The 71,284-nt window shown below is 45.6% G+C and overlaps 2 protein-coding genes across 2 annotated transcripts; both read left to right on the top strand.

The window, feature by feature from the left end:
• Positions 1-11,385: 11,385 nt before the first annotated feature.
• On the top strand, positions 11,386-44,261 carry LOC309354869 (uncharacterized protein). The gene is made up of 16 exons (XM_081885133.1): positions 11,386-12,177; positions 14,134-14,216; positions 14,372-14,528; positions 16,102-16,263; positions 16,384-16,509; positions 17,713-17,933; positions 19,318-19,352; positions 20,858-20,952; positions 32,759-33,358; positions 37,812-37,894; positions 38,962-39,118; positions 39,925-40,086; positions 40,211-40,336; positions 42,055-42,275; positions 42,597-42,637; positions 43,866-44,261. The coding sequence occupies exons 1-16, from the start codon at positions 11,671-11,673 to the stop codon at positions 43,961-43,963; spliced, it is 2,874 nt and encodes a 957-aa protein (XP_081741259.1). The 5' UTR covers positions 11,386-11,670; the 3' UTR covers positions 43,964-44,261.
• A 15,544-nt stretch (positions 44,262-59,805) lies between these two features.
• On the top strand, positions 59,806-69,153 carry LOC309355596 (keratin, type I cytoskeletal 19-like). The gene is made up of 8 exons (XM_081886565.1): positions 59,806-60,578; positions 61,746-61,828; positions 62,498-62,654; positions 63,239-63,400; positions 64,157-64,282; positions 65,552-65,778; positions 67,618-67,770; positions 68,875-69,153. The coding sequence occupies exons 1-7, from the start codon at positions 59,862-59,864 to the stop codon at positions 67,745-67,747; spliced, it is 1,602 nt and encodes a 533-aa protein (XP_081742691.1). The 5' UTR covers positions 59,806-59,861; the 3' UTR covers positions 67,748-67,770; positions 68,875-69,153.
• The last annotated feature ends 2,131 nt before the right edge of the window (positions 69,154-71,284 follow it).

The following is a 71,284-nucleotide window of genomic DNA, read 5'->3' as shown; positions in this document are numbered from 1 at the left end:
ACCCGATGGCAGAACGGAACGCCGAGGTCTGCGGGTTCAGAAAGGCAGAGCGAAATATGCAAAGCTAGAGACAGACGGATTACCAAACGCAGAGCCGGTCAAAACTGGGAAACTTCGTTGGGAGCAGCAGCAGACAGAGCTTGTGAAACCAAGGAGGCTGCTGAGTACATAATGCAAAATGACTCAAACGAGGAAACTGCACACTGCAGGTTGAGAGTGTAAGAGGAGCCCAGCTGAATCAGGCCAAGGGCCCATGGAGTCCAGTGTTCTGTTCGCAGTGTGGCCTACCAGATGAAGCCCACAAATAAATCTTGAGGGCAGCAGCCAGGGAGCCAGTGTGGTGTAGTGGTTAAGAGCGGTAGTCTCGTAATCTGGTGAACCGGGTTTGATTCCCCGCTCCTCCACATGCAGCTGCTGGGTGACCTTGGGCCAGTCACACTTCTCTGAAGTCTCTCAGCCCCACTCACCTCACAGAGTGTTTGTTGTGGAGGAGGAAGGGAAAGGAGATTGTTAGCCGCTTTGAGACTCCTTTGGGTAGGGATAAAGAGAGATATCAAATCCAAACTCTTCTTCTTCTCCCAAGCCAGTGGCGGAGGAAGGGGGTGCGAGGGTGTGGACTGCCCCGAGTGTCATCACTGAGAGGGGTGACAAAAATATGAGTTTTAAAAAATAATGTTTAAACAACTGGGCACATGAAACTTTTTAGTTTAGTCAACAAACGTAATGAAATGCGGCTGGCAGTGGGCACCACACCGTGGGGGCCGGCACTTACAGCGGGGCCTGCAGCGCTCCCGAGCCACGCGTCTCTTTTGGGAGTGATGTGGTGGCTTGGGCGCCTGCAGGTTCCGCGCTGCCTGAAACGACAGCCTGGGGATTGCGTCTGCCCACTGCCTCTCCCTCAGCCGCCCTACAGCTGAGGGGAAGGCGGTGGGGAGGCTCCACGCATGCTTGCCCCACCCCCATGCGTGGCTCGCCCTGCCCCAGGCTGCAGGACGTGTGGGCCGCATCTGGCCCCCGAGCGGCTAGCTACGCTGCTGTTCCCAGCAACTGGTATTCAGAGACATGCTGGCATTCCGCACCCTTTTCTCGGATGAAAATAGGAACGTCCTATTCCACAATAAAGGGATGCGGGTGGCACTGTGGGTTAAACCACAGAGCCTAGGACTTGCTGATCAGAAGGTCGACGGCCAATAAAGCGAGATGAGTGCCGCAACCCCAGAGTCGGCCATGACTGGACCAAATGGTCAGGGGTCCCTTTACCTTTTTATTCCACAATAATATAATATAAGAATGATGATGATGATTTTATTTATACCCGCCTATCTGACTGGATTGCTCCAGCCACTCTGGGTGGCTTCCAACATATATAAAAACACAACAAAACATTGAACATTTAAAAAAAGAAACTTTCCTATACAGGGCTGCCTTCAGACGTCTTCCAAAGGTTGTAGAGTTACTAATCTCATTGGCTTGGGGGTTGCATAACTCCATACCCTCCAACATTTCTCCAATGAAAGTAGAGACGTCCTAAGTCAAAGCAGGACATTCCAGGATCAGATCAGAACCTGGGATGGCTTCTGTAAATCCGGGACTGTCCCTGGTAACTAGGGACACTTGGAGGGTCTGCCATCCTGACACTGGGAACATAGAACATAGTCATCATGGCTGCTAGCCATGGATAACCTCATCATCCATTAATTTGTCTAATCCTCTTTTATTTTTATTTTTTTATAATAATTTTACATTTCAAAATAAACATCTTACTAACTTTATAATATCCAATGACTTCCCTTCTTCTCCTTCCATGGTTCATTTTACATATCATACATTCCTGCATATTTTACTATAACCATTCAATTCAGTTCTCCACTTTTACATCCATCAAAAATTATTTACTCTGTTGAATTTATCTTAAAGCTGCCAGCGTTTTCAGCTATACAGTGGTACCTCGGGTTACATACGCTTCAGGTTACAGACTCCGCTAATGCAGAAATAGTACCTTGGGTTAAGAATTTTGCTTCAGGATGAGAACAGAAATTGTGCTCTGGCAGCATGGCAGCAGCAGGAGGCCCCATTAGCTAAAGCGGTGCTTCAGGTTAAGAACAGTTTCAGGTTAAGAACGGACCTCCGGAACGAATTAAGTACTTAACCTGAGGTACCACCGTATAGTTATTTTCCATATATTCAATAAATGTTTTCCACTCTTCTTTAAATATATGTTCTTCTTGCTCTCTTATACTATGTGTTAAATCTGCAAGTTCTGCAGATCCTGTCACCTTAAGTTGCCAGTCCTCTTTAGTTGGGACCTCACTCATTTTCCATTTTTGGGCTAACAAAACACAGGCTGCAGTTGTTGCATACAAAAACAACCTTTTTTTGACACCTAGGAATTTCTGTCTGGATTATTCCCAACAAAAAGGACTCTGTTTTTTTGGGGAAAGTTAAGCGCCTCAACCCCAGAGTTGTTCACGACTGGACTTAATGGTCAGGGGTCCTTTACCTTTTTAATTTTAAACATTTTCCCCCAATTCATTATAAATCATTTCCCAATATACTTCTACATTTTTACATGTCCACCACATGTGAAAAAGGTTCCTTCCGCTTCTTTACACTTCCATCACATATCTGATTCTGTTTTATAAATGATAGCCAACCTACTCAGTGTTAGGTACCATCTATGAATCATTTTCAAATAATTCTCTTTCAATGAGTAAGTAAAGGTAAAGGTACCCCTGCCCGTACGGGCCAGTCTTGACAGACTCTGGGGTTGTGCGCCCATCTCACTCAAGAGGCCAGGGGCCAGCGCTGTCCGGAGACACTTCCGGGTCACGTGGCCAGCGTGACATCGCTGCTCTGGCGAGCCAGAGCTGCACACGGAAACGCCGTTTACCTTCCCGCTAGAAAGCGGTCCCTATTTATCTACTTGCACCCGGGGGTGCTTTCGAACTGCTAGGTTGGCAGGCGCTGGGACCGAACAACGGGAGCGCACTCCGCCACGGGGATTCGAACCGCCGACCTTTCGATCGGCTAGCCCTAGGCGCTGAGGCTTTAACCCACAGCGCCACCCGCGTCCTCTTTCAATGAGTAACATGCAGTAAATTTCAGGTCTCTTTTCTAAAGTTTCTCCCAGATGTTAAGATCTATTTGTTGTTGTTTAGTCATTTAGTTGTGTCCGACTCTTCGTGACCCCATGGACCAGAGCACGCCAGGCACTCCTGTCTTCCACTGCCTCCCAAAGTTTGGTTAAACTCATATTGGTATCTTCGAGAACACTGTCCAACCATCTCGTCCTCTGTTGTCCCCTTCTCCTTGTGCCCTCAATCTTTCCCAACCTATATCTATTGCCCAGTGTGTCATTGAAGCTTTAACTAACTCGTCTTTTGTTTCCCATTCTAATAAAAAATTACACATTTTAAACTGAAGTTTATCCTTATTTTGTAAGAGTTCTTTTTCAAATTGTGAGCTTTGGTCCAGCAATCCATTCTTTCTATCTAATTTAAACATGTCGTATATCTGGTGATAATGCAACCAATCCATAACTTGGCCCCTTAAGTTTCCCATTGATTTTGGTTTGGGTCCCCCCCCCCCGTAAAATTCAGCAGTTCCCTGAAAGTGACCCATTGTCTGTCCATATTAACTCTTTTAATTGTAATTGCTTCAATGGGAGATAGCCATAAAGGTATCTTTCTTTCCAGCAGATTTTTATATTTCTCCCAGACTCTATATGGATTCTTCCTAAGAATGTGGTTCATAAAACTCTTATAGATTTTAGCCTTCCCATACCAAAGACATCCATGCCAGCCGAATTTTGAATCGTGACCTTCTAAATCTAAAATGTCTGCATTGTCCAATACAATCCATTCTTTTAACCAACACAAACAAGCTATATCATAATACAACTGCAGATCTGGCAGGGCAAAGCCTCTTATTTCTTTTGTATGTGACATGATTTTATTTTTAATTCTTGGCTTTCCCCCCTGCCAGATAAATTTAGAGATACCTTTTTTTCTATTCTTTGAAGCAGCTTAAATTATTTACAGTTGAGATTGATTGGAATATAAACAACATCCTGGGGTGTATATTCATTTTAATGGCTGAAATTCTACCTAACAGGGAGAGTTTCATTCTCCCCCACATCTCCAACTCTTTCTTAACCTCTTTCTACAATTTAATATTATTATTTTCAAATAAGTTAAGATTTCTTACTGTCAGCCAAATTCCCAAATAAGTAACTTTTTTGCCTATTTTTAAACCAGACATCCTTTCTAAAAAAGGTTTTTGACTGCTCATCTATGTTTTTGACCAACATTTCGGTTTTATCTGGGTTTATTTTGAAACCTGCTACTTCTCCAAACCTTTTAATTTCTTTTTTTTAAAAAAAGTAAACTGACATGATCAACATTTCCTGGCCTTATAAACAAATATACTTTATTCTTCGGCTTTCTCCCTTCTCTAGATTTTGCGATATAGTTCTCTGTTCAAAAATGTCCCGCAATCTGCATAAGTATTTTTGGGTGAAATGAATAAGAAGGTGCACATTTCAGGGTAAAATGAACACATGCATAATTGGTGGACAATTAAAAATAGTAATAGATTTTCCCCTCCTCCTCCTCCTCCTCCTCCCAAATGCAGATTGATGCTGGAACAGAACAGAACAGACTAATGAAAGGGCACATGTCAGAAGCACAGGAGAAACAGGCCAAACCATCCATCTCGATCTTTTGCAACTTGAGTAAAGCAACAGCAAAGTTCCTGTCACTCTAGTGATTCATTGATATTGGAGTAGGGTCACCATTTCTCAACCTTATGTGGCAAGACGAACCCATCTCCACAATTCCTAAAGGTATGTTTGAGCCTCATCATCCTTTGCTCCTGGAAAACTTAACGCGTACTTAGAAGGAGCCTACTGGATCAGGCCAATGGCCTGTCTGGTCCAGCAGCCTGTTTTAACAATGGCCACCCAGAAGCCTGTCCAGGAGGACGTCCCCTCCTGCGATGTCCAGAAACTGGTCTTCAGAAGCATTGCTGGCAGTGACTGCGGAGGCAGAGCCCAGCCACCAAGGCTAGTAGCCACTGGTAGCCTTCCCTTATTTCTATGAATTTCTCCAGTCCTCTTTAACACCATCTGAGGATCTCCTGTGGAAGCAAATTCCATAGTTTTAACTACATGTTGCATGAAGAAGGACTTACTTTTGTCTGTTCTGAATCTTCCAGTGTTTAGCGTCACTGCATGTCCATGAATATCTATATCTATATCTATCTATATCATCTATATCTATATCATCTATATCTATATCTATATCATCTATATCTATATCTATATCTATATCTGTATATATATCTATCATCTACATCTCTAAATCTATATATCTATATATCTGTGTGTGTGTGTGTGTGTGTGTGTATGTGTATACACACACACACACACACACACACACACACTCATTACCTACACATATTGAAATACTGTCCCTCAATGAGGCCAAACTTAGATTCACCAAATGTTTAGGGGTATGCATACCCCTGCGTACCCCCAGAAAAAAGCACTGAATTTTCTGTTTTACAATTTTGAATGCTCATTAAAACATCCTTAAAATATCAGTGATTTCCCTTCTTCTCTTTCCATGGTTCGTTTTGCATATCATAAATCCCTGTATATTTTACATAAACCAAACCATTCAATATTCCTTTATTATAGCCCCACACTCAACAATATTGAGAGGGCTGAAGACACCTCAGCCCTAAGGGGTTTGTGCCTATGCCACCAGTTAACTTGACTGCAGAGGTGGGAGGGTACATTTGCCCGTGTGGAGGGGCAGATGAAAGGGGGTGCTTAACCAATTTCTAAACCCACTAATTCCACACACCCCAAAATTCCTCGCCTCTGTCATTTTTGCCCCTGATTTTGCTGAATTCGTGTGATTCAATTGCATGCCCCCAAATTCAGGTTGCTGAACCACAGCTGCTTGGGATATCTTGTGCAACACATCCACTTCTCGCAAAAGACCAGATATTTTGCAACAAGGACGGTGACGGGAAAACGGATTGCGAAGTGTGGAGTGAGATTTGCTCGAGGCAATGCTGTCTAGCCTCCCTGCAAACAGGGAGATCTATTGAATGCTCAGGAAACAGGTTGTCTGGATCCTTGGAACCTGTTGGAGGATGAATTCAGAAGGAAAATGAAGGTGTTTGTAGGGAAGACTTGGTGAGCAGGGCTACCCTAAGATATTTTGCTGGCCTGAGGTAGAAAACCAAGGGCTCAGCTACATTAGATTTTTTTCCTTTTAAAGTGTTTTAAATGCATTACAACACTGTGACACCAGAGGGCGCTGTAGAATTCGATCCTTCAGCAACGTGATTTCCCATCACGAGATTTACAACGTTTTTTTGATGTGTCTAGATCCAGCCCAAACTGTACCCTTGCCTTCTCTCCCCTCAATCAAGATAGTAAATAATTTGTGCAAAGAAGATCCTAGGTCCAATCTCTGACATCTTCAGGTAGGGCAAGGAGAGGCCCAGCCTGAAACCCTGGAGAGCTGCTGCCAGTAAATATACGTGATACTAGCCTTGGTGAACCAATGGTCAGACTCAGAATAAGGTTGATCCCTACCTTCCTAAGGCTGGGCAATTTGTTTCGGCACCTGAGGCAGAAAACCCCCAAACTCCTCTCCTTGGCAGTAAAAAAACAAACCCCACCATGATAAGAAACAAACCAGAATTTGCTGCCCTTTTGTGACACCAAATCAGCTGCCCGAGGTAACCGCCTCACTCTGCCTAATGGTAGCGTCAGCCTTGGATGGGAAAAGAGTTAAGCGCTGCCATCATGCTTGCTGATTCTCCCCTGCAAATGCAAGAAGGTCTTCAAGGACAACAAAGAGGGAGCCTGTCTAGCTTTTCTAGGGAGGGAGTTCCGAAGTCTGGGAGCAGCCACCAAGAAGGCCCCGTCCCACGTTCTCACGGTGGCAGGACCGAGAAAAGGGCCTCCCCCTTGGTTAGCCAAGTGTGTTAGGAGGGGGTTAGCAAATAGGTTGGCATACTTGGTCAGAGGAGCCAGCAGAAAAATATGGTATATATCCAGCCTTTTCAGCCTGGGGCCCACAAGGCAGCTAAAGTAACATGTAGTAGAAAAGAATACATAAAACAAAGATTAGGAACAAAACACAAAACAAAACACAGAATAAATATGCAATTTATAAAGTGCTAATTATTATTTTTAAAAAATCCATCTACTGATGGTTCTTGCCAGGAGAAATCCTGGCACAGTTACCTAGTAAAAATAAAAATAATAAAACCATAATGAAAGAGAGAGAGACACCACCAACCAAAAGTATAAGTCATGGTTGGCAATGCTGCCCTGAAGCTATTCACCCAACAGAAGCCACGTAATTCCTTAAGAAAAGGCGCCAAGGTGAATAGGATGCCAGGAGTCAAGCCAGGGCAAGTTTTATTGATCCCCGAGTACACAGAATTGTTTCCACCTTTCTGAAGGGCTGTGAAAAGAAAAGGAGAGGAAAAAAAGAAATAATTAGAGCTTGGTTAAGAGCCAAAGCTGGCAACGCGTGGGAAACGCAGGAGCGAAGAAACAGAATGCGCCAGTCACAGTGTGACAACATGCATTTGGCACGCAGTCCCCTTGCACATGATGTGGCAATGACTGCCAGTGCTCTCTGGCTCTGATGCCAATGCTGTCCGGACTGGAGGGTGGAAGGCAGGCAGGTATCCAGGGAAATAGCCCTCCCTCAGAGACAGGGGTCGTCATTTCAGATTTGTATGTATAGGGGATGCAGTAGGGATGCGGGTGGCGCTGTGGGTTAAACCACAGAGCCTAGGACTTGCCAATCAGAAGGTCGGTGGTTCGAAACCCTGCGACAGGGTGAGCTCCCGTTGCTCGGTCCCTGCTCCTGCCAACCTAGCAGTTCAAAAACATGTCAAAGTGCAAGTAGATAAATAGGTACCGCTCCGGCGGGAAGGTAAACGGTGTCTCCGTGCGCTGCTCTGGTTTGCCAGAAGCGGCTTAGTCATGCTGGCCACATGACCCGGAAACTGTACGCCGGCTCCCTCGGCCAATGAAGCGAGATGAGCACCACAACCCCAGAGTCGGCCACAACTGGACCTAATGGTCAGGGGTCCCTTTACCTTTAGGGGATGCAGTAAAGTCCATAGGTCTGCATTCCAAGCGGCATTTGCCTTCAGAATTCACTGCCAGAAGGTGTGGTGATGGACGTAGGCCCAGGAGGGGTCTTGATGTGGCCCACCAGGCTGTTTCCTCTCTAGCCACGCTCAACTGCCCTATGCCTGATGTCATCCATGCTGTCAGGTGCAGGGAAGGAGAAGATGCCTCTCTCTGCAAAAAGCAGAGGGCCTGTAAATCCCAGAGCTTTTGCCCGCATGGTTTTATTTCAAAGGTGCAGGATGCCTATCTGTCAAAAGGAACCATGGGGAATTTGGGGGAAGTCAGGATCTGGCTTGCTGACTGGAAAAGGTTTGCCAGCCCCCAGTGACACATTTTCACAAAGGATAGGCTGTTAACCATGAGAGTTAAATGGGACCCCTCTGTTTGGGGACACTCCCTGAAGTGTGAGGAGGAAGAGGGTGGTGATAAGATGAGCTTCTTTTGGCTCAGCCAGGTTCCTGCTTCCTTTTGCTCCTGGCTTCCTCTCTGAGCACGAAACCCCCAAAACTCCTTCTGGGTGAGCAGACGCAAGAAAGGGCTCCTTCGCTTTTCCTTCTTGAGCAGAACAGGGAGTTTCAGCAAGTGTGTAGCTTGCCAGCAGCTGTGACTTGCGTGACAAACCATCCCTGCTTGAAAACCCCTCTTTCATGACTCTACTAAAGTTGCAAGGGACCTCTCCTCTTTTCCACCTGACCATCCTAATTATTAATATGTTGTTGTTGTTTAGTCATTTAGTCGTGTCCAACTCTTCGTGACCCCATGGACCAGAGCACGCCAGGCACTCCTGTCTTCCACTGCCTCCCACAGTTTGGTCAAACTCATGCTGGTAGCTTCGAGAACAGTGTCCAACCATCGCGTCCTCTCTCGTCCCCTTCTCCTTGTGCCCTCCATCTTTCCCAACATCAGGGTCTTTTCTAGGGAGTCTTCTCTTCTGATGAGGTGGCCAAAGTATTGGAGCCTCAGCTTCAGGATCTGTCCTTCCAGTGAGCACTCAGGGCTGATTTCCTTAAGAATGGTTAGGTTGATCTTCTTGCAGTCCATGGGACTCTCAAGAGTCTCCTCCAGCACCAGAATTCAAAGCATCAATTCTTCAACGATCAGCCTTTTTTATGGTCCAGCTCTCACTTCCATACATCACTAAATTATTAATATAAGGGTGTGTTCGTTTGTTTTGGTTCCTGCCTGCATAGAGCAGATTCACTGCTGCCATCTTTCTCAAGCCCATATATTTAGAAGTAAATGTGGCAGGAATATAAAGCAGTGTTTCTCAACCTTTTTCCGACCATGGTCCCACCTTGTTTCCTTCCTGTGCCCCCTCCTCCTACCAATAGAAAGGTAGCTATTTTGTATTTTGTTTATAAATAGAACATTTTTTTAATATTTGTAATAATTATACAAATTATATAATTTCACCTGTGGCTGCCTTGGAATATCCTGGGGGGCCCCAGGGGGCCATATGCCCCACCCCCAGTTGAGAAACACTGATCTATAGAACTTCCACATAGGTTGGGGTAGGGGAAACTGTTAGTCCTTCAGATGTTGTTACAATTCCCACCACACTCCTTGGCTATTTGCTGTGTAGATTGCGCCTGATACAGACCCCTCAACTGTCCCAGAAATACCGTGAAATCTGGGTTATTTTCCTTATGAGAGAACAGTGGCTATTTTGGGCACTGTGATCTTGTGTGATTCTGCGCCACGACTCCCCCGGAAAAATGACTTTTTTTGCAGTGCGGAATTATGCGAGATCATGGCACCCAAAATGGCCGCCATGTTTTTGCAAGAAAAAATGGGAAGATGGCACCCTGGAAGATGGTAGTCTGCTTTTTGCCTTTGATGTTTTGGAGGGAGCACAAGTGTGGAGGTCTGCAAGTTCCCCACCTCTGGTATAAATCAGTGTGGGATGAAATTGTAGTGACAAACACCCACTTTTGCCACAAAATGCCACAGGGCTTTCAAAATGGAGATTTGCAACCAAATACCTTTGTCACCTGATCTAAGGTTAAACACTCATGGTTTAGCTAGCAGAAAACAACAACAGTTAATTATCAACTCATCAAGGAGTTCAGGGACCACTTTGTATACTCCAGTGGAATTTCCTTATGTTAAAGCCTTCAGTACATTTAGGCATTCCCCATTTCAGTGGGGCATAGGAGTTCACCCTACAGTTCTGACCAGCTCATAACAAATTACAGTGCCTAGAAATCTTTGGAGAAGGAGATGTGCTTCGAATGTGCTTTAAAGGTGTAGTGTGTACACAGCCTCAGGAAGAGCACAAAAGTTGCAGACTGGAGAAAAACAACAACTTTATACTGGTATTTTTTTTTAAAAAAAACAAGCTCTCCCCAAAACCATTTTATGCCCTTGAAATGCACTCTTTGTCCTGGAAATGTTCATGGGTACAAATTCATTGCAGCACAATTAGGAAGTGGGGGGCCTAGTTTACTGGGTGCGACTTTCTCCAGTTAGGTGTGTGTGTGTGTCTCCTTGCACAAGGGCACAGCAGGCTTAGCTCTTGCTGTCACTGTGGCACCCTGCAGTTGTCAGAAGGAGGTGAACAAGTCTGTGAACTGCTTGACTTTCTAACTGTGACTCAGCTGCACCAGAAATGAGAGCCCGGTGTGATCATGATTGGAATAACTTGGAACATGTGGCATTTTGAAGCTCCCATGAACTTGAACAATAGTCCCAGGCCTTCCCTTCTTTCATTTCTTTCTTTAAGACGTAAGAACTGCTAAACAACCAGAAACTCTACGGATGTAGTTTCCTTTCCCTGCATCTTTGTTCAATCAAAGGACATCACATACTGTGAGAGTTCCCTTCTGGTGCTGGGATCAAAGCTCCCACGGGTATCGACTGACAAATCTCCCACTGCACATCCATGCAATGTGAACCTGCAATCTTCTGTGTAGGACTTTCCCTTCATTTCTTGCGCTCCCTGAAGCAGCCCCTGGCCAGAACTTTCAGGTTTGCGTCTCCTGCCAGAAACAGATGTGCAAGGCCTTTGGAGCTTGGACTCCTGTATGAATATCCCTTTGTTTTGTAATGATTTCCCCCCTCTCCCTGAGATTTCCAGCTCTCAAGGGCTCATTGTTTCTACCTGGGCACGCTGTTCGTTCAGGAAAAAAAAAGAGAGAGGTGGCAATCTTACACCGTACCCTTGAGCAATAGTCCTCCTGTTTTCTGAATCACACTACCTGGGAACAGAAGGGGAAACACAAAACCGCCCTTTGTAGGGCAAGGTGTATCTGCTGGAATGTGACACACGCATGAATAGACCTGGGGAGACAAACGATGAGCGTGGATGTTGGCTTTTGATGTCTGTGATGACGAAAGCTCTGGGGAATGCAAAGCAGAGAGAAGAAGGGCTTTTCCAAAGCAACGCCCCCCTCCAACCTTGGAGATAAAAGGAGCATGGGGCATGAGAGAGCCGTTAGTTCCCTCGGCCGTTTAGAAAGCAGCAAGAACATCTCTCTGGGCTCCATTTCCTGCCAGCCATGACCACCACCTACAGGCAATACACCTCTTCCTCCTCGATGAAGGGGCCTTCCTTTGCAGGGGGATCCTCCCGGCTTTCCTCTGTCCATATGGGTGGAGGATACAGAGCCCCAAGCATCCATGGCGGAGCTGGTGGCGTCTCCATCTCTTCCTCTCGCTATGTCTCTGGGGTAGGCAGTGCCCTTGGTGGTGGCTATGGGGGCAGCTTCTGCAGCAGCAGCGGCCTTGGTGGTGGGTTTGGTGGTGGGTTTGGTGGAGGCTATGGTGGAAGTTTCGGTGGAAGCTTTGTTGCTGGTGGTGGCGAAGGCCTTCTGGCCGGGGGCGAGAAGGAGACCATGCAGAACCTGAACGACCGCCTGGCTAACTACCTGGACAAGGTGCGGGCGCTGGAGGAAGCCAACACCGAGCTGGAGTTTAAGATCAAGGAGTGGTACAAGAAGCAAGCACCTGGTCCAGACCGTGACTACAGCCCATATTTCAAGACCATTGAGGATCTGCGGAGCAAGGTATGGTGACGTGACCCTAAGGGGGCTTCTTAGCCTGGATAGCTCAGTTGGTTAGAGTGTGGTGCTGATAACGCCAAGGTTGAGGGTTTGAGTCCCTTATGGGACAGCTGCAGATTCCTGCATTGCAGGGGGTTGGACTAGATGATCCCCAGGGTGCCCCCCAGCTCTAACTGTAGCAAACTGGCTCTTAATAAACCCATGAGGAAAGTCTGAAAGGTTTGGGGAGAACCCCCCTTTTTTAAAAAAAAACTGCTTAGCACCCAGAGACCTCAAATCCAGTTCTTTTAGTCTGTGTAACATGTAAGTAGGCATTAGGCAAAGGATTTTTAAAATCCAAGAACACTTAGCTGATGATGTCAGAATAATATTAACCACAATCAGAGAATAATATTAAAGGGAAGTTCCAGCATGAACCTGCTGAGCTAACACTGATCAGCACATTTGATGTCCCCCCCCCCTTGAATTTAGACTTAATCAGGACTGTGTGTTTCTTTCCCACTATAGCTGTTAAATTTGTAAAGCAAAGATTTTTAAGATAGTGCTTGCTAGTGCTGTGAACAGGTCACAGATCTTATCTTGCCGACGATTTGTCCTTGCGTAGAAATGCCATTGAATTACCCCTGTCTCTTACATTTCATAGCCATTGGGTATTCCCCTCCTTTCTTGCATAGCTTTCTTTAGTTAAATGCTACCACAGGACTCTTGGCTGTGTAGCTGCAACTAGCCCAGTTATCGTCCAGAAATACCATTATCACCACCACTGCACTACTATTGTGGTACTACTAGTGGTATACTACTTTCTTTTGTGCCTTAATTTAATTTTCATTTTCATTTATTGAGAAGACTGTGCATACAGCCTGCAAGCTTCAGCCTGGCAGGAGCCAGCTGCAGATTATTGCAGAGACTCCCTCTTCCAATTAACTTCCATCTCCAGGGCTCAGAGGTGGGAGGGAGTGCAGCGGAAGAATGGCCAGGGCCCACCTCTGTGACATCACCAGGGGATGCCCCTAAGTCTAAGGTTTGGGCCCTGAGATCTCAGGGTCTGGGATGCTCCTAGTGTACACCCTGTCTGAAGATGTACACTTTCCCCCTACGCAGGACCAAGGACCCATGTGAAGTAGCCCAAGGTCCAACACAACCTCCTAATTGGGAGGGATAATGATTAACTGTTGGGCTATGGAGGCTGTGGAGGAATGCCATCAGCCAAACCAAAGCCTCTTCTGTAGTAAAATTAACTAGGATTTCCCTAGTGCGGGAAGTTAATTTGTTTTGCCCACTTGGATCCCTTAAAACTGGGGTCAGCCCATGACATATTTTGTTCCTCAAGTCTAATCCAGAGGGTGACTAACCTGTTCTTCTCCAGATGTTGTGGGACTCTAATTCCTATCAGCCCCAGCCAGCAATGCCAGTGGCCAGGGCAAATATGGGGGACTCCCGACAGATTCTGGACAGCTGTAGGTTAGACCTCTAAATGGTGTCCCCACTAATTAATACGGGGCACTATCTACTGGGATGTTCCCCGGCACAAGCCCTAATAAAAATGCATCTGGAACTCGGAAGGATGAAGATGTCACATTTTAAATAATAATGATAATGATAATTTGGTGCATGCCACGCTTCTCCTGGAGAGCTCAGCTGGTTAGGTCACAGTGCCGATAACACCAAGGTTGCAGGTTCGATCCCTGAATGGGACAGCTGAATATTCCTGCATTGCAGGGGGTTGGACCAGATGGTCCTCAGAGTCCCTTCCAACTCTGCAATTCTGTGATTCCTCTACAATTTCCAGCCCTTGAAATGGCTTTCTGTTAAGTAAATTAGAAAGAACGTCCCAGAGCTTTCACGTAGCACAAGGCTAGGTCCTGAATGAAATGCCCGTCGAGGGTTCCCTAAAAATAAAATAAAGCTTGCCCAGAATTTTTACCATTTCAAACCACCCATTCCCTACTTCCCTTGCAGATTCTTGCTGCCAGTGTTCAGAATGCCAGCATCCTCCTGCAGATTGACAATGCGAAGTTGACCGCTGATGACTTCAGAACCAAGTAAGTTTAATTGTTAAAAACACACACACAAAACTCAGTGGTTGGGTTGGTTTCACAGCCAGCACCATGGCTGGGAGCTGTGTGACAAACATTTCCTCTTACAACCTCTTACCCCTTTCCCCTTCCTTCTTTCTTTCAATCCTTTGTGGATGCAGGTTTGAGACAGAGCAGGCCTTGCGCATGAGTGTTGAGTCTGACATCAATGGTCTGCGCAGAGTCTTGGATGATCTCACACTGTCCAGATCTGATCTGGAAATGCAGCTGGAAAATCTAAAGGAGGAATTGGCTTATCTGCACAAGAACCATGAGGAGGTAAGAATGCCCAATGGGCAACGTCACAGAGGGGTGCACATTTTTAAAGGAGAGGGGGAGGACACCAGCATTCAACTGGTTTATGTCTGATGAACCCAACGCACGTTCTTTTTGTCCAATGTGGTTGCACATGCTACAAGCATCTTCTGAATGGCTCAGCGCAACAGGCTGTGCCAAAATGAAATGTCTTTGAAATATCATTGGAAAAATGGGCAGGAAACAGACCTTTTGGGCTGTGATCTAGATACTTACCAAACAATTGATGTAACCATAAACCTGGGCCCTATTTACCCATGAACATACCTTTGATCACAGACGTCAAGTCTAGGAATAGACTCCATTGGAAAGCATTGCGTTTAAAGAGGTTCTGACTGTTCTGTCTGTAAAGGCCCACTCACATGTGTAAGTCACTGTTAGATACTGTAGCCATCAAGTGTTGAAGATGCATGAATGAACCAGCCCTTAAAAGTCCATTGGAAAAACCAAACAGGCTGAGTTCTGCATGTCAAGTGTAGCTGTGAGAAGCTAGCCTAGATCTGCTCCAGTGTGCCTTTTAGGGCAGAATCGGCCCTTGAAAAAGATGTACAAGATTTCATAAACACATACTACTACTACTAAAAAAATACTGTATTAATAATCAGTGCTATTTTTCTAGAAAAAGAGGTGCCAGAGTTCACCATGAACTTCTCCCTTGTTCTCTTAGAATGGCAATGGCGCCCACCTGAGAGGTGCCAGAACTGAGCTCTGGCAAGCTCTGGCTGAAAAGAAGTAATAATAATAGTCATCCAAATCAAAACCACACTACATGCCTCCCCCCCTTAAAATGGAGGAGTAGTAATGTCTGCAATTGATTGCAACAATAATGAGATAAAAACTAGTCTTTACAAAGCCAGACTGCGGCAATGGTTGGCCTCCAATCTAAACTCAGTGTATCCAGAGCAACGTGCAGAAGAACAAAATCCTTGGGGCCACAGCTCAAAATAATTCATTGTGTGAGAATTAGGCTGTCAGGATCAAATGACCGTAGGCACCCGCTGTTTCCCTTACCAGTCATTCTCTGGTACGTCTTCAATTAGTTTACTGGCAAGTGTGGTAACTACCGTATTTTTCCGTGTATAAGGCTACATTTCCCCCTGTTTTTTCACGTTTAAAATTCGTGGTCGTTTTATACACAGATGGTGCATATGGGGGATTTCTTTATTTGGAGTCCCCAAAAATAGGGGCCGTGTTATACACGGAAAAATATGGTACTGATCTGGGATAGCTAACTCTTGACAATATCAGCCTCATGCTTTCAGAAGCATGTAGGAAAATCCTTACATGAAACAGAAGCACATTATGAAAGACACTTTCATTAGGGTTTGCAATCCAAGTGCAATATAGGTTTAAAAACAACCTATATTTTTCAGATTGGTGGAATTTCCCCCAAAGAAGCCACATTTGATTTATCTATAAGAATATTTCTAAACTGCCAACACTTAAAAAAACAATAATAATAGTGGTGTACAATAAAACCAACAACATGATAGAATCTTAATTACGAATAACCTCGCTCCGTGTGCCTCTATCCCAGGAAATGACTGTCCTCCGAAGCCAGATCCGTGGTGAGATCTCCGTGGAAATGGATGCTGCTCCTGGGGTGGATCTGACCAAGATCCTGGCGGAGATGCGTGAGCAGTACGAGACAATGGCGGAGCAGAACCGGAAGGATGCTGAGCAGTGGTTCTTCAGCAAGGTGGGTCTTCCTTTGGGGTGAATGCACTTTCTTGGGGGGCGGAGGGAAGAAACAAGAAAAGAATGCTGGGTGTTTTGATCGCTAGGGTCACTATTGTGCTGTCTCCCCATTTCCTTGTAGACCGAAGAGCTGAACCGCGAAGTTGCCATGAACACAGAGCAGCTGCACAGCGGCAAGTCGGAAATCACGGAACTGAGACGAACCCTCCAAGGCCTGGAAATAGAGCTGCAGTCCCAGCTTAGCACGGTACGGCGTCCAGGCAATCTTCTCCCTGCCCCTTAATCAGGGAAACAGTTGCACAATGTCACACCCCACCACCAGACCTGACTTGCTGGGAATTCCATCAATGACTTTCTACCTTCTCCGAGGAAGCAAATATTAGAATTTGCTTCCAGAAGGTGTTGTAATGGCCATCAGCTTGGAGGGCGTAAATGAGGGTTAGACAAATTCATGGAGCTATCAATGGCTACAAGTCATGATGGCTGTAGGCTACCTCCACAGTGTCAGGGACTGACCTTTCCAGGGAGGAGGAAGAGGAAGACAGTATAGATTTGCAACAGGGGTTTGAGGGAAGTTGCAGTTCAGAGGCAGTTGAGGGGGAAATCATGGCAGAGCCAGAACAATGCCTGGCTGACATGTCATCTTTAGAAAGCATTCCAGACCCTCCATCTCCTAGAACCGGGCGAGCTTTAAAAGTAGGAGAGCAAAGAGCTCAAAGACAGAGGGCGTGTAGCAGCACCCGTAGAAGTCATGAACGAGGAAGTGGGAGAGACGGGGATGGGGGTGGAGAATCATTTGGGACAACGCCATTATCCAAGAGCCTGGGTTCTATAGCCTCTCTCTGTAGAGATTGAAATAAAAAGGCACAGTAAGAAACTTTTCCTTGTCTTTATGCTTTCCTGGGCAACCAGCCGGGAGTCGCTGACAACATCCTGACACACATTCAGAATGCTAGCTGCTGGGAGTCTCAAGTAGCAAGAGTGCTGTTGCATTCAGATTTTGCTTGTAGGCTTCCCCCAGGCATCTAGTTGGTCACTGGAAGAACAGGATTCTGGACTAGATGGACCACTGGCCTGACTCAGAAAGACTCTTCTTATGTTCTTAATATGCATTGACCAAGAGCCCCTGTGTTTCCCTTTGATTCGGGAATCTGATTGCACAGGATTCCCAGTTACGGGGAGGAATCCAGTGAAGGTCTATTAGAGTGAATGGTGTGCTGCCCCACCAACCTCAGTCTGTCCTCAACGAGCTGCCACCTGCCTGCCTTCTTGCTTCTGACCAGTCCGAGGGTGGCTGTGTCTGTCTTTGGCTCATTGGTGCCACCTACTGTTGGGCTCCCTTCCTTCTGCCCTACCAGCCACCGCTGGAGGACTCTAACATTAAAGGTTGCTGTGCAGCTTCCCTCAGAAGCTGACTCTGATTTCCTCTCTCTCAATTCTCTTCCCCCAGAAAGCAGCACTGGAAGGCAGCTTGGCAGAGACGGAGTCTCGCTATGGCTCCCAGCTCGCCCAGATCCAAGTTATGATCACCAGCGTGGAGGAGCAGCTGGCTGAGCTGAGGTGCGACATGGAGCGCCAGAACCATGAATACAAGATCCTCCTTGATACCAAGACCCGCCTGGAACAGGAGATCGCCACCTATCGCCGCCTGCTGGAGGGAGAGGAAGCCCAGTATGTATAAAGAGGGGGGCTGTTTTCTAATGTTGGATAAGGAGTCAATAGGCTGAAATAGGAGGATGTCAGGAGCTGGCAGTAAATCACACTGTGCAAGTTGGAGCTAACTCTTTGTTAGCAAGAACATGATCTGCACAGACTTGGTGGAGTGTCAGGCCTAATGAACACAGCAGCTCATCCCTGGTAGGTCTTGCCCCATGGATCAGTTGCCGAGACTGAAAGTCCCCACCTTGTCACAGCCCACTCCTCTCCAGGGTTTCCCCCAAGCAATCGGAGACTGTGCCTAAGTGCAGTCAACCTTTCCTCTGCCCTCTTCACACCTCTTCTGGTTCTGGGAGACCAGTGGGGACGGAAACTTGTCGCAGCAGGAGAAGACACCCATGCCTCTGCACCAGCCAGACTCATTTCTGCCTCCTGGCCTTCCTCATCCCATTCTCCTGCTTTAGTTTCTGCCTCTGATTCTGGACTTCTCTCTGTCACAGACTCTCCCAGCTCACTAAGCCCTGTTACCTCTTCAGTGTCCAACCCCTCCTCTTCCCGGTCTTTTTCCTCTGACCACTCAACAATGTCCCACCACCACTCCCCAGGCTCTGAGCCTTCTTCCCCTGGTGGTTCCCCAGCTGGTTCCTCCCAGCATTCCTTTGCATCCAAACCAGTCCATCACAGAGGGTGTCTTTCAATTGCCAAGTAATTATTTAGGATTGCTGGCTGTTCTAGGCCTGTCCTCCCATCCCATTATTTCTGATGTATGTTAAGCACATCATGTGCCATTGGCACACTAGGTCCAGCTGTTGTGGGTGCTTTTGGTGCAATAGTGTCAACACACCACGCTACCCTTGAGCAACGTCTTGTGTTGACTTGCAAACCTGGTACATTTCTAAAGGCACAGGAGTCCTATATCCAGTCCTCTGCCCCCATTGGCCCATTGCAGAATGTTATAAGGGCCTTTCACACATTACATCCAATGAGTGTACAACCTGCATACTTGTGAATACAAAGAGTTGTGCTTGCATGCTCATACAGTTATTCACATGTGTCACCCAACTAGGATACACTCTGTGTACACAGCAGCTGATCTGTATGAATCAATACAGGTACACTTTCCCACACAAACACTCGTAGCTGTGTTTGCTGTAATGTGTGAAGAAGCCGATAGTATTGGGCCAGAGGAGAAAATGTAACAAATGAAAATGTTCCAGGGCTTCCTCTGGGCTTCCTTTATTTTAAAGCAATCTGATCACGAAATTAACTGGTCACAAGGTTGTGTTGTTGTGCCTTTCCTTTGAGCGCACTTGATTACCATTTCTGCACCTGCTGCACTGCAGCTGAAAACGAACTCTTCATGTTTCTCTAATCCAGTCTTGTCTTTCTCCCCTTGCAGCATTTCTTCCCAGTATTCGTCGGCGATTTCTAGCGGTAAGGATCTGTCGGACCATTGCTCTTCCTTTTGCTTTTCAGAAGTTCTCTTTGTTTTATAAAAGCTGAGAATATTGAAGCATGCAGACAGACAGGATAAGGTGATGATACATTCATCAGTATGCTGTCAACAAATACTGTAGGCCTAGCCATTCAAGATGGTAGCTGCGTCTATATTTTTACCATCCAGTAGGTATCGATCTAGTTAAGTTTGCCAAAGTCCAGTCTGTGATTTCGGCAGTTGCCATTCTTTGGGATTATAAGTGAAGTATTTCATAAAAGGGTGCCATGTTACAAAAAAGCCGTCTACGTCATCTGTATTAGTCGGTGCATGTAGTTACTTGATAACACAGGAAACTAATTGGATTAAGGCACTGGCCTTCAATGAATGAGTCATAGTCAACAACCGGGTTGTAACTCAACCTGGATCAAGCTTTGGGTTGTCCTATAGGAACATAGGAAGCTGCCTTAGGTTGAGTCAGACCATTAGTCCATCCAGTTCAGTATTGTCTACACTGACTGGCAGCAGCTCTCCAAAGACTCAGACTGGGCTCTATCCCAGCCCTACTTGAAGATGCTGGGGCTTGGCCTTCTGACCTTCTGAATGCAAAGCAGAAGTTCTGCCGCTGAACTATGGTCCTTTCCTTTTTAAGAGGAATGGTAGGAGAAGCAGAATAGAAAAGAAAACATCTAGTCCTTCTTCACACAGCCCATAGTTAAGGCATGGAAAGATGTAGTGTTGGCCACCAACCTGAACAACTTTAAAAGGGGAATATACAAAGTCATGGAGGAGAAGGCTATCAATGGTTGTTTGGCATCAGAGCTTTATCGCCTTCAGTGTCAAAGGTGGTATGTCTCTGAATATCAGTTGCTGGCTGTTGTGGGCTTCCCAGAGGTATCCGGTTCAGCCCTGTAGATATAGGATGCTGCGTTAGACAGACCTCTAGTGTGACTCAGTAAAGTTCTTCTTAAGCAGGTCATGCCAGTTAAGGCTTAAGGGGGTCGCTGTCACTATTTTTTTTTCTTTGTTTCATTTTTTTTAAAAAAGAAGGGGCAAGCTGGAGAGGAGAAAGATGGAAGGAGGAAGAGCAGATAGTGTGTGTGTGTGTGTGTGTGTGTGTGTGTGTGTGTGTGTGTGTAGGAGAGAGGGAGAAGGAAAACAAGAAAGACACATACAGTATGAAATAAAAGTAGGCCCAAAGTTACAAATAGAAAGTGGCTGGTCGGAGTTAAAGATTGGCTCCAGGTCTGTAAAGGTTGAAGAAACATTCTACAGATGTTGATCAAAGCAGAAGAAGCCCTTTAAATACCAGTCCTGCAAAGCTTGCTCTGCCTTTCCATGGTTTGGTAAACATTCTGAGGTTCCATGGGAGATGTTAAAATCCAGTTCCTTCTAACAGTGAGCTTTGGCTGATGTGTAGGACACAGAGAGGCGGGTCAGCAAATGGTGGAGGCTGAATCACTTTCCTGCAACTAATGTTTCTTCTCCTTCTGTCTCCTTGTAGGACCCTCAACCACCCGCCAAGTCCGCACAATCGTCGAGGAGGTCCAAGACGGAAAAGTGATCTCATCTCGTGAACAGGTCCATGTGTCCGGCCGTTAAGTCTGCACCTTGAACACATCAGCCTTTCCTTCTCATTTGAGATACTGCTCTGATTTTCCATTTCCTGATTTTCTTCTTTCCAGCCACAATTTGAGTTCTTGTATGGCTGCATACCCAAGGCTCTAATAAAGTGTGTTCATTCCAGCAAATCAGGAGTTTTCTGTGGTCAGTTCAAGAGAATGGCTTCATTGCTCTTAACCCTGCAACCTTCAGCGTTCCTAGATGGAAAGAAGACATGCCTTTTCAAAATAATTTCATAGAAAGAAGGATAGATAGATATAGATAGATGGATATAGATATGTGTGATTAGACTTGATTGTTTGAGTCTCAATATTGCAGTATCAAAGTGCATCTCATTCAGAAGGACCAAACCTTCCAAAACATTGTTTCCCATGATGCTCTCAGTGCCCGGATATGCAGTGTGGGAGAGGTCCTTGTGAAAACATCTTAAGCTGCCTCTCAATAGCCTAGGAGCACAGTAGGACAATACTGAGCTAGATAAACTAATGGTCTGACTCGGTATAAGTCATTGGTTTGCCTTGCTCTATATTGTCTAGACTAACCTCTCCCAACTTGGTGTCCTTCCAATGTTTTGGACTACAATTCCCATCATCCCCATCCATTGGCCTTGCTAGCTGGAGATGATGGCAGTTGCAGTCCCCAAAAAATCTGGAGGGTACCAGGTTAGGGAACTATCACCAAATTTCAAGGGTTTTTGGAAGGGGCTGTTCCCAGCCCTATCTGAACCAGAGACCTTCTGTGTGCAAAGGAGTTGTTTCACCACTAAACTACAGGCCTTCTCTCTAACGGAAATCAATGGACTTAAAATGGCTGGGGAATCTTTGCCTTTCCAGGAATACAACTCCCATCATCCCTGATCATTGGCCATGCTGGCTGTGGTTGTTGGGAAATGTGGTTCAGCAGCATCTGGAGGGCCAACGTTTCACAACCCATGGCTGGAAAATGCACTTAGACCAGGCCTCCAGACCACACATGCCCCTTTGCCCACACAATTGAGAGGGCCTGGGGCCGTGTGGCATCATCACACTGTACATGCATGCTCCGCGATGTGCTTGCAATGTGCTGACATCACTCGCGCACACTGTGAGGCATGCTGACGAGTCTTGCGGACGCCCCATGGCCTGCATATGTGGCCGCTGTAGGATTTTGAGGGGCCCCTGGCCCCTTCATTGAACATTTTGGGGGAAATCTGCCCCCCTAGTCGTCACCAGTGCTCCAGACTCCTCCACCAATGAGGCTCCAATAATGTGCTAGCATGATCTGCCAAGAGGCCTCATAATCAGAAACAGAATTGAAGAGTCACATACATTTACACAATATTCCCCTAACTGTTAATTTCCACATTATACAAGTATCTGAAATGTGGCATGATGCAAAAGCTACTTCTGGAAATATAGTGGAATATTTAGCACAAGTTTAGCACTCATTTTCACATTATTTGCAAACTGTTCCCCTCCTCTCTCCCTGGAAGCAAATAACATGCGAATGAGCACCAAACTTGCACTATAGTTCAGAGGAGGCTCAAATATAATGCAGAACTTAAGAGTTAGGGAAAAGTCCCCAAAACAGAATAAACTGCCTTCTGGATGCAACCTGGAAGCAACAGCAGCAGAAAATACCGATCACATTTGCTGGATTGATTCCCTTCTTCTACACAGGAAAAATAAGCAAGCATTCACGATTTTGATCTCATTTCTGTTTTCGTCCGAATTCTCCAGCATCCCATAGTAAGCCCGTAGGCCTTTCTGCAACTATAAGAAGGTAGCTAACATTCTAACACGATCACTGCTGCTGGATGTTGTGGTACACACATCACTGTCCCCCTTTAGTCTACAGTGGTACCTCGGGTTACAGACGCTTTGGGTTACAGACGCTTCAGGTTACAGACTCTGCTAACCCAGAAATAGTACCTCAGGTTAAGAACTTTGCTTCAGGATGAGAACAGAAATTGTGTGGCAGCAGGAGGCCCCATTAGCTAAAGTGGTGTCTCAGGTTAAGAACAGTTTCAGGTTAAGAATGGACCTCCAGAACGAATTAACCTGCGGTACCACTGTACACTCAAACTGGTATTTGTAGGTTGTTTAGATACAGTCTGTTCTCCTGATAGATGGCCCCTTTGCCTGCTCTCTGCAGATGCCATGTTAAAAGCCTTGCTTGTACAGACTTGGGCTTAAATGAAACTCTGCTCTAGTTACTTGGTCAAAAACATGCCCTCGTGCTGTCTGCGGAAAAAGCCTGAAGTTTTCCTCTGCTGCAGTTGCTGGCCTTTCAAAAATAATAATAATAAAAACTATGGAGCTCACTTTCATAGGAGGCAGTGCTGGGCACCAACTCGGAAGGCTTTAAAGGAGGATTGTATAAATTAATGGAGGATAAAGCTATCAATGATTGCTTCAAGCCATAAGGGCTATGCTCAGCCCCCATAGTTGGTTTTGAAGACCAGCTGCTGGAAGCCACAGGAGGGGAGAATGCTTTAGTGCTCAAATCCTGCTGGCAGGTTTCCCACAATCCTCTGGTTGGCCACTGTGAGAACAGGACGCTGGTCTAGATGGGTTAAAAAGTCCAGTCAAAGGTGACTATGGGCAGAGCAGGATTTAGATGAAGAGAGGCCCTAGGCTACTCTACTTGTGAGGCCCCTCCTCATCCCCCACCCTCACAACTAGAAGAAAATGGAAGAGTCTTATCGCGTGGTGAGTTCCTGACCCTCCCAGGAGGAAATAAAGATACATGACACTTTTATTAAGGTTAATGGGCTAAAAAAGGCCACAACTTTATTGGTTACAGGTGATGAGCTGTATTGGCTTAGGCATTGGTCCTAACCGACTATATCCAACTCCAGCCCATCTGCTTGAAGTCCGGGAAGGGTTAACCACCAGTAGGGGAGTCCTGCTGATGCACATCAACTAGGAACTCCCCCGGGGTCACCGCTAGGGGGCGTGCCTTAGGCCCTAACCTCCCTAGGCTTCGGACAGGGCCACGCCCCCCAGAATCCTTTAACGGACTACCCTTCAATATGTGGGGCAGGTGATGGCGCTACCTCCCCTCTTCCATCTACAGAACAATACCAATGCCCAAGAATACCCAGAAAGTTGTAACGATGAGGTAGGCGAAAACCAAGTGACTGGTGCCAATTTGCCAAGTGGAACAATTCCTACCAGTGCCCACAATGGCGACCAACCGAGGTCCAGAGCAAGATCAAGGAACGAAAAACGTATAGGGCGGCAGGGTGGGAAAAAACAGGAACATCTGGTGGGCGGCAAAAAGGGAGATCCCTGGTTGCATCCTGCCTTTATAGGGCAGGCCACGCCCCTGAGCCAGCCGATTGGCCAGCCAGGGGGTCACGTGGCTGGGAATCCCCCCAATCGCATGGGGCTGGCCTCCACCCGCCGTGCGCGTGGAGGGGCTGTGAAGCCCGCAACCCCACCTCCTCCTTAAGGTGGAAGTGGCTTAAACAAAATTGAGTGAAGTCAAGGATGACGGGTATTTAAAATTCTGCAACTCACAATTTCTCCTCTAAAGGACATAAGATAACTTTTACAATAACTGAACTTTGTAAACCTTTTGTGGAATAGGCGGAGGCCTGGCCAGGACCGCCATCCTTCTGATCAGCAAGTCCAAGAGGCTCAGTGGTTTAGACCACAGCGCCACCCGCGTTCCATGGTCTAGATGGGCCACTGATCCAGCACGGATCTTCTTATAATCTTAAATGAAGCTTGCACACAAATCCTTTCCCATGTGAATTTACTCCTGATTCCCCAATTATTAATTTTTTTGGAGGGATGTAGATTTCTTTTGTTGCTTCTGTTAAAGCATTGGAACTTGGAAACTTGTGTTGATCTCCGGCAAATCACCTCACAATCTTCCACTAGATCCCAAGCTCCTTTCTGCATACACTTGCTGAAAGCAGAATCCCAGGAGGCGAGCCTTGGCAGTTAAAAGTGATTTCTGTTGGGGATTAAACTAAGAACATGATCTCATTCCAACCTGGCTCACTCACCGTGCAGCAATTAACTTTTTGGAAGTGAGTTTTATAGGGTTTCAAACCACCAATTCTGATTTACAAAAAACAACCCCCAAAAACTCAGCTTAAGGTTAATTATGGTGCTGAGCAGATGATCCTCACAATTATTTGTCCAAAAGGAGCCAACAAAATATTGTAAAGGCTTGCTGAGTTCCATCATTTCTCTGCGTCATTTTGAAGGAAGCCTGTAGGCTCTCTGAGGTGCCCTTGCCCAGCTGTTGGGGGAGGTTTTTACAAGCGGAAGCCTTTCCATGTCTCGCAGGGCTGTCGTCTTTCGTCTCCCTTTGAGGCAGCCTGTTCGCAAAACATGTTCGCTGCAGTTGCTGGGATGGAATTGTTAGGACCTGCCTTTGAAGACAGTAAAACAGTTGGCAGGACATTTAAGGGAATGCTGTTTCTGACACACCTTGCACTGCCCATAGTGTGTGTGTGTGTGTGTGTGTGTGTGTGTGTGTACGTGCATGTGATCAAATCGTGGGGGATGAAATAGGACTTCTAGTGCAGTACCTGGAAGACTGAAAAGAATGCCATGACTTAGGGCCCCTCCAGATGTCCTTTTCATTGTGCAGCCACAATGTTTTAGAATCATAGAGTTGTAGAGTTGGAAGGGACTTCTGCGGTCATCTAGTCCAACCCCCTACAATGCAGAAATCTTTCACCCAACACATGACCCTGGGGTTAACAGTCTTCCCTGCCTGGTGCCTCGCACCATTCTTCTGCATCCGGCCAGTCCATGACTCTTCGAACCTCCATAAACTGCTTTAAAATCACTTTAAGCCCTCAATTGATCTTTTGAAGCCCTACCTTGCCTGTTCTGTACCGGCACCAAATACAGTGGTACCTCGAGTTAAGAACTTAATTCGTTCCAGAGGTCCGTTCTTAACCAGAAACTGTTCTTAATCTGAGGTACCATTTTAGCTAATGGGGCCTCCTGCTGCCATCGCACAATTTCTGTTCTCATCCTGAGGTAAAGTTCTTAACCCGAGGTAATATTTCTGGGTTAGCGGAGTCTGTAACCTGAAGCATCTGTAACCTGAAGCGTATGTAACCCGAGGTACCATTGTAGGTCAAATGAAAAAGCCTTGTGGGCCAAGTCTGGCCCACAGGCTGAAGGCTCCCCACCACTGTTTTAAAATGTCTCCTGGTTTCCTCTCCTATGTCTCATCCCCTTCCTGGACTCTCAAGGGATTTGCCGAGACAGGAAATGGATCCATGAGAAATTCACAGTTAAGCTGACAGTGCGTGCTGAGCCAAATGCATCACCTATTTGAACTTAAATTAATCATTTGCTGTAGGCAATCTAGTGCCGCACCAACAGTCTGATGTAAATACAATGAGTACCTGAGTCTCAGGGCTACTTTTCACTCAGGGCATCGTTCTTTCTGCTTCTGGGCTGTACCACTTAAGATGGCATACGAGGTGGAGCTCATAGGATGGAACAACCCACCAATTTAAGGAAATAGCCCCTGCACATCAAAATCTAGCAATTGGGGGAGAAGGTTAGGTTCAACCCATTTCCCCAATACAGTCCTACCTTGGAAGTCAAACAAAATCTGTTCCAGAAGTCCGTTCGACTTCCAAAATGTTTGGAAACCGAAGCACGGTCTCTGATTGGCTGCAGGGCGGCTTTCAACAGAGCATTAAAAAACAGAACAAAACTTGAAACATTAAAAATGTCCTTAAACAGGGCGACTTTTGTTACAACTTTTTAGCACCTGCTCATTTTGGGAACTTGAAAGTTGGAAAATTCAACAATAAGGCAGCTTCCCACACCCCTCGCCTCGAGACAGCACAAAATAAGGTCTTAATCAGTGGTTGTCATGGGTTGGCAGAGGAGTGGGAGGCAATAGCTGGGGAACCCCAAGGGAACCCCCAGGGGAAGAAGGCTCAGAGTCAGCGGTTTGGTGGTAGGATGACTATAAATGGCCAGAGGGAAAAGATGGAGCAAACGGGCAGGAGGAGGTGTCAGAAGCTGAAGAGGTAACAGGGTTTAGTGAGCAGGAAGAGACTGTGGCAGAGAGCAGTCCAGGCTCAGAGACGGAAGTGGAGGCTGGAGTGGAGGGCGCCAAGAGGCAGCAATGAGTCAGGCTGCTGAAGAAGCCAGGGAAACTCTTCCTCCTGCTGTGACCTGTTCCCCTTCCTCCTGGTCTCGAAGAACACACAGAAAAATGAAGAGGGCAGACCAAAGAGAGACAGGATGAGGAAGCCTTAGGCTGCCAGACAGTGACCTGGGGGAGGAGTTTTAGAGAGTGGTTGGAAGATGAGGACCTTCAGTCCTTGCAACCGCCTCATTGGTGCAATGCCTGCTGCAAGGGTTGCTGCGATCACTAGGCCTGCACTCTTTTGGTTTCTTTGAATAAGGACTTCACGGATTATTCTGCCCTTTGCTGAATTTTGCAATACAGTTTGCAGCTTGGAAAAGGCACCAAACACCAAGATGATTAAAAAAAAAAAAAAAAGCCAAAAGTGGTGGTGGTGGTAATACAGAATACCCTAAAGACCACTGTAGATATTTAAAAATGTTAGCAGGATTTTTATAACACTTGTAATATGATTTAAGGTAAAAAAAGAAGATAAAATGGATTAGAAAAATGTAATTAGATACAGTGGGGGGGGGAGTCTGGGGATTTAAGTAATCCCAGATGTCTAGAAATTGAAAATGTTTTAAATGGATAATAATATTGTTTTATGATTTTTTAAAAATTAAAATTAAAATATTTTTATAAAAAATAATTTTTATTAACCGGCCAATCAAATCAAATTAAATCATATCACATAAATTCCGAATTACAAAGCCGAATTTTACATTTTGTTGGAGGGACCTATATTTCAAGATCTGAAGGGGGATTCTGATCATCTTCTTGCTACTGCATTAATGTCCAAATCAATCCAAATCAGTCCAAACAGAGTTCATAATTCTATTTAGTCTTATCTTGCTGTTTCCACATCACATCTTGTTCATCTATTTTCTCTTTTTCTTTATGATCTCTTCTGATAATCTCTTTAAACCGATAAACACCAATAATAATCCTGTGTGAATTTTCCGTTCTTCCAATCCTCAAATCGACATGGTTTCCATATATCATCACCTTCATAGATAACATCGCTCTTTCCATCATTGATCTCGCAAAACTGTTGCTCTTAAGTCCCTCTGAGGAGTTTCACCCACAATATATAAACAGCTCTATTTCTCTCTTTCTCCTCCCAGACTCAAGACCTCCGACAGAACTTCCCAATATGGGGACGGCATTTTTAACTGCTCTTATACATTTTTAACTGCTCTTATACATTCCACGCTCTTATACATTCCATGCTCTTCTTAAAACATGCTTTGGTTCAAAAGTTTATCTCCACACAGCCTTAGATCCACAGCTTAAGTCCACAACTTAAAATGTTTTAAATGGATAATAATATTGTTTTGTGATTTTTTAAAAATGAAAATGAAAATATTATTTAAAAAGGAAAAGGCACCAAACTGCATATTCAAGGATAAATATATATTTATAAAAGCATACATGAAATATCTGCTAAATGTATTTTTAGTACAAAATATGTATTTAGAGTTTGAACATGAATGTTCATGTGCAATCTTAATCCCCCCCCCAAAGACATAGATTACTGTGTAAACAGGACAGAACAGATTTATGAATGATTTGCATGTGAAACTGACCCGGACCTGAAATAGACTGATCCGCCCATCCCTGTTTTCCCCCTTTACCTTCTTGCAGAGCTCTGAGCTGGCAAATAGATGCTTAAGGTGGAGCACGGTTAGAGTAATAGCAATCCAACGGTATGATGTGTACTTTCATTGTGTGTACATGCAATTGGCCATTCCAGTGGAATGACATAACTGGATGCGGCTAATTCAGCAGTGGATTTGCACAACAAGCAGCAGCTTGCTACATCATTCATATTCACTGGGTAGCCCCAGACTTGAGATTTGTGTGTGTGAGATCATAGCCACTGCAGTTCACTTATTGTCAGGGGCTGGACTGAGGAGGAATGGTGGGGGCCACCCGCTTCTCCTGAACCTTCCTGAGAACAGGAGGACCATATAGATTTAGAACAGTGGATTGCAGAAGGACATAGTTCAGAGGCTGCAGAGGGGAGAAGCTGGGAAATATTGGGAGAGGAACAACAGGAAGAAGAAGAAGCACCAGGGGAGAGACAGCTGACAGACTCAGTGTCCTTGGAAAGCATTCCTGACCCCCCCTCTCCCAGGACCAGGCGGGGATTGAGGGTATTAGAACAGAGAGCTCAGAGGCAGAAGGTCCAGATTAGCTGATGCAGGGGTGACATAGAATAGGGACAATGTAGAGCAACGCCATTACAGTGGTACCTCGGGTTACAGATGCTTCAGGTTACAGACTCTGCTAACCCAGAAATAGTACCTCGGGTTAAGAACTTTGCTTCAGGATGAGAACACAAATTGTGCAGCGGCGGCAGCGGGAGGCCCCATTAGCTAAAGTGGTACCTCAGGTTAAGAACAATTTCAGATTAAGAACAGACCTCCAGAACGAATTAAGTTCTTAACCCGAGGTACCACTGTATAGAGAGAGAGACTGCATTTCTTTGTCTCTCGCTGTGATTAATGAATAAACTAACTGGTAAGAACTCTTCTTTGTTTTGCTCTGCTTCTTTGCTGCCATCGTGGGAGGGATACAATTCCCTGAAGCCTGACACTTGTGCAGCATTTTAAAGACATTCTTACCCTCATGAAGCTGGACATATTAATGCACCCAGAACTTCAAATTAATCATCAAGAAACTTAGTGATGCCACAGTGAAAGGACCCAGGATTCTGCAATAGCTGCAACAATGCAAGGCATCCAAGCTCTTTCAGAGCTGTCTCCAAAGGTAAGGCATTAGAGCCAATGGACGCTGCCCTTTCAGCATGGAGATGGGTCATAGGTCAGTGTTAGAGCAAATGCATTGCATGTTGAATGTCCTAGGTTCAGTTCTGAAGGGCATCTCCAGGTAGGGCTGGGAGAGAACCGTATGAAAATCCTAGAAAGCTGATGTCATTCAGTGTCGACAGTATTGAGCTAGGCAGGCCAAGGGTCTGATATGATGTTGCCTCTTTCTACATCTCTAGGTGTATAACTAGAGTGTCAAGAAGGAATAAAACAAAAGGTGTTTGCAAGCAAGTGTGTCATGCAGTTCCATTTGCCAGAAAGCTAGATTTGTCTGTTTCCCCTTGTCTAGGGCAATGATTTTCTATATACAGTGGTACCTCGGGTTACAGACCGCTTCAGGTTACAGACTCCGCTAACCCAGAAATAGTACCTCGGGTTAAGAACTTTACCTCAGGATGAGAACAGAAATCGCACGGCGGCAGCGGGAGGCCCCATTAGCTAAAGTGGTACCTCAGGTTAAGAACAGTTTCAGGTTAAGAACAGACCACCGGAACGAATTAAGTTCTTAACCCGAAGTACCACTGTGTGTGTGTGTGTGAGTTTATCTTAATGCGGCCAACGTTTTCAAGTGTACACAGTCCCCCCCCATATATTCAATAAACATTTCCCAATCTTCTTTAAATGTATGTTCTTCTTGTTCTCTTATTCTATATGTTAGATCCGCAAGCTGCGCGTATTCTATCAGTTTAAGTTGGGAACTCACTTGTTTTCCATTTTGGGGCTAACAAAACATGGGCCACTAAGGCTAGAGGCATCCTCTGCCCAGGCCCCTGTGGGGTGGCAGGATGAGGAACCTCTCTTTGGGGCAGGGGGTGGGGCAGCTCAGAGACCAGGGATGGCAGCAGTGGCTGCCCAGAGGAATCCCAAGGAGAAGGGAGTGGAGAGGAAGATGAGGGAACACCCTCTACAAGGGAGGGTGTTCAAAAAGGGGTGATGGGCTGCTGGCTCTGAAGGCAAGTGGTGACATAACTGGGCCCCTGAATCCCACAGGGGTGCCTCAGAAAGAAGATAGTTGGTCAAGGGAGCTGTGGACTCAAAAAGGTTTAAAACCTCTGGTCTAGGGGATACTTGGTTGCAAATGTAGGCCTATTGCTGTGCAGTGTGTGAAATGGCTCTTAGGAATATATTGGTATCACAAGAAAGAAAGAAAGAAAGAAAGAAAGAAAGAAAGAAAGAAAGAAAGAAAGAAAGAAAGAAAGAAAGAAAGAAAGAGACGGAGAAACATTTGACCAGTGGAATTTAATTTCTCTCTATTCTCTCCATGCTCCTAGCATTTAGTTTGTAAGCTCACTGGGGCTGAGACCTATTTATTGATCTGGGCCAAGCTAATGCTGGATGCTGTGGCATCTGGAGAACCAGTGGGGAATTGATTAATGCAGAGTTCCACAACTCAGACGGGGCTAAACAGGGATGGGCAACCGGTGCTCTCCAGATGTTGTTGGACTCTACCCCCCCCAAAGCCAGCATGGCCAATGGTCAGGGATGATGGAATTTGTGGTCCAACAATATTTAGAAGGCCGCAGGGTGTCACATCTCCAGAGCAAAATGGCAGGGGGAGAAATTTTGACGCAGTCAAATTTAAAACTGAATTTATCAAATTTGCACTTTCTGAACTAATTTAAGAACCTAAACAGCCTATGTTCATGAATATGGCATACTGGGTGCATAAAAATGTGTAGATTAGTCAAAAATGCATATGAAATTTGCACTAATATATAGAATTGCTGCAAAAATTTAAGACTGGACAAATGAGAAACCAAGAGAATCACTACTGGCAGATTCTGCTATCCCTACAGGGGCGCAATTTGCAAGAAAGAGAGGGCAGATAGGAGGGTACTTAACCCTTACCCTCCCAGCCATTCTTTTCTATACTCCCTTCAAATGACAAACACATCTGGGAGCCCTAACTTTGCAGGATTGTTGTGTGTGTGTGTCTTATATGAGAAAGGGGAAGAACCAAGTACCGTGAGCTCCTTGGGGAAAAAAAGGTGGGTTAGAAATGATGTTGATGATCCACTAGAGCAGTGTTTCCCAAATTTGGGTTTCCAGCTGTTTTTGGACTACAATTCCCATCATCCCTGACCACTGGTCTTGTTAGCTAGGGATGATGGGAGTTGTAGTCCAAAAACAACTGGAGACCCAAGTCTGGAAAACCCTGCAGTAGAGGTTCCTGGGGTGTCCCCTGTTGATGCCTGCATGTAACTAAACCTCTGCAACAAGGACGCTGTGATGGAAGATAAGCTTTGTTTGCTGTCTGGCCCTGAGATTTTCAGTTCCTGGCCAAGCGAAGTCTTGCCAGCAGACCTATCCTTCCACTTGGTCATTGGTTATATGCTCTTAAGAGTCTTTGGCTGAACCCTGCTTTAGAGACAGAGTCCACACACTCCACATTCCAGAAGGTGCTGAAGGATATGGGTGCTTAGGAAAGACTCAGTAGAGGGAGCCAAGAAAAACATGAGAAAGGCAGAATGCCCTGACTTTTCAGAAAGACATCAGGGCGGAGTCTCCAAATACTTTATTCTTTCTTACTTGCATTCCATAGCCTTCCTGGTACAGAAACCCTTTAAAAAAAAAGATATAGCCTTGGGTGGAAGAGCCACCTTGGCTGAGTAACAGCTGACAATTTCTTTTCGGAAACAAAAGAAGGAACGGTTCAATAAAAAGAAAAGTCCGCCCTCTGGAATGTGACATAGGCATGAATAAACACAGGGAGGAAAAGGATAGTTTGAGAAGTTGGCTTGGATGCCCGGGGTGATGAAACCTCCAGGGAATGGAAAAGAGAGGAGAGCAACCCCCACCCGCCCACGCCACTCCTTGTGGCAACGCCTCCGTCTCAGATATAAGAGGAGAATACAGACAAGGAGCAGCTAGCTCTCTCCAGCCTCTTAGAACGTAGTCAGAACATTTCTCTTGCTTGTCTCCATTTCCTGCCAGCCATGGCCACCACCTACAGGCAATACACCTCTTCCGCCTCAATGAAGGGGTCTTCTTTTGGAGGGGGTTCCTCCCGTCTTTCCTCTGTCCATCTGGGTGGCGGATACAGAGCCCCGAGCATCCATGGCGGAGCTGGTGGCGTCTCCATCTCTTCCTCTCGCTATGTCTCTGGGGTAGGCAGTGCCCTTGGGGGTGGCTATGGGATAGGCAGTGCCCTTGGTGGTGGCTATGGAGGCAGCTTCTGCAGCAGCAGCTTTGGTGGTGGGTTTGGTGGAGGCTATGGTGGAAGCTTTGTCGCTGGCGGCGGCGATGTCCTTCTGGGTGGAGGCGAGAAGGAAACCATGCAGAACCTGAACGACCGCCTGGCTAACTACCTGGACAAGGTGCGGGCGCTGGAGGAAGCCAACACCGAGCTGGAGGTCAAGATCAAGGAGTGGCACATGAAGCAGGGACCAGGTCCAGAGCGTGACTACAGCCCATACTTTAGGACCATCGAGGATCTGCGGAGTAAGGTAAATGGCAAAGCAGAGAGCCTTTGGAACCATTGAATTGTAGAGTTGGGTCGTCTAGAGGAATGCAGTGGCATAAAAACAGTTAAGAAAAGAAGAGTAAGGTAGTTGAAAAAAGAGTGGATGCTCAAGGGATCCTTGAGCCCAGCAATAAGGGCTTCCCAGGCTGCCAGATTGCAAACCTAAGCATGGCTATTAAGGCATTTGAACCCTTTTCACTGGTTTCTGGCTTAAGCCCGTATGCATGTGTAGCTGTTGCAGAGCCCAGAATGAACAATGCAGCTGCGACCATTCACCTTGCACATAAGAACAGCTACCTGTGATTCCTGTATGAAACTGGGGTGTGATGGAGAGTTTGGTGCTTGCTGTGGGAAGGGTGGGTTCAGATCTCTAGAGTGTTCACATTTTAGGGTTTCCCACACATTCTGTGTTAAGTGTGTTATCAACCGGATGCTTCTTAGGAAGCTGCAACAAATCCTTATCCTGTCGTCTGCCCCATATAATGCTCATGTTTCCATATATATCCTCCTCTCATTTACACACTGCATTTTTTAAAATTAGTGCATGCTTAAATAATCTTAGGGGTACAAATGGATTCTTACTCAGAGGTGTGGATCTCCTGAACTTAAGCTATGTCGTTCAACTGAGATACGTTACCTATGTTAGATGGTATAAGCCTTCTAAAGGGCACAGAGGAATGTAGGAAGATGCCTTATACCAAGTCAGACCATTGGTCCATATAGCTCAGTATTGTCTTCACTGACTGGCAGTGACACTCTACACGATTTTGGTAGGGAGTCTTTCACAGCCCTACCTGGAGATGTTGGTGATTGAACCTGGGACCTTCTGCATGCAAAGCAGATGCTCTACCCACTGAGCTACGGCCCTTCCCCATTTTCCTGCTCATCATGGGGAGGGGCAAGAAGGGCATCCTGATTTCTGGTTCACCAGTGAGACATTTGTAGAGTCAAGTCAAATGAACCAACAGCTGAGAGGTTTCCTCCAGAACACATCATATCTAATCCTTTTGATTAAGATTCTGATTAAAACAACAACCCCATATAACCTTCAGGGAGATGAAAGTTCACAGAACGACCAAGCTGGAAGAGGTCTTGTAGGCCATCTAGTCCAACCCCCTTCTTGATGCAGGAAATCCAGTTAGAGCATCCCCAACAGATGGCTGTCCTCCAACCTCTGCTTCAAGCCTACCCACCCCTAAGTCCAGGGCACCAATGAGGTGACCTTCCAGATGTGGTTGGACTCCAACTCCCATCATCCTGACCAAGGGCCATGCTGGCTGGGTGGGAGAGTTGATGGGAGCTGGAGTCCAGTAATGTCCAGAGGACACAATGTTGGCTATCCCTGCCCTAGGTAAACAGCACCATAGTCTAACTGCTTGTAACTTCAAGAGGTTTCTCCTAATGGTCAACTGAGATCTATGCTCTTGTGGCTTAAAACCATTAGATCTAGTTCTTCCTTTTAAAGAAGCAGATAACAACTTCTTCTTCTTCGCCCTCATCTATGTAACAACCCATTAGGTACTTGAAGTGCTGCTCAGCTCCTTTAGAAAAACCGGCTGTGAGACAGGTGCACACCTGACATATAAAGTACACCCAACATCCATTTAAAGCACCTGGCTTTCCCCAAAGAATTCTGGGAACTGTAGTTTCTCCATGATTCCTAGTTCCCTTAACAATTCCCAGGATTCCTTGGGGCAAGTTGGGTGTGCTTTACATCTCTGGTGTGGACCCACAGTTTCTAAAACCCTTGGTCTCTAATTATTTTAAGAGTGAAGGGTGTGGACTGATGGAGGGACGGAACTGGATTAATTTCCAGTTGAGCTAATCCCTAGGAGGATGACAACCACAAGATGAAGAGAAAGCTATCAGCTAGAGCGCATGGCTGCAGGGCACCAGTGGCTCCACTTCAGGCGCACCCAAAAGGAATACAAGGGCCGTGAGTGATGTCTGTGCTGACAGGACCCTGGGCTTGTGGATGCGCAGCGGATATGACTTGCGTTCCAAGTATGCGCTCCCTCTGCCAAGCCGCTCAGATAATGGAGGGGCTGGAAGCACCCCGGGGCAATGAGAGGAGAGCTTTCTGACGCAGCTCACCCTTTTGTCTAGCATCGCAGTGACAGGGTGATGAGAAGGCGCAGGAGCAACGGTTTTTCACTGGACCGAAACGAGAGATTAGGAGAGCTCTTTGAAGAGCAAACTGGCTAAATAAAACAAATGCAAACCTGCTCAGTTCCACGTTCCACAACAACCCTGTCAAGTAAGCTGCATTTCACCAGGGGGCCAGGTGCAAAAGGAGGCAGGCTGATCCTGCACCTTTAATGTGGTGATGATGATGATGATGATGATGATGATAATAATAATAATAATAAATAAATAAATAAATAAATAAATAAATAAATAAATAAAATAAAATTATTTGTACCCCGCCCATCTGGCTGGGTTTCCCCAGCCACTCTGGGCGGCTTCCACAAAGACCAAAAATACACTAATATGTCATACATTAAAAACTTCCCTGAACAGGGCTGCTTTCAGATGTCTTCTAAATGTCAGGTGGTTGTTTATCTCTTTGACATCTGATGGGAGGGCGTTCCACAGGGCGGGTGCCACTACCGAGAAGGCCCTCTGCCTGGTTCCCTGTAGCTTTGCTTCTCGCAATGAGGGAACCACCAGAAGGCCCTCGGCGCTGGACCTCAGCGTCCGGGCAGAACGATGGGGGTGGAGACGCTCCTTCAGGTATATTGATGAGAGTGGGGAGCCAGGGTGGCACGCTGGCTTGGGCCAGGACCTGGGAGACCAGGGTTCGAATCCCCACTTGGCAATGAAGCTTGGACCAGTCACTGCCTTTCAGCCAAACCTACCTCACAGGGATGTTGTGGGGGTTAAGTGAAGAGGGGAACCATGTGAGCTACCTTGAGTTCCTTGGAGAAAAAAAAGATGCAATAAATGCAATAAAATGGATGATGTGTGGAACTTGAGCAGTTCTGTGCTGCCATGCCAGCTACACCAGCTGAGACCTCCTCTTCTGTATGAGTATCCTGCCCCCTTTCTATCTGCCCACCCTGCATTTTACACATGAGGAACTGACAGCACAACACTACACGTTTCTAATCAGAAGTACATCCCATTGAGTTCAGTGGCACTTACCTTTGTGTAAATGAGTATCCGAATGCAGCCTGAGTTTGAAAGATGCCTTACCTAAACAATTGCAATAGAGGAGGAACTTTTTGGAAAAAAAGATGTAATGCAGCAGAAAAGATATAATTCTGTAGAAAAGGTTTGAGGAAAAACACTGTGGAGAAGTCAACTTAGGGTGGGAAGTCAACTCAGCAATCAATGTAATTATTTGATTTGAAGGACATTGTGAAAATGTTTTTGTGTGTCTATCTGTCTGTCTGTCTATCTATATCTATTTTTCTATCTATCTATCTATCTATCTATCTATCTATCTATCTATCTATCTATCTATCTAATCTATCTATCTATCTATCTATCTATCATCTATCATCATCTATCTATGCCTTGCGTGAGACTTCTGAGTTTGCTCATGGATCACCAGAAATCTCTATCCATTGCTTGATCTATTGATGTCCTTCCTTGAAAATGGCACCTAATGAGAAGCAGCCAATGGATAACAACAGAGAACAAGTCCCTTCCTTGCTTGGCAGCAGACTTTGCCAATATGGCAATTTCCAGACATCATGACTCTGCTATCTAGGACTGATAGGAGTTGTAGTTCAAAACCGTGGGCAAGCAGCAGGTTGGCAAAGGCTGCTTTCAGTTTCCTCATGTTTATCATAATTCATTTGGGTGATGATGATGATGATGATGATAATAATAATTTACACCTTACCCATCTGGCTGAGTTTCCCCAGCCACTCTGGGTGGCTCCCAAAATAATAATAATAATAATAATAATAATAATAATAATAATAATAATAATAATAATGCAATAAAATGATAAAATGTCAAACATTAAAAACTTCCTTAAACAGTGTTGCCTTCAGATGTCTTCTAAAAGTCAGATAGTCGTTTATTTCCTTGACATCTGATGGGAGAGTGTTCCACAGGGATTAGTAGGGATTGCTATTAATATGGCCAACCCAATAGTGGCAGTGATGGGTAGAGTAAGCCTGTTGGCTAGATCATAGAATCATGGAATTGTAGAGTTGGACGGGACCCTGAGGTTCATCCAGTCCAACCCCCTGCAATACAGGAATATGCAGCTGTCCCATATGCAGATAGAACCTGCAAACTTGACATTATCAGCACCCCACTCCAGCCAACTGAGCTATCCAGGCTGACCTGATGCATGTTACCTTGGTGCTATGAACTTCCACCCTAGGCATCACTTAATGCCTGCTGTATACTTAAGAGAGTACACAATTCAGACAAATCTCTTTAAGACTTCTCTTTAAGACTACTTGTTCTTTCTCCAGATATTAGCTGCCACTGTTGACAATGCTGGCATCGTCCTGCAGATTGACAATGCCCGCCTGGCAGCCGATGACTTCAGAACCAAGTAAGTTGTGCTTCCGCAGACTATGTATGAACCATGAGCGGGTGGAACAAACATTTCATTTGGAGAACGGTCTCCAATCTACGGCTCCCTGGACTGATGAAGTTGCTTCAGCCATATTAAGCACTGGCGCTAGGATTCAAATAGGCTGACAGCTTCCAAGGCAGGTCTAAAAGCCATTAAACAAGTCGGAGCAAGGAAAGAAAAATTAGGTTTAGAAACACAAAGTTTGGTACAGAACACAAGCAAGGTGTAATTAGCAAGCTGGATTAGGAAGCCAACAAACGAGGTTGGCTAATCTGACATCTCATATATCAGGAAACTTAATCTGTCATGAACAACTAGTCTGAAAAAGCAAATACTGTATTTTTCCATGTATAAGATGCCCCCTATTTTGGGGGACTAAATTTAAAGAAAATGAGGGGAGATGGTTGCTGAGCTTTTTTAAGGGATGTTGCTGGGGGTTGGCAAAGTGGGCAGCCGCTCCCCCCATGCTACTGCGGGCGGGAAATGCTCCCTAAAGAGCACGCCTCCCACAGGGGCATGGGCAGCACACAGCTTCCCCCCCCATGCCACTATCTGTGCCTAGGACCCCAGTTTTTTGACATATTTTTGAGCCAAACTATGTGGAACGAAGGGACGTGGGTGGCGCTGTGGGTTAAACCACAGAGCCTATGACTTGCCGATCAGAAGGTCGGCAGTTCGAATCCCTGCAACAGGGTGAGCTCCCGTTGCTCGGTCCCTGCTCCTGCCAACCTAGCAGTTCGAAAGCACGTCAAAGTGCAAGTAGATAAATAGGTACCGCTCTGGCGGGAAGGTAAACGGCGTTTCTGTGTGCTGCTCTGGTTCGCCAGAAGCGGCTTAGTCATGCTGGCCACATGACCCGGAAGCTGTACGCCGGCTCCCTCGGCCAATAAAGCGAGATGAGCGCCGCAACCCCAGAGTCGGTCATGACTGGACCTAATGGTCAGGGGTCCCTTTACCTTTACCTTTTTATGTGGAACGAAACAAAACAAAAAAATATGAAAAGGGGATCTCTTAATTTAATCTGTCCTTTTTTCTGCTTCCAGGTTTGAGACAGAGCAAGCTATGCGCATGAATGTGGAGGCTGACATCAATGGGCTGCGCAGAGTCTTGGATGAGCTGACCCTGTCCAGGGCAGACCTGGAGATGCAGATTGAGAACCTGAAGGAGGAGCTGGCTTATCTCAAGAAGAACCATGAAGAGGTGAGAGGCAAAGCTGCCATGAACCTGTATCGCATGGCCAGTGGCAAGTAAAGCATCCTACGCTTGCGGGCTTCAGTCCTATAGCCAACCAGTGGTTGCCTGTACTGCCATGCTCAAGATCTGGCCTTTGAGACAAACCCGCATTTAGGGTGGCTTGTGACGGTATGCAGAAAGTCTAATTCATAGCCGTTGTGCAACTGGTCAAAGCCTGCTTGCTAGCCACCAAGACAGAGCCTGTCTTAAAGGAGCATGGCTCTGTTCAGTGGTGGAGTATATGCTTTGCATTCAAAAGGTCCCCTGCTAAACCCAGGAGAGCTGCTTCCAGGTGTATTGGAAGAGATGGACAACTTGGACAAGTAGGCTAATGTGCCATAAGGCACTTTTCTATGTGGTTTTGGACTCCCACGTCAGAGCCGGAATGGATAAGCAAATAAACATTCTTTGTTTTTTATAAGATTTTTATTAAGAATGTTCAGAATACGTTACAATAAAAAACAAATTGGTGTAAACAATTTTTTAAAAAAGAAAGTAAAAATAGAATGCAGAGTCGTCTCTCACAGGTAGATCTTAACTCTTGTCCCATACAGAAACAGGTGAACCCACTCAGCTGTCACCTGTGACCTTCCTTTTCTTCTCCCAACCTCCCACCCTGGGAGAACTTCCCTTCCCTGCATCTCACACAGGGTCCTTCACCAACCATTCATCACCTTCATCTGGGTGCAGTTCCCTCCTTAGCCCAGAGTAGAGGACAAAAAACTAAACAAAAACAAAGCAAATAAACTTTCCACATTTCCCTCTCTTTCCAGGAAATGGCCGTCCTCCGAAGCCAGATGGGTGGTGAGATCTCGGTGGAAATGGACGCTGCTCCTGGAGTGGACCTGACCAAGATCCTGACGGAGATGCGTGAGCAGTACGAGCACCTGGCAGAGAAGAACCGCAAGGATGCTGAGCAGTGGTTCTTCAGCAAGGTGGGACTTCCTCTCAGGATGAAGGAGCTTTCTGGAGGGAAAATAAGAGTGCCACAGGTTCTCAAATGGATACTTGGTACTCTGAGTTTCATGTAAGCAACATGTGTTCTCCTTTTGCTTGCAGACCGAAGAGCTGAACCGCGAAGTTGCCATCCACACGGAGCAGCTGCAGAGCGGCAAGTCGGAGATCACAGAACTTAGGCGGAGCGTCCAAAGCTTGGAGATAGAGCTGCAGACTCAACTCAGCACGGTAAGGGGGCACGTGGAACTGGGGAGGATGATGAGTCTCTGAAAGTCCCCTTGGCTCTATCTTGGTGACACAGTCCAAGAAGTAGGACCTTTTCATTTGAGTGATTTGCGGTGTGTTTCTGGCCATTGCGTAACAATGCCCACTTCCCCTCTTTTGGATAATATCATTAGTGTGTCCTTACACAGAGTGCAACTTTGCTTTTGGCTGCTCCTCAATAGCTCAAGAAAAAAAAAAAGGTAGTTAAAAGAACAGAGACACACAGGGCTCAAAAGTGAACTGTGCTTCAATCCCATTGAACTCAATGGGATAGGTTGGTGGTGACAAACGGTGCAATCTTATATGTCTATTGAGCTCGTTGAATTAAGTAGGACTTACTTCCGGCAAAGTGTGCAGCCTATATACACTACACTGTATCATATTGCAGTCTTTGCGTTCTTTGGGTGAGAAAGTCAGAGGCGTGGCACTGAGAAGCGATGGAGCGAGTCGTCCTGCTGCTCTTGTCTCATAGCCTAGAGGCTCTGCAAAAATTTAATATGGGATGATTAAAAAGTGGTTCCATGGCTAGTTTGTCAGATTAGGACCAGGGAGACCCAGAATCTACTCCCCATGCGGTCATGAAGTTCACCAGGTGACCTAGGACCAGTCACTATATCTCATACTACTGTACCCGGTAGAGCTTTTATGAGGATGAAATGTGTGTCTGTGTGAGTGAGTGAGAGAAACTCTTTTAAGCTTCTTTGGTGAAATATGAATGCAACAACAAAGCTGTGTAGTAATTTCCAGAGCGGTAACTCTAGTGCAGCAAAAACAACCTAGAGTCTTGTGGTCTTGTGGCACCTTAAAGACTAATTTTTATCACCGCATAAGCATTTGTGGACTGCTTTCAGGCTTCCCACATGCATCTGGTTGGCCACTGTGAGAACAGGATGCTGGGCCAGAGAGACCTTTAGTCTCATCCAGCAGGCTCCATAACCCAAAGCTATTTGCTGATTGGACATCTGCATTTACCTAAGGACTTTAGATGCTATACCTGATTTGACAAATCTGACAATGTTGGTTTCTGTCACTTTCTCATTTTTCCAATCTTAAATCCAGTTCTCCACATCTCAGTAGTAATGTGCAGGGGTTTTAGAATTTTGTCTGAATTCTTCCTGATAAACACATTTTTATATAGACACCTTTTTTTTGCAAGCAACATCCCTCAACATAATGAATTTTATGGAAATTTCCTCTAATATATGCATATTATTTGGTTAGGAAGCTGCACCACAAAATCTAGAAAAATGCAAATTTTGAAGGGTAGTTGTGTTTTGGTTTGCAAACCAAAATCAATTTCCCTCCATCCCTCCTTGAAATATTTCATGAAACCTGTTAAGTTGTGGGTGAACATATCAGACGACACAGTGATTCGTCAAACAGCTCTTGTTTATTCACAGGCCAGAACAGAACTGAACTGAAGGGTTCAGTCAGCCTGCCTATATAGAGCTCCATTACAACATAACTGTAACAATTTTCTAAAACTATCCAATCACTGAACGTAACTTTCAATCCCTTATTTGCATAACTATCTACAGTATCCCCCTGCTGGCCCAGGGTGAGAACTTCAGTACATAACAAAACCAGTGTGCAGCCCACTACTGTCATTGTTATATACCTGATAATCTTCCGAAGTTCTCAAAGCAATGAATGTGACCCTCCTCTCAATTCTCTTCCCCCAGAAAGCAGCACTGGAAGCCACCCTGGCAGATACAGAGTCTCGCTATGGCTCCCAGCTCGCCCAGATCCAGGTTATGATCAGCAGCATGGAGGAGCAGCTGGCTGAGCTGAGGTGCGACATGGAGCGCCAGAACCACGATTACAAGATCCTTCTCGATGTCAAGACCCGCCTGGAACAGGAGATCGCCACCTACCGCCGCCTGTTGGAGGGAGAGGATGCCCAGTACGTAAAAGAGGGGCTGGGATGGCAAGAAGGGAGTTCTAAAACAGCTCACATGAAGCAAAACAGGGAGGTTCCTTCAATATCTTAAAAGGCAATTTTATCCAGATTTTGGTGGTGCTGGCATTAATAGACCCATTCATTATTTGATTATCTAATCAACGATCAGCACTGTAATTGGTACGCAGCCCTGTTTCCATATTTAAGAGCCATTTTTAGGATTTATTTTTCCCCTCTATTATCACATTGGCATTTCATAATGTATTCTAGAAAAGCAGTCTGCATTTCTATCTTGACCATGTTTCTTTCCTCCTTTTCTTACAGCATCAGTTCCCAGTACAACGCAGCTGTGTCTGGAAGAGATGGTAAGAATGCATGTCAACTAAAAAAAGTTCAATTCTCAGATTATGGGGGAAATATAGGAGAGCCTTTCAAGAGGCCCTGACTTGTCCCATTTTTAGCCAAACCCAGTAGCCTTCTAAAAACAGTAGCTGAAGGACCACCACAAATGGTAAGGAGATGGTAAGGAGATAATCTGAACACTGAGACCCTTCATCTTGTGTGATGTTAGCTGCTGCCACTGCTAAGCGGGTCAGGATGAAGATATCTCTGCACATCAAAGAATGCTGTTCACCGACATCACCATCTTGGATTGCAGTGTTACTATCACCCTTGGCCAGAATCAGGCTGTTCAGAAAAACATTATGATGCTTTCCTAAACGCACTTACTGGGAGTAAAGCTGTGCACACATTATACATTTAAAGCACATTTGAAAATCATTTTTCCCCCTCAAAAAGGTCTGGGCACTTTAGTTTACCCCATTGAATTGCAATCCCTAGCAACCACAGTGCCCGGAGTTCTCTGAGGAGAAAATGTGCTTCAAATGTGCTTCAAAGGTATAATGTGTGTGCAGCCATAGTCACGCTGAACTCACTGAACTCTGAGCAAACATGCCTAGGATTGCGCTGTTAATGACACCCCAGCCCACACAATTCCTGTTTTCCCCAACAATTCCAAGTAGATAAGAGGAAAGTAGATGAGGTACTCATCTCTGCTATTCTGACAGGGCACAGATGGGGAGTAGGTGCTCGTCCAGATGTTGTTGGACTCCAACTCCCATCAGCCCCAGTCAGGATGGCCAATGGCCAAGGCTGACAGGAGTTCAGCAACATTTGGGGGGTGACCCACAGGTTTCCCATCCCTGTAAGACATCCTACTTTTGTCTCTCAACTACATATATTTTGCAAACTGCTTTGAGGTAGTTGAGTTTTTTTTACAATCAAGTGGTGTGTGAGACAAGTTATGAAATAATATCAGGAGCAACTTCCTGGGGTCTTCTGTATGTGGAAGCAGAAACATTAACCATTCTGCTCACAGGCCCAGAAAGCAACAGAAACCTTCCAGCATTCCTTGTTCCTTCCCTCAAGGCCTGATTGGCTCCCAGTTCAGCCTCCCAGTTGGCTGCGGACCCTATATAAGCTTCTCGGGTCCTCTCACCTCCTGATCATTCTGTTTTTGAGATGGAGTTATCTGGTGAAGTTATGAAACATCTGAAGAGGAAATAAACCCTCTCTCCAATTCTTCTCTTGCAGTGACGAAGACCTCACGTCAAGTCCGCATGATTGTCGAGGAGGTTGAAGATGGAAAGGTCGTCTCTACTCGTGAGCAGGTCAAACAGTCCAGCTATTGAAAAGAACCTGCCATCAATAGTGCCCCAAGACTATAGTTCTGTGGATACAACTGAGAGAGTTTAACATCACAGAATCTTCATGCGTTCTGCAGTATGCCTTCCCTTTTTATTAAAAAAATAGTTATCAGCAAGTTTTCCAAATTAACAAAAAAAACCCCACACATTTACTGTTATGTATGTGTGTGAAGCTACATGAAACCCTTGCATAAGGAAGAAAAAGCACACTGTTCGGTGACCTTTACAGTCAACTGCCTTGCTTGCTAATAGCCAATAAAGCATTATTTCCTATAAAACATGAGATCGTTTCATGGTTGTATATTTAGGGTTCTCAAAAATGTAATCATTGTGCGATTCCATGAGAAAGGATAAAATTGGGAAAGAACCACTGTTTTTTTATTGTGGAAAAAAACCAGACTTCAAGAATTATTTTGGGGTGCAAAGATCTGTCTGTATTTGAAGCAATTTACACACAGGTCCTGCTATCCAAATACAATTTCTCAGGAAATTGTTTGTTAGGTGAATGTTTGTATAACGACTTGATGATTTCCATGGGTTCCTATTGGATTTTTTTTAATGCATTCCCAACCAAGGAATTTTGATCCGCAAATGATGAAAAAACCTGGGGAAACCCAGGAAACCCCTCTGAAACCTTGCAGAAGGCAAAAAAGTAAGCAGGAAAATGCTCTCATATTTGTGCAATCTCTCCCTCTCCCTCCCTGCTCCCTCCCATCATGGTTTTTGATGAAATGAAAGCTGCAGGCCAGGTAAACACACAAAAAAGTAAGGCTTGTTTAACACTGTTAATCTGTTTACAGTACTACGTGCAGGTCTAGATGTTTGGGTATCTGAATCTGCAGTGTGTATAGAGAGGTTTGAGTACTAATTGCTTGTGTTTGGATAAGTGAATTTTCATTCATATATATATATATATATATATATATATATATATATATATATATATATATGCTTTCGTAGATTTTCACGGGTACAGGAATGCAGGTTTTGGTGTCCTCGGGTGTCTTCCCGTGTAAAAGTTGGGGTGTCTAGGCGACGTTTCGACGAGGTCTCACTCGTCATCTTCAGGCTGGTGCTTTCGGCTTCTTGTTACTGGAACAGAGCAGGATCTCAGTGTTTGAGTTCCTATAAATACTGTTGAGGGGGTGTGGTGTATAGCCTCCAATGTTCTGGGCAGAGAGGAAGTTCCCAGGCTAGTGTGCCTTTTCTTCTTTTGTTCCTTAATTACTTGAGGGATATCTTGAGTGATTTCTTGAGTGATATCCTGAGTACCACTTAGGTGGGTCATTAGGTGTGGATTAGTTGCTAAAGTCTTTGTGTCTTGACCTCTTGAACTTTGTGAAGAGTTTTTCTGAGAAGATGGCTGTACTGCACTTAGTTGTGCTCTGGCTTGGCTTCGTGTATAGGGGCGAGCTGTGGTTTTGTGGCCTGTGTCAGCCAGATCTGTGTAGGGATTGCAGGGGGGTGCAGCATCCGGAGGTGCCACCATGGTTTGGCTACTGGATGGTGTCTGTAATTTATCTGTGGAGAGGGTCTGGGTTTGGGTCTGGTGTGGTTGATTGGTGATGGCGTTCTGTGTGCCTCTGGATCTGGTGTCAGTTTTTGTGGGGAGGGCTAATTTCCAGATGTCTGGCAAGCGGGATGTGTCGTCACGCTTGTTCATGTTGTGAGGGTGTTTCTCTATCTCGATGGCTTCCATGATTATTCTCTTGTGGTGATGTTCCATGTTAAAGAGCAATTTGGAATCTGCAAAATTAATTTCGTGTCCTGTTTCTTTCATGTGTTGGAAAAGAGAGGAAGTTTTTTCTTCTTTTTTGACGGCATTCTTTTGTTCTGCGATACGTGCATTTATTCGTCTGTTTGTTTGTCCAATGTACGTGGCTGGGCAGACTTTGCAGGGTATTTCATAGACCCCTTGGTTTTCCAACTGGATTTTATCCTTGGGGTTTCTGAGGATATTGGCTATTTTTTGGTTGGTGCAAAAGGCTGTTTTGATATTGTGTTTATGGAGGATTTTGCTAATTTTATCTGTAGTGCCCTTGATATAAGGAAGGAGGGCCATGCCATTGTTTTCTTCTGTGTCTTGGTTTTTGGGGGGTGTTTCTTTTTGGATTAGCTTCGTAACCCTGTTTTGCTGGTATCCATTGGCAATTAACACATTTGAGAGATTCTGTAACTCAGTTGTCAAGTGGTCTTTGTCAGCCAGGCGTTTGGTTCTGGAGATGAGAGTCTTGGCTACGGAGTTTATTTGTGCAGGGTGGTGGTGTGATTGTGCATGTAAGTAGCGGTTGGTGTGTGTTTTTTTTCCGGTAGATAGTGTGTCCTAGGGAGCCATCAGGTTTTTTGTAGATTAGGACGTCAAGGAAGGGAAGTTGGTTGTTGGCTTCTATTTCCATAGTGAATTGTATTTTGGGGTGTAGGCTGTTGAGATGTGTGAGGAAGCTATCCAGTTTTTCCTTCCCGTGTGGCCAAATTACAAAGGTGTCGTCAACATATCCCTCAAGTAATTAAGGAACAAAAGAAGAAAAGGCACACTAGCCTGGGAACTTCCTCTCTGCCCAGAACATTGGAGGCTATACACCACACCCCCTCAACAGTATTTATAGGAACTCAAACACTGAGATCCTGCTCTGTTCCAGTAACAAGAAGCCGAAAGCACCAGCCTGAAGATGACGAGTGAGACCTCGTCGAAACGTCGCCTAGACACCCCAACTTTTACACGGGAAGACACCCGAGGACACCAAAACCTGCATTCCTGTACCCGTGAAAATCTACGAAAGCATATATATATATATATATATATATATATATATATATATATATATATATATTCATTTGGATAGCAGGACCTGTGTGTATTGCTGAAAGGAGCAGGTAGAAAATGCAGCAAAGAGTCTCTCAGCTTAGGTTGGTTCCGCTAAAGAAATCAGGTATTTTTACACATGTTTATAGGGCTGCAGATAAGGAATTTAGCCAGGCTATTTCCCAGAAAACAAAGGCGTTACTTCAGCTTTTTAGCTCCCAGCTCACCTTGCAGTTACATTCCAAGAATTTTCTTATAATAACATTTGAGACTTGGGCTTTTTGGCTTGGAATCTTTTCCTTCTACATCTTTTTCTATCTACCCTTTCATCCCCAGAAAGAGATTCCAGTCCTCAAAGGGAGCTTAATGGATATCCTCCAGCCACATTCTCAGTTATCGGCTTACCCTTTCATTCTGTCTCCTCCCACCTCCTTCTGGAACTACTGGGTTTTGGTAAAGAACCTCTCAAAAACTCAAACTTATGGTGAACAGGAAGGCAACACAGAACCACCTCTGGATTTTGTGGGGTCCCATCTGAACAAAGTACCCCCAGTGGAACTACCCACTCCTTGATTCTCTCCCAGCTACCCATTCCTTTGCTCTCCCTCTTACCTCAATATGTAGAACTGCCTGGAATGGATGACACAACCCTTGTCACTGCTTGCATGCTCAAAGAGGATAGGCGAACAGGCAGAAATAGCAAGCAGAAGGGCCAGAAGGGTGGAGGTTGGGGACAAAAACAAGATTAGTTGGCTCTGCCTCACTGGCTAGCTGCTTGCTCTGGCTCCCCCTACTGTCAACCTCCCTGAATTCCACCCTACCAGTCCTAATGAGCACCACCCTTCATGTTATGTACTACTTCACTTCAGCCATGGAACCTCTCCAACTGTAACCAGGGTTGGGCAGCTTTAGGTGACGAAGAATGGCTACAGAGGACCAGTAATCTTCCCCTACACCCCTCCCCATTTCCATGTTTAATTACTTATTTAGAATATTTATATACTGCCCTTTGCACAAGCAACAGGTCTGCTTACAACAACATCAAATAGATAAAGATGATGATGATGGTTATTATTTTCATTTCTATTCCACTTTACATTATTAAGGGGGAAAAAATCTCAAAGTGGTTTACAACACATTAAAACATCAAATAAAATAATGTAAGATACATACAATCCCTAAAATAGCACAATCCCGTAAAATAGCACAATAGACCCCGTTGACAAACCACTAATCATGGATTGGCTGTGCTGCCTGGTGGTTGGCCTTGAGCACTTTTTTTGTGTAGCAGGATTTGAACCAGGGTCTCCTCTACAATACAGTGACTGCACGTTAGCACTGACCCCCTGTTGGCGGAGGTGAGAACAGCAGGGAAATATTAGCATTGCCTGCTTAGATTCCTGATAGGCTGGGAGGATTCACGTGACAGTTTCCTGCCACTTTGGGTTGGCATAACTGGATGCTTCCATTGGCTGTTGAGTGCATGTTTTTTCTTTTTTTGGTGTGATAACTTGTCTTGCCACACCTCACTTCACCACCATGGGAGTCTTGCCAGAATCCGAATCCCAAGCTTCATGATCAACATTCCTCAAATTCAACCACACTAGTATTGCCAACATCACGCTAAGGACTTTTGAATGACAGCTTGCTGAGCCAAATCGACTGATGGAGCATTTTGATGAAAGCGAGCTACTTGCTTGTGTGTGCAACAATGTGGTGGTCAGGAGAAAGTGCAAGGGCATAAAAATGAGAACATCAAAACCCTGTGGTTAACCAGCATTTGTACTAAGCAATGCTTTGAAGGGCTGGAGTACTGCAGAGGAGCTTGATTAGAAATGCTGATTAAGGTGATGATGATTGCCTTGCTGCAGGTGAAACAGTGCCCTCGATATGAACAATGCAGACAGGTAAGCCTGGACATCAAAGGAAGGAACAAGGAACGAGGTGGTGGAGACAGAACTTTCCCCACAATACATAGCTCACATTACTGAAGATAACTGGGAAAAGTGCAGTAGAGGACAGCGAAATGGCAGAGCTGGAGGCCTCCATGGTGCAGGAAGCAAGAGATGGGTAGCAGAAGCAGGATCTTTTAGAGTGGTCTGCAAAAATGGCCTCTCAAAACATGCTGGTGGGCAGAGAAAGTGAACTGACCATTTCCACTGAATTTCTCCAGGGGCAGGAAAAAATCCACCACAAAAATGGGGAAGTCAGGGATTTTTTGTGACAGGACTCCTTAGTATGGAGTACTGGAACTTTTGGGCTGGCACCCACAATACTTCTATAAATATATGAGAACCGGCACTTCATTTTTTAACAAAAAAGTGAAATTATTCAACTTGAGTTGCCCTTCAAATTCACATTGTTTCAATGCATTGCTTATTCCCCTGCCTATTGCTTCTTGGTACAATTTTCCTCCTCCTCCTCCTCCTCCCTCACTTCCCTTGACCTTAGTTGCCATCCACTCTGTAACATCATCAACCAAATCACATGGGTTGTCACAGTCAGTACAGCAGCAGTGAAGGAAGATGAGGTTGAGTATAATGAAGGAAAAGAACCATAAAGGGAAATAGCAATGGGGGAACAAAGGCAGCCCAAAGACAACATCAGTGGTGCCAAAAAATGGAAGGCAGTTTTTGACAGTCGGGAAAAGAAACACTAAACAAGGTAAATCTTTTCAGTCTTATGTCCTTGATAAAACTGAAGAACAGCAGAGAACAAGCCCAAGGCCAGTAAAATGGAATCTATTAATTGCAACCATTGTGGAAAAGCCCATAGCCTTCGCATCTCATACGTAGCACCCTCCAGCCTGCGGAAAAACCCATGAAAAGATCTCTCTTAAGGTCATGTTCTGTTATACACTTCACGCCAATCATGGCATTAACAAGACCTCATAAAAAGGGAACAATTATTGAGTGAAATGTCACCAAGTAAAACTGCCCTGACTCAGCTGACTTCATTCTGATGCTGTGGGGCAGTTAACAGTGATAGAGCAGCCCCCTTCAGGCCTTCAAAAAGAATTCATGGAGCTCAAACTGAGCAGGAGGTGAACACACCAGGCACCCACATTCAACCCCCCCAACTGTCCCATGTTGATCAGTCACAGTCCACAGGAGGGTGATCGTCCAAACAAGGAGAGGTCAGACATTGCTGATTGTCCAGGCAGAGGAGCAAGGCAAAGGTTAGCCCCTTGGAGGGAGATGAAGGTCTGGGTTCAGCACCACAGATAGCTCTCTAAGAGCTGAGGCCAACAAAGACCTGGCTCAGTTTTATAGCAGCGCAAGGGAGTCGTTCATTGGAGGCCCTACCCAGTGAGTCAATAGCCTCCTGACTATTTAAAGGGCCCCTCCTCTTAGCTCCTTTTGGGGTAATGGACTTTCCAGCTGTGGGATTGCTTGATCCTCTGAGGAGTCTGTAGACTAACCATCAACATCTGCTAGCAGTGTTTCTTTCAGTCTCAGGGAAGGGGAGGCAGGCTCTAGGGATAACAGTCCCAAACAGGAAAGACCCGGGGGGTGGGTCCTCCTCCCCCTCCTCCCCCTCCTTCTCAGAACTGCGGTTACCAGAGGAGAGGTGGTCCACAGCCATGAGGGCACACAACTGAAGGCCTTCTTGATCAAAGCTGGGGGCAGAATGGGTACAACTAGTGCCTGTGAGAACATGGGGTAGAGGCTGGCAAGTTCATCCTTCCCTATTTTCTTGAGTACCAGAACCAGTAAGGGTGAGCTTTAGGCAATCATTCTTTTGCACACAGTATCTTGAGATCTTATGGGGCCTCCCATTCAGTCCTATTAGGCTTGCCAACAAGGCCTCTCTGCTCTCTGAACCATGAGGATCAGGTTAAAAGCTACTGGTGTCTTCGGAGCCAGAAACTCTGTTTACCAGAGACTGAAATCCTCCTCCTAACACATTTTCTGAGTGGGTGAGCTTGAGATTAGAAAGCCAGCTAGACAAGAACTGCAAAACAATTAGAGGGTGTTTCCTCTGTCACCAGTGCATCAGCTATTCATGGGACAAGGGACAATAGTGACACAAAAATTGTGTACAATTAGGGGGGTATTGAGGTGGTTCCTCAAGGATAGGAGGGGCTGGAAGCTGCAAGCCTCTGCTTCTCCGGGGCAGTGATGTGATCTGGAAAATCTAAGGATGTTGCCATGCTACATCTGGGATGTTCTAAAAGATCAGATTAAGTGCAGAGCTGAAACAGGAATGAAGTGGTGCTTCCTGAACATTTTCACCCATGGCAAAACAAGCCCTGCGACTCAGCATTTTGTTTTGTTTTGCATTGCACCACAACTTGAGGGTGGAAACTGCTTCGAAGGAGCCAGGTGGCCAGGATGAAAGGGTAAAGTGCTGCAGTTGCTACGGCAACTAGGCTTAATCAAGAACATAAGCTGAAACAGATCCATGGCGGACAACCAGTGGCTTGTCCACACCAGAACAAAATGTGGATCTGCACTGGCCTGTCCCCCATTGATGTAGGAGAGAAACTTCCCATCTCACAGTTGTCCTGGATCTTTCCCCCTTTAAATGTGTCCCTGTCAGAGACCCGACTGAGGATTACAGCTCTGATGAGGAATGGTGGAAACCTCCCCCTCTTCCTGCTGCTAACCAGGATCCTGAAGCTGCCCAGGAACAGTGGATCAGTACAGTGGTACCTCTGGTTACAGATTTAATTCGTTTCAGGGTAACTAGAGGCGCTGCTTCTGCACATGTGTGCAGCATGATAGAGTGCTTCTGTGCATGCATGCATGCGGCATGCAGAACACTTCTGTACATGCGCACGGCGTGCAGAGTACCTCTGCGCATGCGCGGGCAGCGAAACCCGGAAATAAACACTTCTGGGTTGCCGCAGTCGTAACCTGAAGATTCTGTAACCTGGAGGTTATGCAACACGAGGTACCGCTATATAGATTTAGAGACTTGGTTTGCAGAGGGACATAGTTCGGAAAACCACAGCTGGGCAGAGCTGAGTGGGGAACACCTAGGAGAAGCAGAACAGGAAGAGAGAGAGATAACTGACTCCCCTTTGCTGGAAAGTGTCCAGCCTCTCTCTCCAAGGGCAAGGGGAGCTGATAAGGTTGCTATGCAGAAGGCTCAGTGGTTGTGAGATCAGGTTGCAAGAAAGGGAAGTGACAGGGAGGACTCGGGGGGGGGGAGTAGGAGGAAAACTTAATTGGGAGCATCTTCACTCCGAGAATGGCTGCTTTGTTCTTTTTCTCTGATCATTAAACACTCTTAACTAGTAAGGGACTCTAATTGCTTTGTTCTGCTGATGCACGGCCAAAGGGGGGGGGGGAGAGGAAGCCATTTCCCTGACGCCTCACAGTCCCCCCCTCTAGGTTTGAATGTATTTTTATGTCCCTAAATACCTCAGTTGTGGACCAATAGACAGTGGTATTTTGAAGTACTTGTCTGACAGAGTCCCTCTCTACAAATGTCACTTCACTTACTTTAAATCAGGGGTCAGCAAACTTTTTCAGCAGGGGGCTTTTTCAGCAAACTTTTTCAGCAGCACTGTCCCTCAGACCTTGTTGGGGACTGGACTATATTTTTTGGGGGGAAATGAACGAATTCCTATGCCCCACAAATAACCCAGAGATGCATTTTAAATAAAAGGACATATTCTACTCATGTAAAAACACGCTGATTCCCGGACCGTCTGTGGGCCGGATTTAGAAGGTGATTGGGCTGGATCCGGCCCCCGGGCCTTAGTTTGCCTACCCATGCTTTAAATGCTATTCTCTACCTTTGTATGGTAATGGGCATTATTACACATTGTGCTCTTGTGCTTGAGTCCTTCTTGTAGGCTTCCCACAGGTATCTAGTTGGCCACTGTGAGAACAGGATGCTGTTGGGTCATTGGCCTGATCCAGAAGAACAATTCTTAACTCCTTATGAACGTCACTCCAAAATGTGTTAAGCCAGCTCTGCTGTCCTGCTCCATTGGCACTGCTGCCCATAGGAAGCTACCTCATACTGAGTCAGACCACTGGCTCAACCAGCTCAGTATTTTCTCCTCAGTTACTCACAGTGGTTCTCCACAGTTTCCAACAGGAATCTGGACTGGCCTACCTGCTACGGAGCCTTTACACCTGCAGTTGACTGCCTGACTACCAGCTGAACTGTTACACCTTGCCCTCTACCTAGGAAAAAGTGTCATTAGCAATACTATAATTCCAGTAGTGCACCCAGAGCTCACCCAGAGCAAATTATGTGCTTAATGGTTGGGTTCAACCCAGGAATCTCCGGATGAATGGCTGCCACTTGGCACACATAGACTGCAATTTTCTTTTCTCATGGCATGAGCACAACCACTAACATACATGTTTGTTTTAGAACTTAGCTGCAAGTCAGTTTGTATTTGTTTTTGCAAAGGAAAGCTACACGCGAACAACAGCGAATAAACGTAACCCCACTCTTTCCCCCTTTCTATTCATTAACCTGCCCTTAAGCTGCAAAAAGCATCAACGTTGCAAGTTAATACCTTCTGTTTGAGATGGCTTGAGAAGTTGTTTTGATTACTTAGGAAGGCTCACCAGGGCAAAGCTCTGCTACTTCTTGTCTGCCGTGGTTCTGAAGGCATTAAGTCCACAACAAGACAAGCTATAACTATCAGAACTGAAGAACAACTGAAGCGAGTGAACTGGCTCTTTTGAACAGGGATGGGGAACCTGTGGCCTTCCAGATGTTGCTGGCTGGGGCTCATGGGATCTGGAGTCCAACAACATCTGGAAAGCCACAGTTTCCCCACCCCATGTTCAAGGGTTTGAAGGCAAACAGGTGATAGACAACTAAGGGTTCATCCACACTTCCATTTGCCTCACAGCTGTACCCTGGGAAAACCATGGTTTAGCATAGAATCAGAGCAATCAGCAATCAGGTTTTGTGTGGATTGTTGTTTGTTCCGATTTAGCACTGAAGAGCAGGTTTTCTGGAGTGAAGCATCTGAGCAAAGTCAAAACTGCTTGGACTTGTGCCCAGAAAGCACTGGACAAGTTGAAAACCTCTCAGACCTGCACTTTCTAGGCATGGGGCAGCTGGAAATATGGACAATCCCTCAGTCATACTCAGAGGATATCCATTAAAATCAATGTAGTTAAGTTCATTGCTTTTGGTGGATTTACTGTTGAGTATTACTAACAGTGCTTGTGACAGCATTTTTGTTTCTCTCGTTTATCTAGAAAATCAGTTATCAGAAAATCTATGTTAGTGCTGAACTAAAAATTTCTGATTCAGCAGGAAACCATGGGCAATGAGCTTTAGGAAGATAATTCTTCCAAAAAATTGCACACCTCTTTTCCTGGACTCTGTTATTTAGCAAAGCAGTAATTAACGTTAATCTCTCATCAAGTCAGAAAACAAGAGACTGAGAAGGGCTTGTGTGTCATAAATTCCACATCTCCTTTTAAGCATGTAGAAAGATAAGAAATACTGCTTTTTATTCTTTGTGGAAGGAACAGAAGAGGAGTATTTGTGTTATTCCTTGCTTAAGTTACAATGATTGCCATTGTGTTGAAGCGGCGATGCTCAAAAACATAGCACACAAGGGTAATAAAAGTGAGATTGAAAAATCTTCAGATGTGGTTGATGGAAGTCCAAAACACTGAATAAGATGAGAAAATATGTTGTATGTTTTTTTTTTTTTTGAAATTTCATGTAAATAATAAAAATATTTTTTTAAAAAAAGGATAATAAAAGTGCTCTAAAATGAAGTGGAAGCGGGGAGGAGGAGAGAAATTGTGATGAAACAAAGAAAGACTTCTTAGGGCATTGCCACAATTTCTGAGTGGGATTCAATCATATACAGTGGTACCTCAGGTTACATACGCTTCAGGTTACAGACTCTGATAACCCAGAAATAGTGCTTCAGGTTAAGAACTTTGCTTCAGGATGAGAACAGAAATCGTGCTCCGGTGGCGCGGTGGCAGCAGGAGGCCCCATTAGCTAAAGCGGTGCTTCAGGTTAAGAACAGTTTCAGGTTAAGTACGGGCCTCCGGAACAAATTAATCCGAGGTACCACTGTACTGGCAAATTCAGGCTGCACCATGAAAGTTAATTGTGAGCTCTTGCACAAGGAACCCTCTTCTCCCAAAGATCAATCTTCTTGCAGCAAGGAAAGTGACAGGAAATGCACTGGAAAGTGGGGGGTGAGACTTGTTTGACGCAATGGCATCTAACTTCCCCACAAACAAATCAGAACAAATGTTCAATAAACAGTCAACGTCATCCAAACTCCCTGCAAACGGATCGGGTTCAATGCTCAGCAAATTGTCTGGAAGTGTCTTGTGCTTTTTTGTAAACCATTCTCTGCCACTCTGATGTACACATCTCTTTTCCCTACTACTCCCCTTGAGAAAATTTTTAGTCTTACACTTGTCTTAAATAAGAGTCATGAACACGGAAAGGCTCTGGGTTTAAGTTGAGCACCACGGAGGCAGCGGCTTAGCTATCCGCACGAGTGCCTGGTGTGGCGTGCGCGTCCTGCAGCCAGACACAAGCCCTGTGCTGCTAAAAAAAGCAGCCTGGAGCTTGCAGGCAGTCCACCTGACGCCTCCCCCTCAGGAGAGACATGTGGCTTGGCATGCTACAGTCCCCGCAGTGTGGCACCCAATGCCGTGCCTCCGTGCAGTGGTGTAGGAAGGGAAGGGGGGTGCAGGGGGTGCCAGAGTTATTTTTTCAAAAAAAGTGCCGTGAGCCCATTTTTTAATACAGTGGTACCTCGGGTTACAGACACTTCAGGTTACAGACTATGCTAACCCTGAAATAGTACCTCGGGTTAAGAACTTTACCTCAGGATGAGAACAGAAATTGCATGGCGGCAGCGGGAGGCCCCATTAGCTAAAGTGGTACCTCAGGTTAAGAACAGTTTCAGGTTAAGAACGGACCCCCAGAACGAATTAAGTTCTTAACCCGAGGTACCACTGTATATATTTTAAAAACACATATTTTTGCCATTTTGTCACTCCCCTCAGTGATGACACCTGGGGCCACCGCACCCCTCTTCCTACACCACTGCACGGAGGCTCCCAGAGAGCAGAAGGTCAGGGTGCTGAAAGCTGGAGAACCAAAGAGAACATTAGATCAGGCCGGTGGCCTATCTAGTCCAGCATCCTGTTCTCACAGTAGCCAACCAGATGCCTGTGGGAAACCTGAAACCAGGATTTAAGCACAAGAGCACTCTCTCTCTCCTAGGTTTCCAGAAATTGGTTTTCAGAAGTGTTGCTGCCTCCAATTGTAGAGGCAGGGCATGGCCTTTATGGCTAGTAGCCACCGAAAGCCCTCTCCTCCATGAAAACGTTGAGCTACTTACTCCAGGACAATGTTTTTTCATATACTCTTTAGCACATCCCCATTCTTTTAATAAGTATATAGGTATGTAACGAATGAAGCTTTGCAGGGTTAAAGAAAGAGAAAAATGGTGCAAAAAGTTTAAAGATAGATGTAATCTACATTAGACACAACAATTTAGAAAGAGTAAAAATTTGAGGTCTTAGAACAAAGAAGGAAGTCAGTATGTGTATATGTACGTAATGATTAGAAAGATGATATGGTTTTATTTGTAGATGTGGGGGTTTTTTTGTTCTTTTTTCTCTTTTGTCCCCCCGCCCCCCCCCGTTTGTACTGCTTTATTTTGGATTCAATGTTTGTAATTTTTGTTGTAATTTTGCATTGAAAATAAAAAAATTCTTTGAAAAGAAAACGTCGAGCTTCTTCCAAATGAGAGCAAGTGGAGGCTTATCTGTGGTGGTTTAGAGGTGCGGCGGGGTTCACTCGGACATATGGCGCCAAGCAGCTATGGGAGAGCTGGGAGGAACATAGCCAGGAGGAAGCCGTTCTTCCCCTGGCAATTGTCCATTTCCCCGTTGTGCCAAGGCAAACCCCACATTCTGAGAATCTCATCAACCATAATGTCCCCTCCACAGCCGGGAACGTCTTGCAAACCAGGAATTGCCATGAAGTTAAGAGTTTCAGCTGGTTGAGGTTGTGACCTGAGGGTTTCTTGCTGAGGCACCCAGTTCCTTTGAAGCTGGCATTTAAGTTTTAATTTCCTTCTGCACTGGCTGGGGGGAAAGCGTAGAGAGATAGACTGACTAGGTAGGAGTACATTAAAAGGGATTTGGGATGGAAGTTTATCATTACTTGGAAATAAACCCAGGCTTCTGGGCCATTTCTACGAGCAAGGCTTGAGGTAATTAACTCAGTTTACAGTAGCTTTAGCCTCAGATGAGTCAACCAGCTAAACCATCTGCCCGGGCAGTACCTGTGTGCTTGCTTTGGGGGTTTCCAACAGACACTGTTGTCCTAGTGAAGAAAGGTTAACAAACTGGTTGGTTGCAGCTAAAACAATGGTGTGAACTCAGTTCTAATAAACAGAGGGCTTGTCCACACTTCTCTTTGCCCCATCGCTTCCCCTTGGGAAAAACCCATTCGTTACCACTGAATCAGAGCAAAGGTCCATTGAGTTTTCATTTGCTTATTTCTACTGAAAATGTTACCAGAATGCCAACACCCCCCCCCAAAAAAATCTTTAAAATGGCCAGTTCAGCTTAGAAGGCTCTGGTACCATTGGACTATGGGAGACCAGATGTATAATTTCATCTAGTTCTCAAAATAAGGGCCACGCCAGTGAACCCTAATTTCCTCCCACTCTAAAATATTTCTAAGTGAACAGAATACAGTGGTACCTCGGGTTACAGACACTTCAGGTTACAGATGCTTCAGGTTACAGACTCCGCTAACCCAGAAATAGTACCTCGGGTTAAGAACTTTGCTTCAGGATGAGAACATAAATTGTGCGGCGGCGGCAGCGGCAGCAGCTGGAGGCTCCATTAGCTAAAGTGGTACCTCAGGTTAAGAACAGTTTCAGGTTAAGAACGAACCTCTGGAACGAATTAAGTACTTAACCTAAGGTACCACTGTAGCTGTTTATTCCTTGACTTTTGCCTTTTGGGTGAATGGGCAGCTCATCTCAGCAGTGTTAGGAGGGTGGTGAGACTGGTGAAGCCCTCAACTTTCACTATTTAAACTCTTGGTGGTGTTGGGCCTGAAGTGCAGAAAGTGGGCGGTAAACTTAAGTCCGTATGGCAGAAACTCCAATTTCATTAAGAGCAAACATTTGTCAGTACCACAAAGGACTCAGAAGATGTATAATCAGCAGCCCCTTTGGGCTATTATGCCAGTAGAGAGAATGAGATTTAATAACCAGAGTAATTAGCTAGCCCCAAATCCCGCAAGCAAATAAATAAGAGACACTTCTGAAGTCAAACATCGTTGGACAGGCAACACCCTTCTTGAGAAGTACCACAAGAAAAATGTTGACTGGGGAATTATTTTGTCGAGTGAGAAAATGGAGAACCGAAAAACGCAGCGAAGCAGCAAGGCTAAAGCTAAGGTTGGGACTGAAATGGGAAATAATGCAGTCCCACTCAAGTTGGGGTGGAGGGCTTCTTTGAGAGGACACCGGGTAATGCCATAGTAACTTATTATTCCACCCCCCCACAACCCAGCAAAATGAATTTGCTTCACAAAATTATTTGCTGCACATACTGATGCTTAATATATACTGAAAAGTCACCAGATTGTTCAAAATTCCACTGACATTTGTATTTGCCAAAAGGCAATGATCCCACCTCTGCACCCATTTGAAATAGCAGGCAACAATATTAAATTTCAGGCTGTAAAATGTAGAGCCTCTGTATTGTTATATGGCCAAACTTACTTCAGAGCTATTACACTAAATTTAAGACAGGGTTGTTGAGTGGTTAGAGCAGCGTTAGCCAAACTAGTGATCTTTAGATGTTTTGGACTAAATCTCCCAGCAGTCCTAAGCTAATGGATAATGGTCAGGGATGATGGATGTTACAGTCCAAAAAACCTGGAGGGCATCAGTTTAGGGAAGGCTGCTCTAACCAATCCACCACACTGGCTTAAATTTTGAGTAAAAAATTCATATTCAACCTTTGATTATTTGCGAATATTCATTCAGCATTTGAGCGATAATTTTCAGCTATATATTGAATTGGGAAACACAACTGTTTTCATGCTTAAAATGGGTCATGTTTCAATTCTACTAGAGTTGTGTGTGTGTCCTTAGATTTTGATTTTTCGGAGGAAAACAGAAATGTGTTACTCCCCTTTCTCCCCATTCAGTGACATTGTTCCTTCTTAGCTACAGGAGCTTTAGTACCACCTACCCCCTCCCAGTCTCAGCTTCTTTTTCCTTCCTAAATGGGTCGTAAGAGTGACCCCCTCAGCAAAGCAGGAGTCCTTTGATGAATACAATGATGCAACGATGTGATAAATGCAAATCATATCTGACTACAGAATAAAGTTACTGGGGCAAATCAGGGAGGCTGAGAATGAGGACAATGGGACATAGGTGAGCCCAGCCAATCAGGGATCACGGAATGAAGAGAGCGACACCACCAATACCACACAGTCAATCAAATTTGTCAACTTGATGACATCACTGAGGGTAGACGAAATCCGTTTCAAACAAGATCAAGTCAGGCAGCTATTTCTCAAGAAGTGTCAACGTTGTCGGCGAAAAGGAGGCGCTTTTCAACACTCAATCAATCAAAGTTCGAAAACTGAGTTGTTTTGTCTCATCCTTAAATTGACGAGATTGCATTCCAGCTGTGGAACAAAATTAGGCTGGCTCAGGAAAGCCGTGTTTCATCCTGTAGGCAAAAGAGGCTATTATGCACTGCTGTGCCACAATCTGTTTGCCAAGTGTGTCTCACAAACAACACAACATTTTGCTTCTCGTTGGGTTCCCCCCCCCTCCCAGAGAGCTGCTGACACGCGCAGCATCTTCTTCAGATCTCATTATATCTTTGCCTTTGGGAGATCTGTGGCACAGATAATTACAGTATCCAATGCTACGAGTTTAGAAGAAAGGGGGGGGGGGGAACCACCTCACACACAAAGCAAGAAAGGAGCTCAACCAGTACTAGCGACACCCTCTGCAGAAAGTATAAATAGAGACCTGGTGGGGCCCGGAGCCTAGCAGTCTTACTTTACATCCAGCAGTGCCTCTTGCTTCCTGCTTAGCACTAGAGATCCTCCATCACCATCACAATGAGCTGTAGCGCAAGGCACACCGTCTTAACAGCTGGAAGAAGCGGCAGCGGCAGCTGCAACCTTGGTGGAGGGAGGGTAGGGGTCTCCTCGGTCTCCTCTGGACGGTACACTTCCTGCGGGCTAGGCAACGGGAGAGCCAACTTCTCTGGCCGGAGCCATGTCGGAGGAGGCTCCACTTGTGCCTACGGAACAGGAAGAAGCCAGTTCTCAAGCGGAAGTTGCAGCGGGGCCTTTGTTGGTGGCGGACATCTTGGGGGAAGTGCCGGCTCTCATGCTGGGAGCGTTGCTGCAAGGAGCGGTGCAGTTGGTGGCGCTGGTGGTGGGCATGCTGGCATGGTTGGTGGCATGGGTGGCGTGGTTGGAGGTGTTCCTGCTGGCATGGTTGGTGGCATGGGTGGTGTGGTTGGAGGCCCCCATCCTGGTATGGTTGGTGCCATGGGTGGCGTGGTTGGTGGCATGGGTGGTCCTGCAGTAGTTGGCGGAATGGTCAGCGAACCTTTCTGCGGAGGCATGTTCTCTAACCTTGATGGGAAAATGACCATGCAGAACCTCAACGACCGTCTAGCTAGTTACCTGGACAAAGTCCGGTGCTTGGAGGAGGAGAATGCTGAGCTTGAGTGTCGGATCCGGGAATTTTATGCCAAGCAAGGCCCACTCTGCGAACCCAAGGACTACAGCCATTACCACCAGCAAATTGAAGATTATAAGAACCAGGTAGGGTGCCAGTTGACAGCCAACTTTTAGTCATTCTTGCACGCTTTCCTTTGAACTGACTACAGACAGCAGGCCTTGGCTTAAGCTCAGATCTGAAATGGCAGTGGTGTCAAGTCAATTCATGAAAGACGAAGGACTGAAATTCTCTTAAGCTTGTTCTTGGAATTCCCAAACTCATTCAGTAGATACTCTGTTTCCTTAAAACTCAGTATTGCTATTTTTCAATGTTGAAAGGTTTGTTCAGATGTGTGATGTGGACTGTACAAAACTAGAACTGTGATCAGCAAGACTTAAAAAAAAAAATCCTACAAGATGATTATCTTCATTTCATATTGGTGTACCACCTATGATGTTCCACTGCAATTTCTACTGCTATCATTCCAACTGCGTGGGAGCCTGTGTATAGTTTGGATGGTTTGTGGTTGCATGGATGGCGTTTTGCTAGGCCCACAGTGCAGTAGCAGACTGTGTGGTGGAGCATCAGTGCTTACCTGTTCTCCTGAAAATGGAGTCGCTGCTGCTTATTTGGAAGGAGTGGAGGTGGGATGATGTACCAGGGAGGTTGGCATGACACAAATGCACTGTTAGGAGTGTGGATTGGCTTTGTAGATGTGCTTCCATCGCAGTGACCTCCCCACCGTGTCTCTCCTTTCCCTCCCCTTCCTGTCAATCAGCAGTAACTCATCTGTTGGGAGGTCAAGTGTGCACTGCTGCCTCACCATGTTGTCTGCTATTGCCATGCATGCACGTAAATGGCATACTATGTAGAAATGGCTTCTACAAGTAGGAATTTAAGTGGTCTCCATGCTTCTTGGCACCCCAGCCCAAAAGGAAGCAGAGGGGAGGGTTGTGGAGTGCTGGGAATGCTTAACATGTGCAAGGCTGGAGAGGGGAGAATCCAGTGCTGACACAACTCCTGAAGATAAAATGGCTACAAGGTATTAATTTCTACCCACTTGTGATCATGGTGGCTTGCTGACTTGTGGTTCACCTGTGTGTAGATATGGAACTATTATGGACCAGTTGCACACACTGGCTGAAGACTGGCATGAAGATAGAGTAAGGCTGATAAACATCTAGCGTGGATTGATGCACTCTGAATCTTAAAACTAGATCTTCACATGCAGGGGTGTTAACTGGTCTCTTGTTAACTTTTTCTGTACCCAGCTCATTTGTACAAGTGTGGAGAACAACAAACTCCTGCTGTGCATTGATAACAGCAAGCTGACTGCTGATGACTTCAGAACCAAGTGAGTACTTCTCAGTAAACAATTGGGCATATGGAACAAATCTGTGTGCATTAGATGGGGTCCCATTGTTCGAGTGAGGGAATATTCTCAGTGGCTCAGGTTGTCTGCTGTTGGGACTGTCTGAAGATGGGGGTGTTTGTCCTTCTAGCCATCAGGGATTGGAAGTGTCTATTCTGTGGGAATACAGGGAGTTCTGCAGAACTGAAGGCCATTTCTGCTCTAGTTTGGGGAGCCTTTGGCCCTTCAGAAGTTTCTGGGCTACAGATCCCCTCACCTCTCATTATTAGCTATGCTAGCTAGGACTGATGGGAGCTGGAGTCCATCAACTTGTGGAAGTCCACAGTTTCTCCATTCCAGCTATAAGACACATGAGGGGGACTGTGACACTTTTCCTGGGGCAGCAAAGCCAAGTCTTGACAATGTGATCAGCAAACAAAACCATCTTGTTTGTTGGATATTTCCCTGCGTTTCCTCTTTCTATACTCCGTGGCATACAATCTCAAGTTGGAGATGCGTTTCCCACAATGTGGGAAAGCCTATCAGAGCTAGCCCTCCTGAAGATCTAGGCTGTAAGAGCGATGATCACAATTGGCCTTCCCTGCGGAGGGACCAAAATAATAATCCTGCAACAAATAATGGAATTCTCATGCTCTGCTCTTTGCGGCTTAGGTATGAGACGGAATGCTGCCTCCGTCAGAATGTGGAGGCTGACATCAATGGCCTGCATCAAATCCTGGATCAGCTGACTGCCTGCAGGTCTGACCTGGAAGTGCAGTGTGAGAACTTGCAGGATGAGCTGTGTTGCCTGAAGAAGAACCATGAGGAGGTGAGGGACACCGTCTTCTCCTTTAATGAAGTCAAAATGGAACATGTGGAATGATGCTTTCTTGATCCCAAGGGCATTTTTGAACATGGCACAGCTTTATAAAATGAGTAGATTGGATCTAAGATGTGGGTAGCTGAGTGCATTTACAGCCACTGAAGAAACTTTGATCTATTAAGTGGCAGAGCATCAGTCACTGGCAAAACTCTGATGGGGCTGATGGGAGTTGGAGTCCAATGGAAACTGGAGGGCCACAGCCTGACCACCTCTGGCCTAGGGACTCTTCCTTTCACTTGCATAGTTAACATATCACTACAATGCAGGAGCCTCTTTATATTAAGGGGTATTCAGTCACATGCATTTTGAAGTGGCACAGCCCCAGAATGGCACTGCCATTCACTGTTGGTCCAGAGAGGATCCACCTTGCCTCCTTGAGAGAGATCTCCTGCTTTCAGCCTTCATTGACTTCATGGCAGTTCTCATTAGAGAGTTCATTGGGGGTAGAATGGATAGTAGAAAATGGGAGGTGAGAATCTGCCATGGGGGTGGGCAGAGGTTTCATTTGGCTTGCAATCTTTTTTTTGCAGGAAGTCACCTGCCTGAAGAACCAGTCAACCGGCGATGTCAATGTGGAAGTCAATGCTTGCCCTGGACCGGATCTGAGGAAGATCCTGGAAGAGATGAGGTGCAAGTATGAGGCAATGATAGACGGCAACCGCAAGGAGGTTGAAGCATGGTATGGATCCAAGGTAAGCTGTACACCTCCAAGTCCATAACACATAAAGCAGAGGTACAACGGGGACTGAAAAAGAATTCAAGAAGAATTGAAAAGTGCAATGGATCCAGTCAGTGGTTAATTCCAAATATTTCAAGCCTGCTTGGATGTCAACCCCTAGACATGGAGAAACTATTTACACTTATTTCTAGTTGCATATGGGCTGCTTGCTTTGTTACACATTGGGGGCAAATACTCTGAATATGCTCAGAGGCACTCTCCTTTCATGATCTCTTACATTACTAGAGATATTATGCATCCTCTATAGATTGCTCCACCATATCATGTTGGCCAAGCAGGTCTACTCTTAAGGGAAGGTGCTTTTTGGACAAATAGCCAGCATGGGAATCTCTGTCCAGATCAGGAGTCTAATTCAGGGGTGGGGCTTAGGGTGTTGTAAAACCTCTCCTTACTGTGGGCCCAACCCGCATCAGGACCTCTGCATCTGCAATTGATGCTGCCGAAAAGGATCCCATTCATTGGGACACTTCCGTGAGTACTTTCCCCTTTGCATTGTCACATATTTAGAAGGAAGCCCCAGAAATACCCTCAGTGAGGAGAAACATAGGAAGCTGCTGTACACTTAGTCAGACCATCTGTCTTGTCTAGCTTAGCGCTGTCTTGCCTGACTGACAATGGCTCTTCCGAGACTTCAGGCTTTGAGATGTCAGGGATCACCTTTTGTGTGCAAAGCTGAGCTTCATCCTTTCCCTAATTCCACACATTACAGATCGAGGAGGTGAATCGTGATGTCTCCACCAGCAGCCAGGAGATCGAAGAAAGCAACAACAAGGTCACGGAACTGAGACGCCAACTGCAAGCCCTGGAGATTGACTATGATGCCCAGTGCAGCCTGGTAAAAGAGAGAGCAGGAGTTTCCCTTGGTATCATTGGAGCTGCATGCTGTTGGGGTGGTAGACAGCAATAAACTACAGCAGGCAGCAGCATGCCTTCATGCAGTGAACTGGCACAAGCCACAACTGGAGAAGGGCAATGAGAACAATGATGATGGGGAGCTGGTGTGCTCACCCCTGCTCTCCCCTCTTGGGTTTTACTCTAGACCAGCGGTTCTCAACCTGTAGGTCCCCAGATGTTGTTGGACTACAACTCCCATCATCCCTGAGCTCTGGCCTTGCTAGCTAGAGGTGATGGGAGTTGTAGTTCAACAACATCTGGGGACCCACAGGTTGAGAAAGGCTGCTCTAGACTCTAGGTTCAGAATTCCTGGAGAAGGAATTTAATCCAGCTTCACCTGACCTTCCTCCACCCCTTTCCTTACCATTGTGCTTTAGTGGCTGAGACTGAACAGGGCAACCTGATGCACGCTTGCATCGCTCTGTGCAAGGAAGTGTAGCCCCAACACTATGCTAATCATCGGGACATGCAGTGCATGTGGCTTTGCAAGCCCCAGTGATCAGCTGTGACATCAGGTGATTGACAGGTTGGCAGCCAGTTTCCCATGCCTGGGAAAAACCATGTTCACAGCCCAGCTCACTTATGAATTTTTACTTAACAGTGTAAATCAAATGAAAGAAAAAGAACAACTTGCAAGGGAATATTTCTGATGCTAGTCTGTGTCCCTCCCTCCATCCCCCCTCCCTTTTGCCTACTATGGCCCCATTCATGCCATACATTTAAAGCACTATGATTCCACTTTAAACAGCCATGGCTTCCCCCAAAGGATTCTGGAAGCTGTAGTTTGTTGTGAGTTCTGAGAATTGTTAGGAGACCACCCCTCCCCATTCCCCTCCCATAGTTCCCCTCCCCTGTGAAGAGGGGTTGATAGTTAAAGCACTGTGGCAACTGCAGCTCTGGGAGGGGACTAGGGGTCTCTTAGCAACTCTCAGCACCCACAACAAACTACATTTCCCATAATTCTTAGGCTTTAAATGTATAGTGCAGATGGGGCCTAAAAGCAACATTTATTCATTCCACTTATATCTTTCACCCCAATGAGCTGAAAATGGTGTACACAGTTACGTCCTCATTTAATCCCCACAACAACCTTGCTGAGAGAAATTAAAACCTCTTTATTTTGTATTAATTAACACAATGGTTATGCTTATCTTCCATAACTGCACTCCTGTTATAAAAGAGAAATGGTGGGTTCTGTTTTGTTTCCCAGAGGGACACCCTGGAAGCCTCCCTGGCTGAAACGGAGCACCGCTACAACAACCACTTGGGCGAGCTTCAGGAGCGCATCTCCTGCCTGGAGCAGCAGCTGGCAGAGCTGCGCTCGGAAATGGAGTGCCAGAACCATGAATACACAGAGCTCCTTGATGTCAAAAGCCGGCTGGAGCAGGAGATCGCTACGTACCGCTGCTTGCTGGAGGGCGGGCAGCATGATATAGTGTAAGTAGCGTGCAGAGACGTCAGTCACCTCCAGACTGTCAATGTTTTGCTGGTGGGATTCAAGCACCTACTGGAAATGCAGTTTCATGCAGTTGAAGCTGATTAACGCAGCTTAACAAATGCACTTTTCCAAAAGCGTGCGCTTAAAGGCAAACCTACCCAATTGACACTTCTCAAAACTGAAACACAGGCATTTTTCGAAATTTGCACTTGGCTGATTTTGCAGTGCAATTCTTCAGTCAAGTAACAGCAACAGCAACAGTTTATTATTTTTACCCAGCCACTCTGGGCAGCTCCCAACAGAAGACTAAAAACACGATAAAACATCAAACATTAAAAACTTCTCTAAACAGGGCAGCTTCCAGATGTCTTCTAAAAGTCAGATAGTTGTTTATTTCCTTGACATCTGATGGGAGGGCGTTCCACAGGGCGGGCGCCACTACCTCTGCCTGATTCCCTGTAACTTCACTTCTTGCAGTGAGGGAACTGCTAGAAGGCCCTCAGAGCTGGACCTCAGTGTCCGGGCTGAAAGATGGGGGTGGAGATGCTCCTTCAGGTATACTGAGTAATTTGTATAGAAATGTGTGCTCTCTCTCTCACACACAAAATGCTAAGTGCTGTTTTTATTATAGCAACTAGTTCTTTTGGATGTGGGAACTCAAGAGTCAAATTCTTGCTCTGCTCTGAAGCAGCTTGGGTAATCTTGGGTGAGCTGTTCCTTCTTAAGGCAAACCCAACTCACTGGTTTTTTGTGTGTGTGAAGGAAAAAGCACTGCCCTAAACTCATTGAAGGAACAGCAAGCACTTAACAAAGAGTTAAGGGTTAATCCTCGCCACTTATAACCTGATCAGTTTTGGGGCATGTATGTCACCTCTATGAGAAGGATCATACTAGGGTGTGGAACAGTTCACAGGTCCTCCTCTTTCGGCCCATCAGTCTCTCCCCAGGCCTTTCCCACTTTCCTTGGCTTCCTTTCCCCCCACTGCTGAGCTTGATCTATAATAAGATGAATAGCATGGGGGGAAATCTTCCCCCTTCACTGCCCAATTATTTTCAGATTACAGCTCAGCTGTGAGGAAGAGGGAACATGACTAAATCCAGCTGCCATGCTGCCTTTGGAGGAAGGGATTAAAGGATACACTCTTTTTCAATGGACAGTTTGCTATGCTTTCATGCCGCACAGTGAAAAGGGGACCTCATTTTCCATCACACAGCGTGGTATCGATTAGGGTTGCTGCCTTCTTCTCAAATATAGGATTTAGCATCATGTATCCAAGTAATGGGAGATAATAAGCTGCACTCAAATCCATATGATGCACAGTTCATTTTAGGACACGAGTGTGCCCCTTCTCCAGGATACTCTTCAGATGCTAGATTTAATATCTTATTTGTTTCATAGATAGCCTGCTGTCCCCTTGACAAACTCAGAGTGCTTTGCATCAGGTTTCCAGGAAGTCTTTCATCCAGGCGACTTACATAATAGTTTCAGTACTGTGTCACCTGTGGTCTTAAGGGAACACTTCACCACTTCCTTGCTAAAGCTAGGCAGGTCTGAGTCTGGTCATGGATGCTTTAGTGATGATTCCTGCATGGCAGGAGGTTGGACTAGATGACTCTCAGGGTCCCTTCCAATGCTACAATTCTACAGTTCTATGATTAAGTGCAGGTGCAAGTGATTCCTAAACCCACACAATCTTCTCCAGCTTATAAGGAAATATTCAGCTTAGATAGAACAGCAGCTGATGGCCAATGCACGGGGTTGGGGCCTCCCTGCTGCTGTATTTTGTCAGAATTGATTTGTAGCCTCGCTGATCAAGACTCTTCTTCTTTCTCTGCAGTGGCGGAGGGGGAGGAGCAGCTAGAGCCAGCAGCACATCAGGTGGAAGATCTGGCGAAGTCCGGACATCCCACACTTATGTGACCCATTCTGCAGGTCATGCCTGCCACGGGGGCCATTTACACCACTAGATCGCAGGAACAGAACGCATAAGGTAAGAAATATCCCCCACTCTGTTCTAGCCTTTGCATCCCCAATACCTATAAGGAAATGGGGGTGGGGGTGGGAGAACTCCACAGCATTTGGTCCCTGTGTCATGTGCTGGCACAAAGGCGGTGCCTGGGGTAGAACCAGGTCCTCCAAGAGACCTAAATCAGGAGTGGGGAACCTGTGGCCCTCCAGATGTTGATTATTGGCCACGCTGGGGGCCAATGGGGGTTGGAGTCCAACAACATCTGGAGGGCCATTGATTCTTGAATCAAGGCTGGATTGAGTTGAAATTCTGACTGAGGCTCAAGCAGATGGTGGTGTAAGAACAGGCCGAAGAGCAGAGCTATGATGTCTTGAGTATGTATTATTATTTACGGCAAGTAAAATGTCTTAAGCCCTGCCTATGGGCTTGCAATTAAAAAAGTATGTCAAGGAAGGAAAAATGGATGGGAAGGAAAGAGGAAGATAAGAAAATTCAGGCACTGGTCTCTTAACAAAGCTGGTGAAGGGGGCCCTGGAGTCCCAATCTCACATATGCAGTTATAGAAACCTAGGAGCTGACATACAATTCTTGGTCCACTGGATAATGTCTAGGATCTGCTGTTCTAAAATCTAGTTTCCATATGCATTTTTTTTTCATTTGCATTCAGAGCTATAAAAAGACACTATCTCTAAATGGGCCAATCATTGTTTCGAGAGTTTTTGAGTTTCTGGGCTTTATAGAGCAGAGCTGTCTTTGAGAATAAGGGAGTAGGAGAAGAAAATTATTCGAACTAACACAACTACACCTTGAGCTTATTGCAAATCTGTGCAGTTATTTTATTTTCTGAGATAGTTATGTGTGCCTTAGAGATAGTGGTGATGGGGGCATAGCAAGGACCACAAGGGTAATCTGCCTGGTCACAGATTGGCGTGCTATGAACTATTTTACAATACCTACAACTGGATAGTAATGGATCTCTGATTTGCTGAATGATGCAGTCATCTAAAATGTATTATGTGTACATGAACTTAAAAAGGTTTCTGTTGAATGAAATGGTAATGGACAGCACCATTGATGCTTTTTTTGCTATAGTAATTCAATCTTGTTTTTCCTTATCTTTTCTAGAAAACTGCCAGAGAATGGGCAGAGAGCATGCTACCCGCAAGAAGTAGTTCATCCAAGCTGTTGTTGATCCATCTGCCCAGCGGTATCCTTCAAAGTTGATCAGATGCCCAACATCACTGTCTCCCATGCTACTTCCCCATTATTTTGCAGCATGCCTTTTGTCCAGACTCTTGTTTCTCACCCATCATGCATCAGTGCCGTGGTTGGCAACCTGCTGACCACCGAAAACAAAAGAAGTCCAAAAAAATAAATAAACCCTTTGCTTTTCTCTTGATGCCACCCAAGGCATCTGCGTACAAAATTGTTGTTGTTTTCTTCTTATCCAAACGTTTTAAAAAATCATATGGAGAATGCTGAGCCCTCCCTGCCAATATATTAAATTATTCATGGTGTGGAAAAAGTGGATGGGGAGGTTTTTCTCTCTTCCTCATGACAGTGAAAGGTCAAGCTGAATGGTGGGGGAAACAACACCTTAGAGACTAACGAAATCATTATGGCAAGAGACTAACACAGCTAATGCTGTCTGGTGGGAGATACAGGACACACAAAAGTACCTTCTTCACACAGTTCATAAAAGTTTCAGAAGTTGCCACCAGAGGATGTACTGATGGCCTCCAGCTTGGATGAATTTATAAGGGGATTAGACAAATTCATGGAAGATAACACCATCCCTGGCTATTAGTCATGATGGGTCTATGTTATTTCCACTATGGGAGGCTCATGTCCTCCTTCTGGGCTTCCCAGAGTCATCTGGTTGATCACTGCAAGAACAGAATGCTGAACTAGATAGGTTACATGTGGTAAACTTGTGGTCATTCAGATGTTGCTGAACTACAACTCCCATCATCCCTACTCATTTGGCCTTGTTGGCTGGGGCTTTTAGGATTTGTAGTACAGCAACATCAGGGGGGGAAGGTTCTCCACACCTGAGATAGCCTTTGGTCTGATCCAGCAAGGCTCTTCTCATGGTCTTACATTCTTAGACAACATATGCAGGCAGCAGTCACATTAAGTCACCATATTCTTACCATTCATCACTTCGACTAAAGTTATTGCTGTCTCAAAGGGTACAAAGTCAAGTGTGTGTTTTTGAATGTGTATAAATAAGCATGTTTGTGTGTTAATAGAAGCATGTGTGTATGACTGCACAGGCATGTGTATGTCTGTCCCTGAGTGTAGGTGTGCTGCAACAACACACTACCCCTACATTAGTTGGTTCGCCTTCCAGTTGGAAGCAGGATAGACCTCCCAAAACAGATCAGGCAGGCTTCAGAATTTCTAAGAGATAGTGACTAATTGTCTCATTCCTCACTGAGAAGCTTATGAATTTTCCAAGCTCCCATGAGTGCTTCTTCTCATACAAGTATCAGGCACTCAGATTGAGATGTTCCTTTTCTTCCAAGGAAATCCTTCAATTTATTCTCCAGAAGAGCCTGGCTTGATCTCAGACATCTAGTCCAGCATGTGCACAACAATGATTTGATTAGAAGGGGCTTCCAGATTGACAGTTCAAGCTCTGTCTTAGTCATGTGAGCTCTCAGATTATCTTTGCAAAATGTGTCAACACCGCTACTCGAATGAAAGATACTCGATCCTCCACAATAACTGAGCAATGACTAGTTTATGAATAGTCTGGAAGAGCCCTCACCCTACCATGTGATAAATACTGTCTTGTGAACCAACTCTCAGTATCCCTAAGAGAAGCATCTTGCTAGCTTCCAAGTTACGTTTGAGCAAGAGCTCATCAAAAATGACCTCTTGAAATACCAGGTAACCAGATTTCTTGTTTTTCCCTCTGAAGTCAACGTATGCCCATTTTTGTTGTTGCCACATCTCCATCATATCCATTTATGATACTTATACACCAAGGACGGAGAACCTTCTCCAGGGTCCACATTGTGTCAGAGACAGTCTTCAAGGGGCTGTCTGCCCAGGGATGGCAGTGGCCAGAGGCAAGCAGTAGGCAGAGCAACTCATTTAATTATTGGCTGCGTACACACTACCATACCCTCCAACAAGCTGTGACGAAAAACATGGACGCCATCTTCCAGGACCCCACTCCCATGAAAGTCACATGACCTGCATGAGACCACAGCCCCAGAAAAAGCATTTTTGGCATGGTGCCCAAAACGGGCATTTGGGGAGTACCGTGCAAAGATAGCAGCCCTGAAGAAAAGCACTTATTTCAGGGGCACAAAATCGTGCGAGATCATGGTGCCCAAAATGGCCGCCATGCTCTTGTGAGGAAAAAACCAAACCAAGATGTCCAGGTTTTACTGGGACAGTTGAGGGATATGCACCATATCTTTAAAGCACATTCAAGGTGCATTCCCCCCTCAGTAATTCTAGGCATTGTAGTTTAACGCTCACAGAGTTACAGTTCCCAGGAATCAAAAACATACGACAGTGG

Source organism: Podarcis melisellensis (genome assembly GCF_964234715.1).
Source record: "Podarcis melisellensis genome assembly, chromosome: 13".
Taxonomy (NCBI): Eukaryota; Metazoa; Chordata; class Lepidosauria; order Squamata; family Lacertidae; genus Podarcis; species Podarcis melisellensis.
The sequence above is the reverse complement of the archived record's forward strand: the minus strand, read 5'-3'. Positions and strand labels throughout refer to the sequence as shown.

Bases quoted from the DNA above. Each gene is read 5' to 3' on its own strand.
- LOC309354869 (XM_081885133.1), top strand. From the start codon at position 11,671: ATGACCACCACCTACAGGCAATACACCTCTTCCTCCTCGATGAAGGGG. The intron at 16,510-17,712 runs GTACGGCGTCCA...CTCTTCCCCCAG, and splicing joins TGCAGTCCCAGCTTAGCACG to AAAGCAGCACTGGAAGGCAG. The intron at 40,087-40,210 runs GTGGGACTTCCT...TTTTGCTTGCAG, and splicing joins AGCAGTGGTTCTTCAGCAAG to ACCGAAGAGCTGAACCGCGA.
- LOC309355596 (XM_081886565.1), top strand. From the start codon at position 59,862: ATGAGCTGTAGCGCAAGGCACACCGTCTTAACAGCTGGAAGAAGCGGC. The intron at 62,655-63,238 runs GTGAGGGACACC...TTTTTTTTGCAG, and splicing joins TGAAGAAGAACCATGAGGAG to GAAGTCACCTGCCTGAAGAA. The intron at 65,779-67,617 runs GTAAGTAGCGTG...CTTTCTCTGCAG, and splicing joins GGCGGGCAGCATGATATAGT to TGGCGGAGGGGGAGGAGCAG.